This window comes from Rhipicephalus sanguineus, chromosome 3, assembly GCF_013339695.2.
Source record: "Rhipicephalus sanguineus isolate Rsan-2018 chromosome 3, BIME_Rsan_1.4, whole genome shotgun sequence".
In the NCBI taxonomy this organism is placed as follows: domain Eukaryota; kingdom Metazoa; phylum Arthropoda; class Arachnida; order Ixodida; family Ixodidae; genus Rhipicephalus; species Rhipicephalus sanguineus.
In genome coordinates, this window is record NC_051178.1 from 167,082,594 (window position 1) to 167,154,682 (window position 72,089).

General features: G+C 44.0%; 1 long non-coding RNA gene across 1 annotated transcript; it reads right to left on the reverse strand.

The window, feature by feature from the left end:
• Positions 1-22,104: 22,104 nt before the first annotated feature.
• Positions 22,105-30,415, reverse strand: LOC125757701 (uncharacterized). The gene is made up of 5 exons (XR_007415446.1): positions 30,307-30,415; positions 29,325-29,453; positions 27,476-27,615; positions 25,046-25,146; positions 22,105-22,207 (listed from the first exon to the last, which is right to left on the reverse strand). It is a non-coding gene; the product is annotated as an uncharacterized LOC125757701 (long non-coding RNA).
• Positions 30,416-72,089: the final 41,674 nt, after the last annotated feature.

A 72,089-nucleotide genomic window follows, 5' to 3' on the forward strand; every position in this document is an offset into this window, starting at 1 on the left:
GCGCAGTTTGTTGCTGACCTGAGGACGTCAGCGCAAACGTGTGAATTTGTCGCATTTCTGGACGAAGCCTTATAAGATTGGTTTGTTTGCAGTCTGCTGCGGGTAGATTTTCAACTGTCGCTTGTTCACTGAAGACAAGAAATGATTTTTTCAGCAAGCAGTCGACCAAGCCATAGCGTTAGAAAGTGAGCCGAAAAATGCATCGGCTACGCATGCAACGGCAGCGGCAGGATTCGATGTGTACAAGATACACCCGTCTAACGAAAAGGCCGTGCCGTGTTTTCGCTGTGGGTCAACAAAACGCGGGACGAGCTCTTGTCGTCATGCTATTGCGATATGCTTTAGTTGTAGCAAAAAAGCGACACCATCAGCCGGCATGCCGCAGCCGCCAAGCAAAGAAAGAGCCGCCAAAACCGAGGCTACAATTGCATACCTTAGCCGAAGCAAGTCAAGGTGAATTAAACAGTTTCAAGACGGAGCAAGTAACTAGAGAAGAGCCAAATTATGTTAGGTGTCTGTTATGAGTGAAGTGCGCGAGTGTGGTGCTTCCGATGGTTGGAGCAGCAAAAACGACGAGGACGACGTACAACGTGCTACTTGCGCGAGCAAAAGGAAAAACGCAAAAGGAAAAACGCAAAAGGAAAAATCGCCAAGAGCCACTGCGCCGAAAAGGACAAAGAAGAGCTGTGCGGGCTGTTCGAAGAATCCTTCTGAATGCTAACCATCCAGCTGCGACCCCTCCACTTTCTCTGTCAAGTAAGGAAATTAGTCCAGGGTCACGGGACTCAGCCTCCTTGGAAACCAGCCGCAAGATAATAGCTGCTGAAGAGGGCTTACACTCTCCAAAAGCCGGTCCGTCGAACAGTAGCCGTAAGGTAATTATACCCGTTGAACAAGATCCAGATTGGAGCTCCGATTCAGGTTCCCAGGACTCACAAATGGAACTTGACTCTCGAAACATGAAACGGCGTGCGTCGCCTGGAGCGCAAGGTTCTCCAATGAGCCCAAAAGTTAAGAGTAAAAAACACCAGAAGGAAACCGCATCAAAAAGAGATTTCTTGAAAGATAGTATACTGGAGAAGGCAGTGAATACTGCCGGAATTTTGACACAATAGGCGGCTTAAAATTTTTACAGTAGAATTGCCGTTCAATTTTTTCTGCAGCTACTGATTTATTTTACATGTGTAATCATCATTCCCCTGATGTTATTCTTTTGCAAGAAACTTGGCTTTCGAAAGAAAAAAGTTTTCATCTTAAAAATTACCGCACATTTCGTTTAGACCGGCCCTCTCGCGGCGGAGGACTAGCAGTATTTATTTCTTCACAAATTGCTCATCGAGTTAAAATTACATGTCGAATAATGAACTTAGAAAGTGAAATTTTAGCTTTAGATATTTCTCTTCCGGGATGTCTTCCGTTTTCGTTAGTCAATGCATATTTTCCTACAGGTGTTCAAAATTCTACTGTTATTGATTCGGTGATATCTTGTTGCAGGAAAGAAATTATATTGGCAGGAGACTTTAATTCTCATCACATTTCATGGGGTTTCAAAACAGACATGAGTGGCAAGCGTTTATGGGATTTGGTTTCCAAGAATAATTTATTATGCATTAACAAAAGAACACCCACGTTAGTTTATAATCAGTCCCGTTCTGTGTTAGACCTTACTTTCTGTAGTCCTAGCCTCTCTATTTCTACATGGTCTACATTGAACTCAGGTACAAGTAGCGACCATTTTCCTATATTGTTTGAGCTTGTATGCCCATTGACTTCAGTAACCTGCCATTCGATTACTCATGTAAATTTTAATACATTTCAAAAACTGCTGCGTGCGGCTTTGTCGAAACGGACAGACGAAAATGATGAGAAAAATCCCATGAACTTTAGTGATATTGTCAAAGCATCGTTAAATAAATCTAAGTTCACAGTAAAGGTCTCTAAACGAGATTCTTTAACTCCATGGTGGAACTCAAATTGTTCTCGTGATTACAGGCTAAGAAAAGCTGCGTGGCGAAAATTGCTTTACAACCAATGTCCTAGAAATTGGATGGATTACAAATATGCGGCTGCAGTTTTTAAGAGGACAGTCGCCACTGCGAAGGAGGGTTATGATAGCCAACGTTCAGAGTTCCTTTCGAAGCCTGGCAACAGGAAACCCCTTTTTAAATTTCTTAGATCCAAAAAGGTAATCCCTTCCCCCATAAACATCGAATCGGTAGTTTCAACGCCAAATGAATTGGCTAGTTTTCTTGAAAATATTGCTAAAGAACTTGAAAATCGCTTCACGACTGCTTGTTCATACCTCTCACGGTCCCCTGTCAAAAGTGATGACTTTGAAGAGGTCACTGCTTCAGAACTAGCGCAAGTTGTGCAAATCTTACCTAATTCTGCGCCAGGGCCTGATGGCATTACTGCATCGGTAATAAAAATCATACATAAGGTTTCGCCCCAAGATTTACTTGAAATCGTTAATCACTCTGTTAGAAATGCTTGGATCCCACCTGATTGGAGAATTGCGGAAATAATTCCTTTATTAAAAAAGCAAGGCTCTGGATATACTTTAGATAACATCAGGCCTATTTCGCTCACTTCTAATCTGGTAAAATTAATCGAACGAATATTGCACATTCGGATAGATAATTGGTTGAATGAACACATGATCTTGAGCCCATGCCAAATTGGATTCAGGCGGGGTTGTTCCATTTGGTGTGCCCATGTTGACTTAGAAAGCAGGATACAACTAGCCCGTGAGCAGAAATACTTTGCCGCTTTAGTTACTCTGGATATTGCAAAAGCTTATGACAGTGTAGAACATGTTAAATTAATAAATTCGCTTACAGACGTAGGTCTGCCACATTACTTCGTTGCATGGGTACACTCCTTTTTGAAAGACAGAAAGTTTTATTGCTCTCAATCTGGTATATCGTCTTTAAATTATAAACAAACTAGAGGTCTTCCCCAAGGATCGGTATTGTCTCCATTACTATTTAATATTTTATTAAGTACCATTCCTATTCAACAGGGCGTACAGGTATATGTATACGCCGACGATATTGCATTTTTTGCTACAGCTGCAGATATACATACATTGTATCAAAACTTACAGAGGTATATGAACACTCTTGAAACGTGGTTGGAAGGCATTAATTTGTCCTTGAACATTAGAAAAAGCGCAATTGTAATTTTCCCGCTCAGCGTTCCCGTTCAAATTTCGTTGCTTTATCGCCAAGACGTTATCCCGCAGGTGGAATCGATTAAGTATTTAGGGGTTATTTATACTGAAAAACTTAATTGGGGCCCGCATATCGAAACTATGGCAGCTAAAGGAGCTCGTGCGGTAGGGATGCTTCGTAGGCTCAGCAATAAGCGGACAGGATTACGACGTGATGTGCTTCTTATGATTTATTGCATGTATATTCGCCCGATATTGGAGTTCGGCTGCGTCTTGTTTTCTGGGGCACCTGCCTACAAACTTCGGCCATTAGTTCTTCTAGAACGCGAATCATTACGTATATGTCTTGGGCTTCCTAAATTTGTTGCGAATAATATTTTATACAAAGAAGCGCGCCTGCCTTCTCTTCTTACACGCTTTCACATCCTGACAGTACGTACCTTCCTAAAGATATATGCATCACCCCTGAGGAGGTCGCAGTATGTTTTTATTAATCAGCCGATGTCATTTTTTAGCCATGAGTGGTCTCGATTACGGTGTCCACAAGTAATTTTCGCACAAAAACTCTTGGCATCATTACAAGTAAACCTTCGTGAAGTACTTGTGTCGAACAGATCAGTGCACCCAATTAGAATACAATTCGACGACATATTTCCTAAGAAATGCAAAGACTTACCTAATAGATTCATAAAAGCCATTTTGGAAGACCATTTGTCAAACCTAGATACAAACATCGTAATAGCTACTGATGCTTCAGTTTGTGAAGAAAAGGCAGGAGTGGGAATTACATCATTATCTTTGGATTGGTCTTTCTCAATTCGTTTGCCTGATTTTACACCTATTTATCAAGCGGAATTACTTGCAATCATCCTAGCTTTACGTAAATTACCCTTATCTATAACAGAAGTAATCATTTTAACAGACTGTCTGTCTGTTTGTTCTTCACTGACGGCACCTAACATGTCATGTACCTTAGAAGTATTTTATTCTCTTGTCCCAAGACATTTACGTTTTATTCGCTTGGTGTGGGTACCAGGTCACAAAGGTTTAACCCTCAATGAATGTGCGGACGCGCTTGCAGTTGCATCACGCGATGGTCCCATAATTTCTATTTTACCGACGTTGGCCTTTGTCTCTTCGGCGCGATTTGAAAAGTTTGCCACGTCGGTTGACATTGGTAAATCTCCTTTGTCAACATCCGAATTCCTTCACCTTGACTTTTCGTGGAAAAATCGATGGTGCTCCAGCAGAAGGGCAGAAATATCCATCACCAGACTACGATGCCGAGTTCCCCCACTGAACTTTTACCTGCACAGGTCTGGTCTGTCTCAAACACATTTATGCCACCACTGCAACGAGAGTGAATCTCTGCACCACTTCTTTATAGCATGCAGATTGTACAAAAATCAAAGGAAAAGACTGCTAGAGGAACCCCTCCGAAGGATGGGATTAAATTTATCCCTTCCGATGGTACTTTCCTTTGGGGCAATTGAATTGGGCCACAGCCACAGGAACGTTTTCGAAGCCGTATGCGATTTTCTACGGGAGACAAAGCGAATTGCTTATTAGGTTATTTAATTTCATTTTATTTTTCATTAATGCATTATATATATATATATATATATATATATATATATATATATATATATATATATATATATATATATATATATATATATATATATATATATATATATATATATATATATATATATATATATATATAAATGTTTAATGTTTTTCTAGCCTTGAATATTAGTGTGAGTTTGTCCTTACATATCCTTATTATAAACATATTTGACATGTAAAACAATTTTATCTCAAAAATACGGTGCCGCCCGTTTCATGGCCGATCCCCCACAGTGGGTTACGCCAGGTTGACAAGGTCCAACCAACCAACCAACCAACGTGGCTAGGGTGCCAGAGCGTTCGACTGCTGCTGCTGTCCTCTTCTTGTGGTGAAGCCACTTGCGGGAATTTTCTTTGGTCTTGATACCGGAGGTTACTGTTCTTCTTATCTGTTTATCTCCAGTATAATTTGATAACGCTTTTAAATGTGATTTCTTTCCTTTTTTGATATCTGTCTCATCTCCGGGCCAGAGGGCTTCCCTCTGGTCTGCTTCAATCCCCTCTCAGGATGTACCATTGGACCTCTTCTTGCGTGGAGGCATCAGTGCCGTTCCTGTTGCTCTGGTTCCTACGAATGGTGGAGTTATTCGCATGAAGAACCCCAAGGCCATCCAGTCTGAGCTTCGCAAGGTGACCCCTCATTATCTGCAGATAACTGAGGTCCGACAGTTCGGACGTGGCGGCATTCTCTGCTGCTCCCCAGACCAGGCCTGTCTTCAGGACCTTCTAAAGTGCTCGTCTTTTGCTTCACAACCGGTGAGCTGTTTCATTCCACCCCACCTTGCTTGCTGCAAAGGCCTAATCCGTGGAGTCGACGCCAGCCTTAGCCCGGCGGAAGTCTTGAATGTTTTTTCAGAGGCAGGTGCAGTTTCCGTTTATCGGTGTAACAGGTAAGTGAACAATGTTAGGATTCCAACCGAGTCAGTTATCGCCACATTTGCAGGGACATCGCGTCCATCAGAAATCAAAGCATGGCCATTAATCTACAGAGTTGAACCCCTTGCTCCTCGACCTCTCCAATGTGGTAAATGCTGGCGCTATGGTCATAGTGCGAACGGTTGTCGATCAAATGTACGATGTCGTAAATGTGGGGCTGAACACAGTGCTGATGATTGTACCTCAATTAATGAATCCTGCTGCTTATGCCAAGCCACTCGCACAGCTGATCACTCCGATTGTCCTGTGAAGGCTAAAGAAATGCAGGTACTTGACATCATTGAGAGAAGGCGATGCTCGCGCAGAGAAGCTCTTGCTGAGGTTCAGAGTAGAACACAAGGATATGCAGGCGTTACAGCCCATCAGTCTTTCAATATGGATGCATCACTTACTCAGTCAATTTCTTCTATTGTAGAGAAAGTAGTGGAAAATTCCCTAGAAAAACTTCTGCTGAACATATCAGAGACATTGGCTCAAGTGATTTCGGCGCAGTTAACTGGCATTTCGGAGCAGTTATCCAAGAGCGTTAAGAATTCTTTGGTACTAAATAAGTCTTCAGTTGGGTCTCTATCAGGTACTTCTAGTATTAATGTCAAGCAAGCTTCTAACTCACGAATGTCTGATCATGAATGTCTGTCCGATTCCGGCTCTCAGAGTATTCAGGATGTAGACATGGATGCCCGAGTGCTGAAACGCACCATATCTCCAACTCACAAGAAGCACAGTTCTTCTCCTAAATCCAAGAAGCACAGTTCTCCTAAATCCAAGAAAAGTGTGAAGGAGTCTTTGTCCAGAAATGATTTTTTAAAAGATAGTATTTTGGATCAAGCAGTTGCGACTGCTTGTCTGTCATCACAATAGGGTGTCTTCGAGTCCTTCAGTGGAATTGCCGTTCTATACTTTCTGCTGTCACCGATTTATTATACCTTATTTCTCAGAATTCTCCGGACGTTATTTTATTACAAGAAACTTGGTTGTCTTCAGGTCAAACGTTTCATCTACCAAATTATAAATGTTTTCGGCTAGACAGGAATTCACGAGGTGGAGGAATAGCGTTTTTCATCGCATCGAAATTTTGTCAAAGAGCGAAAGTTGTTTTCCAGACAAAGTCAAGTGATCACGAAGTTTTAGTATTAAAAATTGAAACTCCAGGATCGGGTCCAATCACTCTTGTGAACAGCTACTTTCCGATTGGCGTAAAAGATGAACGTATTCTTGACTCCGCTCAGAGTCTCTGTAGACCGAATACGTTATTAGCGGGCGACATTTAATTCGCACCACGTATCTTGGGGGTATCGCACAGACGCATCAGGAAAAATTTTGTGGAAATGGATCTGTAAAAACAACTATACATGTCTCAATTCCAAAGTTCCTACTTTTGTAAGAGGTACTTCAAGATCTGTTTTAGACTTATCATTCGCTAGCTCAACCCTTCTTATCTCTTCTTGGTCTGTAGCAAATACTGCAACTAATAGTGATCACTGCCCAATAGTGATTGATATTAATTACTCCTTGGTCCCATTGGATATTCCAACTCACAGTTTTGTTAACTATTCCAAATTTAAAACTTGCTTACAGTGAGCTATGTCCTCTCTGACTAATTCCGATAGTGATATTAAAGCTATGAGTCTGTGTTTGGTTTTAAAATGCTCTATGAAGAAATCGCAGTTTACAGTAACCTCAGCAAAAGAAAAACCAGTGAGTGGTTGGTGGGATTCAGAGTGTGAACGAGAGTACAGGCGTAGAAAGGCCGCATGGAAAAAAACTTCTCCACAACCAGTGCCCTACTAATTGGAGTAACTATAAATTCGCCAAAGCGATGTTTAAGAGAACTGTTTCCATGGTGAAAGCTAAGTATGATGAAAACCGTTATGCTTTTCTCTCAAAGAGTAGGAACAAGAAAGCTCTTTTTCGATTTCTTAGGTCGCGCAAAATTATCCCTTCGCCCATAAACATTGAATCCGTTGTTCTCTCTCCATCAGAATTGGCTGACTTATTAGATGGCATCGCACTAGGCTTACAAAAGCGCTTCACCTCTCAACTGCAATCCGTTTTCCCCAAACCTTCTTGTGTGAATGATTTCGAGCGAGTAACTATAGAAGAACTTGCAAGTGTTGTTCACACTCTTCCCAATTCAGCTCCAGGGCCAGATGGCATTTCAACAGGTATGTTAAAATTGCTATTTGAGGTGTCTTCTCAGGACCTTCTCAATCTTGTCAATTACTCACTCGAGAATGGCTGGGTTCCTCCAGATTGGAGAACTGCAAAAATAATTCCACTGCTCAAAAAACAAGGAGGAGGTGTACATATTGATAATATAAGACCTAGCGCACTAACTTCGCATGTTATTAAATTAATTGAAAGAGTATTGTACAATAGGATAAACAAATTTATAGCAGCTAACTCAATTCTGAGCCCATGTCAGATAGGCTTTAGACCAGGATATTCTATATGGTTTGCACATGTAGATTTAGAGGGACGGATTAAGCTTGCTCGGCACAGGCGGCAATATTCAGCATTGGTAACATTAGATTTGGCTAAGGCATACGACAGTGTAGAGCATGCTACCTTGCTCAACTGTCTAAAAAACTTGAACTTCCCGCAATATATTATTAATTGGCTGTATGAGTTTTTAAAGGATAGAAAATTTTACTGTTCCCAGCGTGGCTTATCTTCCCCAAAATATAGCCAGTCCAGAGGAGTCCCTCAAGGTTCCGTTCTTTCTCCTGTTTTATTTAATGTTCTATTAAGTTCAGTTCCTATGAAGACTAACGTTCATCTGTATGTATATGCAGATGACATCGCGTTTTTCTCTTCAGCGTGTGATATTCAGTCATTGCATGCTACACTGCAGTCATATTTAGGAACTTTAGAGTTATGGTTTGATCAGATACGAATGACACTAAACGTCAGTAAATGTTCCGTTATTGTTTTTCCTTTGAATGCTCCAAGTAGCATTTCACTACAGTACCGTCAAGAAATAATTCCCCAAAAAGACTGCGTTAAGTATTTGGGGGTGTTTTATGACGAAAAACTAACTTGGCTACATCACATTGAGCATATTAAATCGAAGGCAACTCGCAATATTGGAATGCTTCGTAAACTTGGTCGTCACCCCACTGGGTTACGCAGGGACAATCTCCTTATGATTTACCGTATGTATGTTCGCCCGATTCTAGAATTTGGTTGCGTGTTATTCTCTGGGGGGCCAGCATACAAAATTAATCCCCTGGTTCTTTTAGAGCGTGAGGCTCTTCGTAGTTGTCTAGGGGTTCCGAAATTTACAGCGAACAGAGTTCTATATCAAGAAGCCCGAGTACCTACTCTGACTTGCAGATTCCGCATTCTTACAGTCAAAACGTATTTAAAAATTTACGCATCTTCTCTAAGACGTTTACAGTTTGTATTCATTTCTGAACCGAGATCATTTTTTAATGAGCCATGGTCTCGGATACATAAGCCGCAAGTTTTGTTTGTGCAGGAGCAGCTAGATCCTTTAAAGGTGAATATACGCAACATTGTTTCAAATGATTTCTCATTGGCTAAGACAAAAATTCAATTCGATGATATATTCCCATCCAATTCTAAATTTCTTCCCTCTAGATATCTGAGAGGCTTGCTAGAAGACCATCTAGGCCAGTTGGGAATTTTTAGCGTCATTGCTACTGACGCATCCATGCGTGAAGAGAAAGCGGGAGTAGGTATTTTCTCAGAGGCTTTATCTTGGTCATTCTCACTGCGACTGCTGGATTATACTCTAATATTTGAAGCAGAGCTCTTAGCAATTCTTTTAGCCCTTCGCAAGCTTTCAGCAAATGAGTCGTCAGCTGTAATAGTCACTGATTCGAAATCTGTATGTAGTGCTCTCACTTCAGCTTCTCCTTCCGATTCCTCTTCCTTAAATTTTTTCATATCATTAATTCCTAAAAACTTAAGCACAGTTCGGTTGGTATGGGTGCCAGGTCACCGTGGCATATTTTTAAACGAGATGGCGGATGTTCTCGCGCGGTGGTCCCTAGATGGTCCTGCAATGTACATTGTACCAGATACAGACTTTATTACTGCATCTAGATTCCGAAAATACGCATTACATCAGGATTCCATGAAAGCAAGATTACCACAGCAAGAATATGGTCACCTTTCTTTTCCTTGGAACAATAAATGGTGTCCCTCTCGTAAATTGGAGGTGGCCCTTACTAAACTTCGATGCCGTATTCCTCCTCCAAATTTTTATTTACACAGGGCTGGTCTGGTTCCGTCCCCTCTTTGCTTTTTATGTCAAGAGCCTGAAAACATTGATCACTTTTTAATACATTGCCGTCGTTTCTCCAGTCACAGGAAAAAACATTTCGAATATTTATTCAGTAATTTGAACATTCCTCTAGATTCTGCAAATATTCTTTCTCTTGGGGCGTCTTCTCTGGGCCACAGCAACAGGAACGTTTGCATAGCTGTCTGCGAATTTCTTCGAGACACAAGAAGAGTTCCTTATTAAGTTATTTCCTATTGCAATTTGGTATTTTATAATTCTTTTCTCTAATTGATTATTTTCGATATTAAGGTTCTTTCCTCATTCTATTGGCACATAACCCAAAGATTCTTATTTTATTTTCAATTCTCGCTTGTAGTCCGATTAATTCAATTACTTTTGTCTAAATTCTAAATTTCCATGTAATGTTTACCGCCGGTTTCATGGCCAATCCCCCTTTGTGGGTAAGAGCCAGTAGAAGAGGATCAAGCAAGCAAGCAAGGGTGCGGACTGCCAGCTTGTCGGGCGCTTGTACCCGGGCTCTGAAGGCGTCCACCTAGCCGGCGCAGGCCTGCACGCGGACCTGGCGACCAGTCTACCGGCGTGGCTTTTGCTGAGGCCCCGGCTTGGCGTGGTTGTGGTGCTCGAGCGGGAGACAGCACCACCGATGACTGCATCCACCGGGAGCGGAAGTGAGCCGTCGGGCTGAGGGCCCGAGCTTGTGGACTTCCACCACCCCGTCCTCCTAACCTGGCTGCTTGTCTGCCCAGACTGTTGGTGAGCCGTACCGCTCTTTTTCCACATCAGAACTATTCTGACGACGTTAGCGTGTGGACTAGCACGATTTTAAGCTTATGATAAGATTCCCTTGTTTAAGGAGAACTCTATGTAGTTGCGGTCAGGCTGATGCTTGTTAGTTTGCCGTTTGTTCATTCTAGTGTTACCCTTTCGTTTATTTTTTTGTGTGTGTGAAAATATATTTTCGTTTGTCTGAAAATGAAACGCTGACCTCCGTCTCTTATTCGAGAATAGTATTGCACAACTCATTCTAGTTGCTTTATTAAACGAACCTGTCACAATGTCACAGAATCCCCTTACGCATGGAGCTTGGTACTGGTGCTGCCGTATCGGTGATATCTGAACTGTTTCCGAGTGTTGCACTACGCAGTTCCAGCCTAACCTTGCGAACATACACTGAAGAGCCCGTCAAGCCAACCGGCGTCGCCTTCGTCACAGTGCAGCACAATGATCAATGCCAACGTGTGTCTCTCTACGTGCTACGTCATAGCAGTCCCCCACTTCCGGGTCGCAACTGGCTGCAGCAGAGAAATCTTGACGGGACGCAAGTGCAAGGCCTCCAGAATCTACAGCACGCTCAAACGGCCAGCACGAAGCCTGCCGAACTGCAAAGACGCCTGAACCGCTACGCAGAAGTGTTCTAGGACAAGAAGGGCACCATGCAAGGTAAAAAAGCTAAACTTTTGTTTAAAGATAACAAGGAACCACGTTCCTTGTTAAAGCACGGAGCGTTCCGTTCACTTTGAGAGAAGCGGTGGAGAAGAATTGTCTAAGCTAGAAGCGTTAGGAACAATTTCACCATTTGCTCGCAGCGAATACGCTACGCCAATTGTGCCAATCATTAAGCGAGATGTTCCTAAAAGAAAGGAAACAGAAGAAGGCGAGAAAGAGAGAGGCGCTGCACTGAAAACGTCGTGAGTGTAGCGCCTGTCTTTCTCTCTCTCATTCTTCTGCTCCCTTTCTTTCACGAACAGTGCACTACTACAATATGTTTAGTAAACACCAACTCGCCCAAGAAGTTGTCCTGAAATATTGTTGAAGTGTTTAAATTCTAGTTACAGCTCTACGTTTAGCAAACAATAGCTGTGCTTCGAGTCGATTAATTATTTGATTGTAGCAACGTCACAGAAAATAACCCTGCAGCGGCATCCTTAAAGCAATAAAACATGCGTTTTTTAGCAGCCGCCCCGACAGAGAAAACTGACGATATCATAGTGGTATTAAAATGTACGCACTTCAGAGCAAATGCGTCTTCTTGGCCAATGCAGGAGTAAAGGTTATATAAACTTGATCGAGAAGACGGCGAGAAATTTCTAGTAGGGGCCTATGAAGTCAACACAGATCTTATAAGCCTAAACATAAACACGGCCAATTTTATACCGAAACTGAAACGGAGGGAACCATTTCGAAAGTCATACGATCTCCGAATGATAAACAGCAATACTGAACGCAGCGGAGCATTGAGAATAAAGCGTGCTGTGAAAATATTTGTTGGCAGCAACCGGTCGAACATGCACAGAGAGACATAAAACGAAGGAGTATTCCTGTGAGATTGAACGCAATCCCAGGGATAGAACAGCGAAATTCTGCCGCTCGCGGCTTTGAAGTGAACCCATCTGCCGCGCCGGGAAAAATCAGCACAAAATCAGAACAAACTATAGAACGACGTCAGGGCAGGATCGAGGAAATTGCTTGGTCCTTCTCTTCTTCACACTATATGCACAGTAAAATACAACTATGAAGAATGTCTAGGTAAAAGAAATTTCTGCAGGGAAACAAAATAAGGTAGTCTTGGCAGGTGAAGTTTTTGTAAGTTTCAGGAAAGGGGGTCGTGGCTATTTGCTTTTTTGGACAGATAGCAACCATTCACATTTAGGTGCGCCGCGCTGCTTGCCCTATGCATGTCAGTATTATTTATAGAACCAGTGTTTTACTGCCGTAACGTCGGGTTCACCTCTATGGATTTCACTGCATTGAATATCCATTGGCGCAGAATGTAAATACGTTGTAGGGCTAAATACTTTTGCTACACTCTAAGACAAAATCGCGTATTTGGGGAGTATTTCTGGCCCCACAACAATATTCGTCAACTAGCTTGCTCCCGTTTCTTTTCTTGAAAACTCGATTCGGGTCACTTTACTATCAAGAATGAGGTCACGCTGATAACGTGTGCGCCATTCGTGAACGGGAAGTGCCGGTACCGCGGCTATAACTGGAGGAAAGTACGCGAGGTGGGTGAAGATTGTAGTTGTGTGGCAGAAATACTCTCCAAATGCTCGATTTTTTTATTGAAGTGTAATCAGCGTCATCACTGCGGTCGCGGCACTTCCCAGTCACGAACCACGCGTGCGTTTTCAGCGTGACATAGCATTATTGATAGGAAAGATACGAGAGCCGGGTTTTCAAGAAAGGAAACGTCAGCAAGCCAGACGACGATTATTGTTGTGTGGCAGAAATACTCACCAAACACTCGAATTTTTAGCAGAATGTACAGGTGAAAGCATCTACGTATATATGACGTTCATCAACGGTCGTGGTGGTTTATTGGCAAGTCACCGTTTTTCACACGGCTCTCGATGCAGTGATGCAGAGGTACGTGTTGCTCCCTAGCATGCGCAGAAGACAGTCCCGACGGTCCACCAACTTGACGCAACACAGTTTCCTTCACTTTTCTTATATATATATATATATATATATATATATGTTTTCGCTACCGAGGATGGCAATCATTGCCAAGCGCCAGTACGCAAGGGAGGACGTAGAAACAAATGTTGATTGTGCAGCAAGATGTCAAGGAATACGGGATAATGAGAGAATACAGAAACGCATGAGCTTACACGCTCTACCTTAATCTCACAAATCAGCTTAATTCAGATGTAATGAAAAGGGAAAAAATGCTTAGCGCAGTTTGCATGAAGTCGCGCTAGGTTGAGCCACAGGAGAGCTGATGGGCACCTAGCTGGTGCTGGCTTCGCAAGGCTTTTTCTCTCTCCCCTGTCACTTTCCCACCCCTTGCTATATTATACATTGGTATGCTTACTCTCTCCTTAACACGAAAGTGTTTTATGCCGTAGACCACCAAGACCCTGATGGCGTGTTTTCGTCACGGAAATAGGTTAGCAAAATGCACACGATCAGATCGAAAAGTAAAAAGAACAGAAGAAAAAAAGTTCTGCAAACGGGAGTCGAATCCACGACCTCTCGGTCCGCGACGATATGTCACAGACGCTCTAACCACAGCGCCATTGTCACTCATGCAGGAGGCTTCACGAACTCGCATTTTGACGCTGACACTTTCCTCTTAGTTCCCGGGGTGCAGTCGCCGTCTGGGAGTGTAAGAGTGATGTAATGCAGGCCTCCGCGATTAGTTCCAGCAACGCGCCGTTGCACCGTTGCTATGGCTCAGAGTCCAACAAGTGACGCTCTTCTGGCTGTCACACCGCCTTCTCTTATTACGCTCGCCCCGTCCGAATGGAACGGCCTTAGCACTACTAGCAACGGCGCGTTGCCGAAGCCAATCTCGGTGGCCCCGAGTAATTATCACTTATGACGCCATTATGACACTAACGAGCACCGATTGCGAGCGTTTCGGTAGTCTCAGCCGCTGCAATTTCAGCCGTTCAGCAATGGCTTTCGCTGCAATATTGTACGAAACTGTATGGACGGTGAAATGCGGCGTCCACGGTGATTCGATTCAGTGACGACGCAGTTACGCGATTCGCCTCTCGCGTCAGCGTGTGACGCCTAGGGCCGCTTCCGAATGAACTAGCGCTGTGTCTCCGTCGCCTACAACTCTGAGTGCACTGACACCGACTGCTAGAGCACTCACACCTTCCCGTTTCTCTCCTCAAATGACGACGCTTTGAATGTGTACATGTCGAGTTTGTGTTTATTATGTGCATGTTGAAGCCATCTTTGCGCGGGATTCACCATATGCTGTGTGCGGTGTATGTTGATTACTACAGATAGCATAAAGGCTTAATCATGTTCACAGACGTTAGTCGTTGGGATGGAGATGTGCCACCAGGCGTCAGCGTGGGTGCTGTAGTGCGGCAGCTGCCAAACATCAATAGACATTGTGCAAGCTCTCGTATATCAATCTATGATGGACATTCAACTACTTTGGCGAGGACACGTTTCACTTTCGTGTTATGCTGATTCCTATGACGGAGTGATCGAGCATGTTTTTTTAACAGCGAATCCGTCTTTAGTCGAGGCTTTCATGTCCGCCCGTAGTAACGCTGATCATAAACTGGTAGGTGTTCTGGGAAGGCAATGAAGAAGAGGGCGTGGAGAGCGCATGCTGGTTTATGATGATGATAACTTTCTATCAACTGAAACACGGCGAACCTCGACCATAACAGCTCTGCTGTAAAATGTTAGTAGAAATGTTAACTCTTCTAGCGTAATGCAGGGTTTGTATAGTTCGCGGATACGAACGTCAGCGCGCGCTGTTCGAACGGGCCTGTCGATTTACTATGACCAAACCTGGTGGGAGGCCAAGTTTGGTTGGCTGCAGTTTTCATCTACCCAGATGAAGAAATTGTTCACCAAATCAGTGTGGCGAAAGCGACAATGGTTTCCTCGAAAGCGCACATTTCGTCTCTTCTTCACCAAAATAACGAACGCGAGAGTGAACTTATTCTCAATAAGTGCCTCGTGTTGCTCTTTCCATCATTTGTAAATAATATTGCACAAAATTAGAGCGCCTGTCACAGTTGTAGTAGTGATGTCAAGACAGTTTCGAACGGGCTCTATGAGAGCCGCACCTCCAGCCTACGCTGACACTGTTCCGCGCCGAGGCCTCGGGATTTTTGGGTGCGTTATTGCACGCTGTCTTTGCAATAGCTTAATTCAGAAGGGTAACTACATCACACATACAGAAAACGATTTTCTCCGCCTCATCTCTTGATGACACACAATCCCAAAGCGTTTCTAATGCTCGTGGTAAAATGGGAAGTGTGGGTTGTAGCAAGCGATCGCTGAAGAGAGCTCTGTGTGTAGTCTAGAATAATTGCCTCTTGTCTCTTTTTTTCCATCTCCCTATTTCCTGGGCAGAGCTTGTTTCAATCCATTATTGCGCCCTTATGACCGTGGCTCGACATCTTGCTTCTGTCTTCTTCTTGGTTCCCTAGGGATGCACGTGTCTTTTTCTGTAGGTGTGGTCGACGTCTATGTACACGTCAGCCTTCGTACATTGACAGACAAGGCGGCTGCTCTTTGGCCCCGCCGAGAAGCCGTCACTAAAACAATCCGTGCTGCTAGGGCAGTCCCACTGAATAACCCATGAGGATAAGAGACAAAGTGAGTCCAGCAGGCGTGGGGAAAGACGCATCGAGGCAATGCTTTCTTCCGCTGTTTTCTTCCGGGCATCAACAAACGAGCGCTTTTCCCTTTTACCTCTCGGCCGAAATTAGTTGCCATGCGGCCAGAAAAGCAAACAGACAAAGGAACTAAGATAAGGCATTTCACTAGAGAAGCAGACCCTAGAGAGTTTCCGGTTTCTCGCAGGTAAATAACACCCCTGGCAAGGAGAACAATGGTGTGCCAATGTATTCGTCACACAGAGAAAAACGGTTCTTTGATGCTTCTCATATTCACCTTTATAGTATCACAAGTAAATTTTGTCTTATTACAGAAAGAAATGTTATGCATAACTATTCTTGCGACATGTGGCACATTCCAATTTGTTTAAACGATACCCTTAAAAAGATAATATTACCTTCTTAACTAGAAGCAGCGCTTTCTTCTTGGCGTCGCACACTGACAGGAAACGCTTTTCCAGGCGCTAAGCCGAACAAGAGATCGTAGTCGGCGTACGACGAACGTGTCGACGAGCGTGGCGTTGCTCGCTGGGAACCACGGTGCCGTCCACGTGGGACCGAATGCTGAGAGCTGTTTGGCCACGGCGAGGGGCACGTCGACCAGTTCGCGCACGGACTGTAGACCAATACAGTCTGCGAGCGCAGCGCGAGTGCCGGACTTTGGGCAACCTAGCGCTCGACCCACCTGGCGCACGTAGTGCCCCGCGTCCCGAGCGATGGCTCAGCGCGGACCCGGGCGTCATAACAGCGCGCTGTAAGAGACCGTTGTCTACAATAGCCATAGGAAGACAAAAAATAATGAATTGAGAATGTTTTTTAACTGAAGCCTGGCATATCTAAATACATATAGGTAGCCGCCGACATGCCACGTTGCACGCTGTAAAAGCTATGATGATGAATAAACCGTTTATTTTCTGAGAGAGTATCGCGCAGCAAGCCCGGTTATACTCACGGTGAGAGGTTTCCGCACATCAGGAGCCTCCTGACTTTCGCTGCCTCCTTTGGCCCTGGCGAGAATCAGGCGTCGTTGTTGGATAACAAAGCAATGTCCTAAAGTGCAAGAGAGAAATGGCGAAAAAGGCAGAAAAACGACAAAAAAGCGTGAAATCTATGTTATTTGCATGCATATTGAAGTATGTTACCTAACGTAAAAAATGGCAACATAAAAACCTATTTTACCATTATGTGATATTTGTGTCTTTCTTTCTTCGCTCTCCCTCGTAACATGAGTGACAGCGAGCCCGGTATCGACGAGTGAATGCATAAAAGGAAAGAGGCAACAGCTTTCAAATTGCGAAACCGAGACTTGGAAGCTGTCGACATGCATAAACTGCAGCGACATACGCTGCTTCATATATTATAGTACAAGAATTTTAAAAGAGAGAGCAAAGCCCTCAACGGCGTCTTCGGATGGCAACCGCTAGATGCCCATGCACTGCAGAATATACAGTTCGCACGCTACAACGTAGCAATTGAGCAAAATGAGCGGCTCTTAAACAACGCTCCGCTCTTTTTCTCTCGCTGTTCTTCCTCTACGCGGGCGCTGCAAGCCCACGGCTACAGGTCGACTTAGGAATTTACGACGAACGGCCTTCTTTACGGCCGAGCCACCTGCCGATCAACGACAGTACCTGGCACCACCGCCATTCGCTCAGAGCTACCACCACGCACACGACTTTGCCTTGTTAGCTCGTATAGCATGCTGAAGAAAATGGAGAAAGAGCCAAACAAAATACCTCAACAAGGAGTAACAGATATAGGAGCGAGATATTGTAGTTTCCTCGCCCAGACAGGGAAAGCGTATATGAAACGGTCACTTTTGTTGCACCGAAGCCAGTGTTCTAGCTTTCGTGTACGCGCCCCCAATCAGCTTGTGATGTCCCGGGTAGTAGTAACCACCCTCACGTGACCTTTTTTTGCTGGTGGGACGCGAAGTCAACAGAATGGCGCTGTCTCGTACGCTCTTTTCATAAACATGTCAAGTGGCGCGGCCTGTTCTTCGCAGCATGAAACTTTTCAGAATCAAGCTAAGAAAAACTGCAGTAATCAAAGATAAAAAAACTTGATCTTAATATGAAGTACCTTAAGCGCAGCGTAATCTAGTAGGACGATACCGTGATGTGAACTCCCAGACAGGGCTTCATGGGGTCCATTTCACTCTTTTTTTCTGAGTCCAGTACTCCACGTCTAAGAATTCTTCTGTGATGAACCAATGAGCCCAAAGTCAATTTATTTCTTAAAATGCTGATTTGGTAACTTAAAGCACACACTTTAAAGAATCCCTTTCTCCTGTGCAGGGCAGCATACCGGTTATTTTAAACTGGTTAACATCCGTGCCTTTCCTGTCTCTATCTTGTTTTCCTTCTTTAAAAAAATCACTAACGATATATAATGCGAAATTCTATGGCAGTCTTTAATGACATGCTTGCGGAATATTTTGATTAACTACGTCACTATTCTCAATAAAAGAAACACTGTTGAGGCAATTTATCTGTACTTTTTCGCAGAAATAAAATTATGTAACTCCGGAAAAGCGTTTTCTCGTGGTGCAGCCAGCAATGACAAGAGTCTGGCTCAGCTGGCTGTGTATCAGAACTGTGCGTGACAGCACTGATAGCACAGATAATGACAGGAAGAGACGACATAAGATGATTTCTTGGTGGGTTATAAAAGCAGGTCAAATCGCTTGCTTCGCGCATTCGTTGCTGACACTGCCAGCCGGAAAAAGTTATATCTGCTATAGAAACTTTCCAGGAGTTTGCATCAAATGAAGTCAGCGTGTCTTCCGATGCTTCAGTGCACACGACAAAAATATGCGATAAAAAAAACACGAACGCATTATTTAACTCGACAAGACGTCATTTTCACTGTTATTGACTGCTTTCTCGCTTCAGCGCATTGTCGTCTATCGACTGGTCTCTTTAGCGTTAATCGACAAAAAAATTAGAAAAGGACAATTTAACGATATAACTAGGCTTTTGATCGTAGGGCTTGCGAGCTCTGAACATGCTCGCTTTTAATCGACGTCAGCGCATAGAACCAGCGAACGGTGGCGTTGTCGACTGCTTTAAAATCCCTTTCGCGATGCGCAGTTTTCGTTTGTACTGTTTCTGTGATATCGCAGACTGTTTATCGACTGTCGGAAGCAGGCAATGGAAGAAATAATAAACGACTCATTATTATGACGTCATATAATCTCAGTGTTACACATGCGTCACTGGGGATCATGCTTCACCCACGCAATGACATTTGAGAAAGTAAAACACAAGACAACAATAAGTGAGAACCAATTTAGCAAGAAGTTCTGATAAGCTTTACCTTGAACAGTGCACCCGACTGCACATCTTTCGTTTGTTTTGGCAGTCCTCAGTCTGTGTAAAACACAGGCATGGCTCTAAGAGAAGGCCACCCGGCCAAATGAATGAAAAATGTTCCATTTTAACGAGAATGTTAAATTTTAGCAGCAGTAAGGAGCAGAAATTCCACTTTGTGTTTCTAATCCGTTAAAAAATGTTCCCTTAAATTCCTTAACAGACGCATTCATTAAAAATCTGTTAACAAATGCATCCGTGAAGGCTTTCGAACAGCTCAAATAACATCAAGCAACTTACAGCTTATATGAGATAGTTACAAGGTTTGTGAAGTTTTTAAGTCCTTATTCGCAAATTTTTGGTGGAGTTCAGAGTTGAGTGCAACGCACCAGGCTTTATATAAGTTGTTGCTTACAGGTGACCTAGTTAAATGTTGTTGTTTTAGTCTGAAGGTATGTCGTATATAAGCCTTATGATTGGGCATGTGAAGGCGCGGGTTTGAACAGTGTTCTTTATAAAACCAAAAGCTGTATATCTATAAACGTTGTATAAGTCTAGTTCATAGTTTCAGGTCAGTCGCACTGGTGCCCGTCTGGCAAATCGGTAAGTCCAAAAAAAAAATAAACCGCGAGATATAGGGACAGCTAGACAGAGAGCGGGTACCGTGAAATGAGTGGTAACTACACCGCAGTGTTCTTCGCCAACTAAGTTCCCGCCACACAGAGAAGTTCATCGACCGAGGTAGGAAGGGAAAGTCAGAAAAAGAGCTGTGTCGCTTTTCTGAAGCAGTTCCTAGCTGAGTACTTCCAGGAAAGACGCAGTGCCGATGTTTACCAAGGAAAAAGAAAGGGAACGCAAAAAAGAATATAAGCATGGCGGCACATAAGAGGGCTGCGGTAAACACCGGGATCTTGATATATCTAGCGCATACCTCCATGGCGATGTTAGAGTGCCAACGAAAGAGCCGGAGTAACGACCATCCATCGCTTCTGTCGCTCATACTCGTTAGTATAAGTCGGCACTAACGAATGAGAATGCAAGAGCAAAGAAAAATTGCGTCTGAAAAAAACAGGACTGGCTACAATAGAACTCAGAGAAAGGGAGTCGAAGGAGAATGCGAGTGTGTCGCAAGTCTTATGACTGCCATTCCACGGTAAATCAAAGCGAGGAGCTCCTTTCCGTGCCTTCCACGATGTGGACGGCTTCGCTGCCGAGCTAAAGAATGGGAGAGCGTTGCTCGTGGTGGTTTTGAGCTAAGTGCGGCATCTGCACTGCAAAAAATCTGGCCCCTAAACACGGACAAAGCTGAAGGTATAGCGGTGCCGAGCACTTTTCCGCGATCCGAATTAAACGATTTCTCTAAAAAGGAGTCTTCTTACGAAGTGCTTTCGTTACCACAGATAAAACAAAGCACTCCGTCACTTTGTTTGGATGAGAACACTGTTCCGTGACCAGAATAAAACAATTTCCTTGAAAGAAGGTCTTCTTACGTACCTCCTACGTTAAGATACTAAAGAATGGTCTGCCCGTACTGTCCAATATAATACGGCACATTTGCCTTAATGCAAAATAATGGTTTTGTACCACAACTGCACCATAAAATCCCATAGAAGCTTTGCCACCTATGCAGGTGGCAGTCTCGGTATACGCTGGCAACAAGTGAGCGGAGGTCGACCAGTCCACTAGCCACATACGTCCACGTACACGTTCGGTATGGGTCTGTGGTTGTTTCAAGCAGATGCTTCATGACGCATGAACCATAATTCCAATAGTTTTCCTCCACCTTCGCTCCTGAGCCAGCATCGTCGCATTGTTAAGGTCAAAGCTATAACCTGTCGTCTAGCAGTATTCAACAAGCTGTCTTAAAATGCGCTCCATGGGTGGCTTTAGCAACATTCCCACTTTGTGTTCTTTGAACGTCTTTGGCATTTTCCTGCCCGATTCGCCAATGTAAGTGGTGTCGTGAACCCCACAACGTACTCTGTAGAGTAACCTGCTCTAATCATCCGCAGGTGTGCGGTCTTTGGGCTTTGTGAACACATGTCCTAAGGACAAGGTATACACAAACACCGCCGAAGATTAGAGCGGGATCATCTACAAAGTACAATGTGGGGATTGCAACACAACTTGCATAGGCGAAATGGGTTGAAGAAGGTAATCGAAGGTTAAAGAACACAAAGAGGATGTTGCGAAAACCACCCATGCAACATGTTCTAAGACGGAGCTTGTTGAACGCTGCTGAATGACAAGGCATAACTTTGACCTAATCAATTCGACGATGCTACCTCGTGTACAAAGGTCGGAGGAAAAGAAAAATTTTGGAATCATGGTTCATTCATCACGGCGCATTGGCTTGCAACAACAGCGGCCCTCTACGAGATGTTTACAAGGAAATGTGCGACTAATGGACTGGTCAAACTCCGCTTATATTTGGCAGCGTGTACTGAGAATGTCGCCTGCATAGGTGGCAAAACTTTCATGTCATTTTGTTAATAACTGTTGTGTTAAGTCAAAGTAAACATTTTACAATCAAGCTACACATCCCGAGCTGGTAGATGTGGGGGTAGCATGCCATGTGTAGATGCACTGTACTGTGTGAACTTGCTGATGACGGAAGCATACCTGCTGCTTCATGCCAAATAAACAGTGAAGTACACTACTACATGTTTCTTTAAATGCCACTTTGGCAGATGTATTCAGGAACATATTTGTCAAAAGTGTTGCAAGCCTGCTTATGAAACTGTGTGCACGGCCCATGGACAGTTCCACTTCGCTCCTTTCTGTACGTCTGAAAAGGAAGTGAAAGAAAACACCTAGAGCAACAGCAATGTTCAGAATTTATACACATTTAAACATTGCCATGGTGCATGTGCACGTGGCCTCCCTTAGCATCACTGTTTCAGAAATCAAAAAAGCAGAAACGGTATTTTGCAGATATTTCTGGACTCGTTCTGATTATATGAAGAACAAGCAGCATGATTTCACGAAGACTTATTGCTATAGTACACAAGAATTCAGGGTTAAACACACTACGTTCTAACTGCAAGAGTATTTATTTACGTGCATTACCAATTCTATTCAATTATTGTCATGATGTTGAAGCAAAAGTCTTAACAGTTACAATTTTTGTACTTAATGCTGCCGAGAGTTATGTGGGTGAAGAAACGAAGAATTGCGCATGTGTAAAATGGAGTCAGCTACATTTTTTCAGCCATAAGGAAACACTGCAAAATGCTGTGCTGAAGTTCTAATGTTAACATTTATCAGGAGAAAGACTAATTCTTTCGCATGGAATACCGAAGGTTGATTTCTAAAGTTCATTGCCTTTGTATTTTGTGCTGTTCCCTTATCATTTTCCTTAAGACGGTTGTATAGATGTTCTTGGTTTATCTTGTGTTTTGTATATGTTATGCTCCTGTTTTTGCTTAGCAAGATCATTTTATGTGTAACTTATCCCTGTAGCCCACTTTGCAATACTGCTTACTGGTGTCAGCAGTATTGTCAAGTAATAAATAAATAAGTAAATAGATATCCACTTTGTCATAAAACTACTATGAAAACAAAATAATCAGAAACGTTCCACCCAAACTGTAACAGTCGGAAAAAATAGCTTTTGACCCATATTGCAGCTTAGCTTTTGCTATGTAGCATTCCAAACAGAAATGTCGCCAAGACATTATTGTGTGGTATACTTTTCTGGCAATTTATATTCCATTAAAAAAAATATATACTGCTTGGTTGTAAGCAAGGAAAAATTTACTGAAGTGAATAATCCCTAGCCTGCACAGTCTCATTCCTTGACCTTCGCTGCACAGCACATTGGCACAGGATTCACGCGGGTGCCCCTGTGCTCATATAGTGCAAGTCTAAATGTTGCAGATTTAAGCAATACTTCTGTCTGAAATACCATGCAAGAACAATGATGTGCTGTGCAGTGAAGGCAAAGCTCCAAGAAACTTCCCACAGCCTTGTTATTTTCCATTTGAAAAAATTATTTTTCGCTTGAAGATAATATTACACCTTAAAAACTTTGTCTAAATTATCGCACAAGGAAAGCACACTATGATGTGTAGGCAACATTTTAGCTGGGATTGCTACACAGTGAAAGAGATCCCGCAATATGGGTTCAAACACTACTTTTTCCAAGTGTCAATTTTGAAGACATTTTTGCTTCTTTTTGCCAGCAGCATTTTCAACCCTTGGTATATGCACTGAACGCATACTGTGAATATATTTCACATGAAACATTCAGTCTTTTTTACAATATACTTAAAAATGGTGCATTTTGCAATGTTTCCTCACGACTGCAAATAGCATAAATTGAAATCAAAATAAATTCGACTATCATAGTCATGAAAGATTGGTGACTATGTTAAAGAAACAAATGCTTTGTAGTAATAGCTCGACGCAATAACCATGTGTCAATTAATTTGCCTGACACAGCTTCATTTCTGCATGCGAAGTTTGAAAGGCCTTTGCTGCATCATGCAATTCTTTCCCCGAAAATAACGCTTGAATGACTACTTCCCACACTGAAACATAACAGCACCAGTTTTACAAAATATTGGAAATGGTCAAAAAACGACCTGGCACACTGGCGTGAAATGACCCGAATAGGTACTAAAATAAAACAGTGTGCACTGTCAGACACTAAAATGAAGCACTAATCTGCTTGTATTGCTAAATTACTTCAAAACCCTGCTCTGAAGAAGTTGATTGCGAAAAATTTACTTTAACCTCTGACCTATTTTATCTATCTCTAGTATAATGACTCCTAACCTTCGGCACACACACAAAGGCACAAAGCATTTCATATGGTTCAATGCCTTCGAACAGTACGGAAGGTCATATGTTAAGAAATAGCGTAAAATCTGGACTAATTTTAACCAGCTATGGTTTTATAACATGCAAACATCGAGAAATACACAATAGTTTAGTAACTCGCCCCCTCTAAAAGTGTTGCTGTCACAGCTCCAAAGTCCATTCACGAGCTATACTGGCTAAAATATTAAAACACAGCTGAATTTCCATCTCAATGGTGGATGCACACAAGTCTACAATAATTTAGTAACTCGCCCCCTATAAAAGTGTTGCTGTCACAGCTCCAAATCCCATTCACGAGCTATATTGGCTAAAATATTAAAACACAGCTGCATTTCCATCTCAATGGTGGATACACACAAGTCTACACGAACAGGCATGCACTTTAGATTGACTTCACAAGCCAGATATCCGGTAATCCTGCTGTTGGAGAACGTTACCAAGTGTATGAGCTGGACTACTACATAAGCTAAAATGGATGCTTGTGTGTGTTGGTATGACAGAGCGTAAACAAAGCAGTGCAGAAGACTGAGCACACGAGCACAGCACTGTTTGTGTCTTCCTTTTTCTTGTGCTCAGTCTATTGCGTTTTTTTACACTAATGCATTAATTGTGGAAACAACTGGCTGCCACAATTTGGTCATTTAGGTCGAACTTTTTGGGCCTTGTACCAGACTAAAGAGCTCTGTTGTGAAAGCAACAGGGTGTAACAATATTGCACTACAAATCAGGGAATACAAAGCATCGATAAGAATGTTCAGCCAAAATAAAAGGCTTCAGCAAAATGTTTAAGACACATACTCACAGGTTAATGCTCATTCACAGCTTCTACGGCAGCCCCATGATTTCTGTTCGTCCATCTGTGCGTGCCTTCCTTCCGCCTTTGGGCAAGTTCGTGTAGAATGTCTGCCAGGAAAAAAAAACATCACAAACAGGTCGACTTTTTTTAGCATGCCTCACATAACCCAAATTAACTTTTCTCTCCCCATAAGGTAGCTGTTTAAAAAGCATCCAAACAGCCGCTGCTTTGTCTATGTATAGCTCATAACCAATTAGTAGCATCCAACACGACACCTGGTCATTGTCAAAGTATACGAGACAAGAAACTGAGACAAGTATAAGCAAAGAGCAAGCGGCTATATTTCGCCATTATATCGTTTCCTAATCCAGCCCGATGCATTCATCGCTTAAATTTAATTTACACTGCTATATTGGTGTTCGCCCTAAACTTACTTTCCAAATAACTCACTAGATAACTTATTTCTCTTACGCACTATATGAATACATGTTAAAAAGATGGGGCATGCAAACATGGACACAAGAGAGTCAAGACACCTAAAACGCTGAGATCACTAACTGGAGGCTCATCACCTAATCTACCTTTACATTGTCGAGAGCGTAAATGCACGCCAAAATTCGATGAATGCAGTTTTGTACAAGCACATGAATGAAGAAATGCGTCCAATTGTCGAGGCCTGGCATATCAATAATGGCAGTGCACGAGAGAGCGAACCGTCGATTAACTAGCATAAAGAAGAAATCAAATGCTTGAGCAGTTATCTCTCAGGTAGACTATCGCGCGTGCCAGATTGATAGGTATCGCCTCTTGCCTGGGCATGCACAGATAAGTTTCTGTGTCTACTTTATTTTGTGCCACTGTCCACCTTTCCAGTTGGCGTTAGTGGTGTCTTGGTTTCTCTCGTGTCCATGTTTGCATGCCCTGCCTTTTTAACATGAATACCTACCAACCAGCTCAGCTGTCTGTTATACTAAATATGTATACAATCTAGAATTACCACACTGTCGACTTGCTGATGTAATAATAACAATGGGGTTCTGTATGTAAACGTGAAATTAAAAGCACAGGAACCTCTAGGATTTGCACCTCCACCGAAAGTGCAACCACTCCATCAAGGATCGAACTCGCACAGTTCAGATCAGCAGCTGACCATTATAACCACTGTATTGCAGCGGGGGATGTTCACTTGGTAATGTAGGTTAATGTTAAGGATTATGGAAAGAGCTGTAGGTTGAAGAAAGACATGCAATTAAGTAAGGAGCTGCAGACATTATGCAGTTTAGATATTTCTGTAATCCAAAGGGCTGGTGCTCAGGGCATGCACCTAAGGAACTCCTGTTCAGCGTCTCTTTTCGAACCAAAGCTTAGCAGAATTGATGTTCCTGTCTAGATATGCCCCTGAGAACCACAGTTAAATAGCTGCAAAGTAAACACTAGAAGACAGAAAAAAATCCATCACTTGTATGATATTAAACACATCAAGATGCAAATACACCAAACACCCTGGACTGTGAAACGCATTGATTGAAAAGATATCAGTTAAACAAAGCAGCATAGCAATGAACTTCCATGTAGCTGCCACACGGCAAAAAGCAGGTGGCTCTGGTGCCATGAAAAATCTATAACAATACTTGTTGAATATAGCAGGATGTTTTGTATGATAAATGTATAAATTACCACTCACAGAAGCTGACATGCTATTTTAAAAATCAGCATTGCAAAAAATAAAGCAAGAAAACCACGTGACGTGTGAATTTACCATTCATAATTTAAGGCTAAAGGGCCCCTAAACAACCCCGGAGTCTAAAATTTGTGACAACTGCACGCTTGTACAACGTGAACATGTTGTCACATGAATTTTTTGATTAAGTGGTGTAATAATGAAGCCACAGGGGACAGAACAAACATTCCAGCTGGTTTCAGTTTCTCGCTCAGCCTGACCATCCTGAAGAGGGGCTTCCTCGGTGTGCCACTGTGCCAGAGCGATGCGGTGAGGAAGCACAGTCAAAGCACTGGCGAGATAAACCAATTCACAACACTTGTGACAACCACAGATACTGCATCATCACAAAGCCAAAATGCCGTTTCGTATTGCAGAGGACTATTCAGCAGTCAGCGTTACTTAATGTTGCTCATAGGCAACATTACACCACTTCGCTAGCAAAGAGGACTGGTCAAGCGCTGAAGAGGAGGTGCGGTTATTGTTTTTAGAAGTGGAGTGTCTGACATTCGCACAATGTGATTCCTGCGGCCCTCTGTACGAATTAGCGAGCTTGTTTGGGAGGTGTAAAAAAAAGAAGTCGGAGCCTGCTGACTGGCCCTTTAAGAGAATGTAAATATACACTAGAAGGAAGTACACTTGTAGACATATTACTACAAGCTATAAAAAACAGGCAATAACATGCTCAATCCATGCAGCATAGGGATGTCTCACACCTTTGCAAGAACTTTACTATGGTGGCTGCATGTTTGTGTAGGCCAGAAGCAGCAGGCACGTGGCTTCCATGAGTTTGACCCGTTCATTGAAGGGAAACTGCTGCTCACATCCTTGTAGCACTGCCTTTTGAAGATGCTTCCTGCGATAACAAAATGACCACAACACAATTATGGTCTGCAAATATCGACAGATGACCTACATTGCTGCCCTTTCTCATTAAATTCAGCTCTAGACTAAACACTGCAATAGTGGCATCCTCCTACATTACAGGGCATCATACTGCTTTCCTTGGCCTGGTTTTTAGTTCAATAATTGTTTTCACCCATAACAGAATGTAGCACTAGTAAAGATTCGGTTGGGGAGGGTGCAGTCGTAAAGTGTGTATGCAAAGTAAGAATATGAAAAAAAAACAATGGCATAATTTCACATGAGATATAACAATTATCATAATTCATGTAATGTCAGACACCAAGAAGTGTTCAATTGAGCAAGTTTTGACCTTAAGCTATCACAAAACAATGCCCTTTATGGAAAGTGGGATTTGCAGAGTGAACTCTGATGATGAAATTGGCTGTCTTTACTGGCTCTGTAGCTGCAAGTGCATTGCTAAAGCCGCTTGAATGCACTTAACAAGCCTCTTTAATGGTATTGACAAATCTACAGAGAAGACAAACTCATTCGTTCTCACTTAGCTGCCATCACAGCAATACGTTGCTTCGTGTCAGGTTTCCTGGTATGCAGAATGCACAAACTTGGTGGCCGTTCCATACCAGAGTAAACATGATCGACATCTGCTCCAACTGCGTAAGTAGCTGGAAAGTGCTAAATTACACAATCAGCTGTACCATGCACACATAATGTAAATTCTAGCAGTGGCAACATTTCGCACCTCATAATAGCCTATGGGCATTGTACTCGTTGATGCTGCCAGCTGCATTCCCTGTTTTCATTTCTAGCATGCATAGCACATGCACACAAAGCACCCAATAACTGTGGGAAGCAGAATAGATCGTCCGAGGTAATCAATAAAATTGATTGACAAGAATTCCACACATCACTCAAGCCTGTTGTTTAGCATAAGTGATGAGAATGTGCAGCCAAATGTACACAGCAAATTCAGTATTGGCCTTGAAGAATTGCAAGATAGGTTGAAGCTTTCCAGAAACAAACCGTATACAGTAAAGTCTGTCCCAGATACTGAAATCATGAAGTTATAAATTTTAAAGTGGGCCGCTATATTCTTCAGGCACCATGCATTGCATTTATGAAAACGCTAACATCCCTGTACAACAATGCGTGCTGCAAGAAGTCATAAACCTTAATATTTTTGGCACAATGCCATTTCCCAGTACCACGTTTTACAGAAAGGCAACATTTTCCTTTTCAAAACTAAGCCATGTTCCCAGGCAAAATGCACTGTCCATGGTAAAAAACACATGGAGTACGCTCTTCTATACAGCTTAGCTGGTTTACTTGAACTAAAAGCTACGGTAACGCTGTCTTAATTGAACTGGCTAGCAAGAGCCTTCTCGCTGCTGTTTATGTGAAGTATTTTCACCTTGGCGGAACGTCACAAGAGTAAGTGGCACATAATAATGAGTGCGAAAACACAGTAACAGGTTGTGCAACGGCTACCAGGTATGCCCATTCGTGGAAACTGTGGGCTCTTCCCCCAAATGAACCAGTTGGAAATAACCCTTTTGCATGAATAAATTTAAGTTGGTTGCTGGCATACATAACATTGTTACTCTGCATTTCCATCTCAATTATCTAGCGTTCATTGTTTCCCTTCGACATGACTAGCTCAAAAGAAGATTCTTCTTCATTAAATGGAACTTTGTACATTACCTTTACGTTGGCTACAGATGCTTATTTCTTCTGCCTGAATAAGCACCTCCTATAGCATACTTGCCTCAGCCAGCTTCCGGACTGCATGGTCAGCACTCCACTGTTTGTTGTGGCACTGCTGTTTGCTACCTGCAGTACGTTGCAAAAAACTTCAGCATTAAAAAATAAAGTTAAGAAAAGCCGAACCAGGTGTGCCAGCAGCACCTTGCCCTTTGAGGAGGGAGGAAGAGCTCTGATAAATGGCTAATTCAAGACAAGCGTTGTTCTTCACAAGCTATTATTATGCGATGAGAGGTGGGACTTCAATACACGGACGCACATATAGTGCTAAAAGCAATTGAAAATTCAGCTGAAAGTACGGCTTGTCAAATTAGGTCAACGTGCATAAAGGATAAAAATGGGGCAAACCAACTGAACAAATACAATGTCATGCTGCAGAAATTGCATTTTTAGCAAATCTATGTTATCTATTGCTTGAAAGATGATAAGCAATGTCCAAGAATGCTAACCTAAACGCTTTTGAGGGTCACGTTACTTAATGACAAATAAAATGCACGCCTAAAGAAAACATCCCTAAATACACTTTATTTCTCCCACTGTACCGATTCACGATTCACACGGTGGCTGATGATTATTCCTTCAGAGCTCGTGCGAACGAAATGGATGTTGAAGCTTCGGTTTCACGGCGTTACTCCAAGTAATTTGTCAAGAGACATGCATAAATTTAACATGCATAAAACGCATGACAATGGTGAGCCTGACAAAAATGTTGTCTCCTTTCAGCAAATATTAGCGTAGAGCAGTGCGTGCAAGCGAGCTAATTACCAAAACTTCATAACACTACCGACTACGTTCTTGACAAATGTCATGCGCGAGCACAATCAACCGCATACACTACCAACACGTTATACGATTTTCTTCGGCGACAAGGCGTACTACAATAACAATAACTCACATTATACGAAGCGTAACGTTCACTTACCTCTGGCAATAAAAAATACGCTGGCAGCGTACACTGCTGGATGACCGCCGGTTTTCAATGGTGCGCCAAGCGAGGAATCGCCGAGCTACCGGCCGTCCCCGAGCGTAAAAGCATTTTCCAGGGCCACAGAACGCGTCGTCGACAAAGGATTGCGGCGCTGCTACTCACTGACGTACGGAAACATTTGAAGAAGGTGTTCTTCAAAACTATGAATCGCGTCCGTCAGTCACACCGAACAAAGCAGTCGCAGAGATTGAAGTCGCACGGTCGGCATCTCGTGACTATTTGCCTGGTACCGCGTACAGTTGCGCTTATGTCAGTAACCACGAAATACAACACACAATACACACAATGCGAGGCAGCGCGTTAAAAGACGACCGCACAAACAGAACTCGGCACGACGATCACACGAACGCAGAACTATACGGGCTAGGAACGTCTCCTTAGTGTCGTGAGCGAGCCTGCCAGGTGGAAAGATTGTGCGATCCAGCGTGCAGACGGCGCTGCCGCTCGCTGGCGTGCTTTCGCGCGTGTGAGTGAGCCTGCGCTCTGTGGAGTTTCCCGTTGAAACCAAGCTTTGTAGTTTCGGTATAAGCTCGTTGTGTAGGCCACACATGGCGCTGATAAATTGTAAAACGAAGAAAAGAAAACTCTGGAGACTATGCGGGCAGGTTAGCTTCTTCTGAACGGCACATGCTGGCGTAGAGAACATGTAGGAGCAGTGCCTGGTAGGAGATTCGGGGTTTCCGTTCTAGTTGATCAACATTCTTTTTCACGCAGTAATGTTTGAGTACAATGATTGAAATATTCATTGACAATTATAGCGGTTATATCAAGAACAAAAATAAAATGAACAGTGAATGAGACGCAAAGACAGATATTTTCGCGCAGAATGTGAGTAAACAGTGAAAGGAAAAGATAGGTGCATATAAAAAAGAAAAATAATTAATTAAAAGTAAGAATCAGCGAACAGTCAAATGAAATTTATGTACACATGAGGGACCTCCCTTGATGTTTCACGCCCACTCTTGCAGGCATACTGGATCCGTAGAAACTCTGAATGAGAATCGATGCCTTTTCATTGCACGAGTTCTTTTGCATAACGTCATGGAACAGGTTGTCTTTTTCTTTTTAGGCATGTTGCGTTGGAGAGGCTAGAAAGATTTGCAGTCGCACGCGAGCATGCACGAACCTCTCAAGACGCAGCTCGGAATGAAATTGCAACAACCACGAAAATTCCAGGGTCGGATCTAAGAGGAACAGGGTACCCATAAGCGTGCGCAGGGTTCCCCTTCAGGGGGGGGCGAAGGTTCGTCGCAGCACCCCCCTCCCTATTATGTCAATGTATGCGGCTGCCTTTGCGCCCCTCTTTTCGCCCCCCCTACAATGTATAGGGCTGACTTTGCGCCCCCCCCCCTTCTCGCCCCCTTGCCCCCCCCCCCCCCCCCCCCTGCGCACGCCTATGAGGGTACCGGTGCCCTTACCCCCTCCCCCCTTTAATTTTCGACGACCGTAGCGGCGGCCGCTACGGGTCGCGGCGAGCGCCTGCACCCTAAAGCTTTACTGCACCCTAGAGTTACTGTAAATGTTACTTTTATGTGGCGCAGTTGCTCATCTGTTTTCGAAACGCCGCTAGCAATCGTGCACTGCAGAGAAGCTGATGCGCAGGCCGCCGCCGCTGCAGCGAACCGGTTTGTACTCCCGTGCCACAGTCCCGAAAGGAGACTCATAAAGGGACGCTTTTCACCAATACGAAGCAGCGCCGCATGTTCCTTGTGTCCTTGTCTATTAGGCACCGTGGAACGCCGTACAGAAGCCTTCGCGGTAGGGATGTCCGAAAAGCAAATTTTAGGTTCGAAGCGAACAGTGATTACGTCGAATAGTTTTGAATCGAATAGTTCGAATAGTATGTATCACACATTATATAAAAAAAAATTAGCATAAATATTGTCGAGGCCCAACTAACCTGCACAGCGTTTTTTTTTAATTGGAACAAGGCATGTGCAACTGTCATTCTTTTTGCTGCAAGTAAACGCTACTAAACTAAGCGCTACGCTACTAAACGCTACGTTTAGTAGCGTTTAGTAGCATCAAATAGTAGCAGGATTTCAATTTCAGTAAGATGCAAGTTATAACCGATAAAATACGTCACACTTTAAAAATTACTATACATATAACATATTATAACATATAAGCCCGTATAACAAGCTTTTAAACTTAAAAAATGATCAGGGGCGTAGCCAAGAGGAGGGTTGGGGGTTTCAACCCCCCCCCCCCTCAAAATTTTTCAATTTTGCTTGCGCATATATTCACGCACACATACAAACACACGCACGAACATACATCATAAAGTATGGTTGAACCCCCCCCCCCCCCAAAAAAAGATTTCTGGTTACGCCCCTGAAAATGATTAATCTATGTCGGAGTAATATGTTAATTTAACCTTGAAGTGGGGCTTCGCGGCATTTCGCAATTTTGTTGGTTAGGTGCTTTCACGGCATTGCACTTTCAGGCTGCAGTGAAACCACCTTCACAGGTGGGTTACATGCCGTCCAATATACGCCTATTCGTTCATTATGAATACTTTGAAATTTCGGAACCTTAAATTCGTGTCGAAGCGAATTCGAATACTATAATATTCCTTCGAACATTCCTAGTGCTCGAATATTCGCACATGCCTACTTCGCGGTAAACAGACGCAGACAGTCTGCCAGTATGTCAGGACGGCAGCAAAATATTGTCTACCCTCGTTGCTCGCGAGGGTAACATGCACAAAACAACAAATTTAACCACTCTCGGTTGACCTGAAAAAAAGGTTAAAGATTTAAACCGCTCACATACAGAACAGTGGTAGTTGCACGCTCCCCAGGCCTTCTGTAAACGCATCGTGTCTGAAGAAAAAAAGATCACAGTTTCACCGCAAGCGCGAAGCAATGAATGCGAAGGCAACAAATTGTAATGTTATACGAAGGAAGGCTGGCAGCTAACTCTTTTGGATCCGATCTCGCGTAACTATACAAAACGTTGGTGTAAGAGAATACGGCCGCTCCAGGGAGAGCTGCGCTTTTCGCAGTCTCTTCGCGTTGAGAGCGCGCGTAAAAGAGTATACGAGCCGTTTGCTGATGCCTGCGAGATAGCGAGCGCGGAAGCGATCGTGAACGCGCTTTTAGGATCAAAGTTCGCAGTTGCTGCTCAAGCAGCCCCCCCCCCCCCTCGCATCCCTCTATGCTCATTCAAGACGGGCGGGCCGTTTCGTTTCTGCTTAAGCAGCATCGACGGCAGGTCTAACACGGGGGGGGGGGGGGGATGTTATCGCATGCGCCCTCCGAGTGACGCAGATAGGCCAGCTCGTTTGATCTCTGCATCAGCCGCTATCGTCGCCGCTGCTCGCGAGCTTTTACTCACGGGTAGAACCTACGATGCGCGGTGGGATGTTATCAATTTGGACTTTATACTGAACATGACGGCGACGACAAAAACCCGTCGAGAGTGCCGATATAATTGCTATCGCAAGAAAAGTAGCCACGTGACGGTCTTTGGTTGGAAAATAACTTAACAGCGCAGTCAACTTTAAGACTTTTCGACTTTAGGACGTTTAGGACTTTCTTTTTCTTTAGGACTCTAGAACACTCTCTCCCTAAATAAAAATAAAGCAATATATCCGTTGGCAGTTACGAACATGTACTCCCTATTTCCATATAATGAGAGCCATCTGTAAGTTCTACGTAGATCTTGTTCGTGGATCTGAAGGAATCTAAAGGACAGTTTTTGCAGTGTGGCGCTGCTACGACGTGGCGGACCTGCTTGTTTTGCCGTTCGTTCCGATCCGCAATCCCTCGCAAGGAGTCACACACGTACGTGGAAAAGAGAAAACGGAGCAATTCTCGGAGCGGTCCTTGACGAAACGCTCACTTCCTGCGGGTTGAAAGTGCAGTGAGCTGGAAGCCTGCAGACAATACGCGTTAATGAATTATTTCACTCGCACTGTGTCGCAGCTGTCACCGCCACACTTGTGTTGTCATAGTGGCTCTACTGCACTCCTGTCTCATTGTTTTTGTATAGATTCTTCGTAATTCTTGTGCTATCTTTTGCAACAGCACGCTTGTTTTCTTTTATCCGTGGAATGTTTATTGTGTTTAGCTACCGTAATCTATTTTTTTTACTCGTAGGGAACCGTGGCGCTTGTTGGGCAATTGAGTTGCGAGCTAGGTGGCTGAGCTGCGTAGCTGAGCTCAAAGTAAATGGTTTTACTGGGGAGTAAGGAGCTGCGCGTCGCTATGCCTCAAGCCTGATATTTGACGCACCCTGCTACTTTGTTTCTTTATTATTATTTTTTGCATAGTGACAGACGAAAACAAAAAAAATTTACACAAAAGAAAGACAATTGTCAAATCTACTAATATTCATACGTTTCAGGTCTATAGCCTTGAAGAAAAAATGATTGCGGCTTAGCTCGGCTAGGGCCGGTTATGCAAGCGAAATGTTGTTTACTCGGTTATGCTTGTCTACCTTCGTAGCCGAAGCACAAGTTTCCAACCAAACGATATGGCTAGTCGAACGTAGCGCGCACTCACTACCGTCGTTTCGTCTGTTTCCGAAGCCGTCGCCGCAGTCGAACGCGAGGCGTCCATTGCTGCCCCTAAAGCTCATCGCTGTCGTCTTTCTGCATCCTTCTCCCGATGTTTAGCTCGCCGAAGTTCTTGTTCTACACTCGCTTCAGCCTGCCCATTTGCGCGCTTGCACTTACGTTTTCGCTTTAACTCAGACGAACGACATACGCAGGATGGTCCGACGCAGCTTGCTGCCGTCGCCGCTACGACCGCGCAGACAAGTTCGGTAAAGATGGACCAGCGTCCTCGCTCCCTCCTTCTATCGCACGACCATTGCACAACGGCTGATCTGAAGCCTGCTGGCCCGGCGTGGCAGAGAGACCGACGAGCCCCGTTGTTAGTCCCGTGCGCACGGCGGGCGAGGCTGTGGTAGTCGTAGCAGCGGTGGCAGTGGAGCGCAGCTTGTCACGGGGTATCAGTTCTTCGCTTCAAGGCCACGCGGAGACACACAGCAAAATTCACTCGACTAGGCCAATAAAGCTTTCGCTTTAAACGTATTCCGGTGTCCTCCTAACGCGAGTGTTTCTTATGCTCGATAAAATTTTCAGCCACTTTTCGTGCCTGCGATCTGCCTGAAAAATATTGGCTTGCGTCAAAACTTTTGCAAGATATCCCCCCCCCCTCAACTCCCTCTTCTCTTTTACGACCATGAAGTAGCGATGTTATATTATGGGATCGTCGTAGTCATTGGCTTTTCCGAGTATGATTTAGTGAACAACCCCAGTTTTAGGCGCGTAGCGCTTTAGGGACCCAGCTTGACCTCCATCCACAGATCTCATGTGGCGTGGTTGCGCTCAAAACCAAGTAATCCATACAGGCCTGAAACAAGGCTGGCGATGCTCAAAACCGGCTAAAAATAAGCGAACAAGGTCCAAAATATTATAAATAACATAAATAACCAGAACGTCATCGCAATAATCAACTTAAAGGGCACCTGAGAACCCTGTCACAAGATACTTGTTGAAATTTCGCTTAGTTTTCGTTCACAGCCTGTAGAGAATAAAACCACGGCCAGTATACCCTAACGAAAACAAGGAAGTTAATCATTCGTCAATACGGTTTTAAAAGTTTCAATCGAGAAGTGACGAATAAAGAGCGATACTTTGAACGCTAGTGCGCTCAAAATCACAAGCAATATCACAAGTAAACGCGAGGTAATTCTATAGAGCTGATCAACATGGTAAACACTGTTAAGTGGGTCGCATTAACATATCTAAATTTATGTATTTGTTCAAGCATTGAAAGGGTACAGAGAAGATGCCACATGTAGACGAACATTATTTCATCTGGGCTGTTTGAGGTGCACTAAATATTTGAGGTGTACCGTCTCTCTTTCTCTCTCTCTGACAGCCCTTTTTGTACTATGACACAAACGATTAAGCATGTCAGATGTCAACCTGTGTATGCTGGCCAGTTTCCCTGGGCTTTTAGTTTACCAGCATAACCACCAAGGAAGGGCCTTGTGACATTTCGCAGCAGCGTGAACGTCCTGGAATCCCATGGTAAGGCAGAATCCTAAACAAAGGATAAAAGCATTTGTTTTAACTTGATAACTTTATCATTTCTTAGCTCGGAACCAACCCCAGTCACAAGATGCAGGTGTTTGTTTGAAATCTTAGCACTGCCAAGTGTAGCGCTATTTTCGCGAAGTGGTGCTCAAAGATTTCAAGAGCGCGAGTACCTGCGCAACAAGCGCGTGTAGTTTAAAAAAAATATTGGCCGCCATCCCGCCTGCGAACATGAATGTTCGGCGAAGCTGCATCAAACGCCACACATGCCGATGTAGGGGGGGAGGGGGAGGATGTTTAATAATTACTTTAGTGTAATGGTAGTGATAATCGCTTTGTGCTCGCTGTGGTAGACCGTGATTGGTTCGGCGACTATTTTCAGCAAGGCGAATTTATTCCTTTCGTCGAGCATTGTATTCACGCTGTCATTTTGATGTCTTTAATTTCCTTGGTGCCCCTATGGCAGGCTTAGTATAAACTGAATGAGTTGATAGACGGGTCTGCCTTTTATATATAAAAGCGGGAAACACACGCGGGGAGAAGGAAGGGCCGCCTGACGTCATTCGAAGCCCTCGTGTGAAGTGCAAAACGGCTTCAACCTAATATTTACCGGAAGCCTGATTGCAAAGAAAAATATGCTTTAGTTGCTAAAGGGCCCCTAAACCGCCCACAGGTCAAAATTTACTTGTGGCACTCCAGTTATGCGCGAGTCTACAGCGACCGCAAGCAGAGTTACACGTGTTTGCTCGTTTCGCTCTTTCCTTCACTACGCAGCGTTCGTCGGCTCGTCTCTCCACCTCTCCTAATGCCCTTCCTCATCGTCCAAGGTCAAGAAAGTCAGTTTCGCCGCAAGCGCGAAGCAACGAATGCGATAGCAAGAAATTGGAATGTCACACGAAGAACGAGAAGCAGATCGATACTCGCAGCGCGCCGCTGAAGCGCAGATAATGACGGCCGAAAATAACGCACAGGCATACAGAGGACAAGCGTAAACTAACAACTGTCACAGTTGTTACGTCATTCTACTTGAGCAACGCGCTGCAAGTGTCGACAATGGGGAATCAGACGCTCTTAAAAAAACGTCAGGCCTGCGCTGAAACCGTAGCACAGTCACAGCGAAAGCTGGAGGAGCGGCGTTTCTAGAGCCCGTTGTAAGCTCTCTTGGGGCTACAATACAAGTACACTAGAAAGGTATCCACTACGCCATAAATCACAATTTTTGTGAACTTGGGAAGCACCAACTAAGCCATTATTCGTCATTCTGCAGAGAAGCGAGGCACCAGCTACACGTCTCTAAGGTATTATGTGTACTTTGTTGACGCGACGACTGATGACGATGAAGAATTATGGCTCAGCCGTTTGTAATGTGTTGGAAGTTTTAAACGGCCCACCAGTTATGTAATTTGCATTGGGTGACGCCCGGTCGCTATTTCCCTCTCCCGTCATGCTGTATAACAGACGTTGACGTGGGAGAGAGACGGGGGGGCGAAGAACTTTACTGAGACCCCGAGGAAATGGATCGTGCGCTTATGGGCTTCCTTGGCAGCCAACACAAGTGCACTTGCGAGGAACCCACTACGCTTTAAATCATTGTAATTTTTCAGAAGCAGCAGGCACCGTTCCATTTTTCGTCATTCTACGGAGAGCCGTGGTACCTGCTTAACGCATGTAAGGCATTATGCGCACTTTGTTGACGCTCTGCCTGATGACGACGAAGAATTATGGCAGATCCCTTTGTAATGGGTTGGAAGCATTCAACAAGCTACTCGTTGCGCAATTCGCATTGTGTGACGCCTGGTTACAGAATTGTAACAAGGCGTTGTGCGACGCCTGGTGCTTATTTTACTCTTCTACCATGATATATTGCATATGCTAATGTGGTTCCTTCCGGACATAAAGCATGTATAGGACCATTTTGCAAAGCAGTTCCAAGCACCGGCATGGCTCAGAGGTTGAATACTGGGCTCCCACGCAGAGGGCCCAGGTTCGAACCTCATTCCAACCTGGAATTTTTTTCTTATTTCGTTTTTTTTTTCTTATTTCGAGCGATACTGGTTACGGACACCGGCGGCGGTGGCGGCGGCAGCGGCGGCGGACAACTACGGCGCCAAAAACGGCCGGTGAAATGATCTCATAACAGCTTTCGCTGTAATATTTCTTTCTGTTTCAAACTGCGGCGCGTGGAGTGAACCCTCTGCGTCTCCTGCGACACGGGGGCGTCTGACGCAAGGTATGCCCGGTGTTATTTGTTTCTTTCCTTCCACGTCGCGAGTGGGTAAAGAAAGGGCTCACTTGGTCGTGCGCGTCTCAAGGGTAGTTTTCAATTTGAAAGAAAATGTAGGAGCGTTGCGTGATAGAAAACACGCTCAAGCTCCTCCGAGATTAGGTTACCAGCAGCGGTAAATGGTATATATAAATAGCTCGCCGTTATTTCGTGGTGCATGCATGGTGCATGGTTGAGTTGTTTAATGCAGCGCACCAGTGATCGAGGTGTCGATGGTTCGAATCCCCGGTCGGGTGCTTCGAAATTTTTTTCTTCTGCTTTATTTTTTCTTTGTGCCTTTTTATATATATACATACATATGCATATCCAAGACATGACGGCGACGGCGACGGCAAAAATCAGCCGAGAGTGTCCATATAATTGCCATCGCAATAAAACGCAAGGAGCGCGCGCATCTTGCTAGCAGAGGAGTACCCGAGCGTCTGTGGGGAGTTGTGGGATTGGCCCAAGTTCTGTGGCACATAGTTGCTATAGGAGGTTTCTACTCACGCCACGAAATTTTCAGGCTAAAGAAACGTATACAGCTTCCTTGTAAAATGGCAGTCTCGATGGGTTCGTGTTATATAACAAATGGTAACGTTGAATACAGGACCGATGAGCGGGAATGAGCGCACATACACGGTTGCAACCGCGGGTGGTTCGAAAGCCACGAAGAAGAGAGGAGGAAGAGAAGGAGTGTGTTGAGACGTCTAGCTTTTTTTTTTTGTTTTACAGGCGTGAGTGCCATTCTACTTGATTATGCATGCTGCCGCGACCACCAAAGTCTGCGAATCGCGCGGAGCAGTCGTCATTCACTGCGGGTGGCCTCGTCGTCGGCTAAAGCAAGCAAAGCGAGCGTACGGGCCTCGTGGGACGAGCAGAGCAGCCGAGCAGCTGTTTTCGGCGCCCGCTTCTCTCGTCTCGCCTCTGAGCGCGCAATCTGTGCATGCGTAAGAGCAATCTACTACGTATGCATGGCGGTACAGTGGGAGCTTGAAGCGAAGGTTGGTAAAGCGCGCCTTTTTATGCTTCTGCTGTGTGCTGCCTTCCCCATCGTGCTTATTTTACTTGCATGCGTGTTGTCCTGTTCTCACTGCACGATGCCCTTGTTGACCCCCCGACCACGCATCCATAGCGAGGTGCGAACAAAGCAGTTCGCCCCGTGTACTCGTGTTTCCAGCTACAGCGTCCTCGACCGTCATGAGAGCTTGGGTGATGTTTGTTGTTTCTGTGTGTTATAGTTTAGCCACGTGCATTGCTCCAGTGCGAAAGAAGAGGAGCATTAGATGAAAATGTACATGCGTGACAGGCCTGAACTGCTGTACAATCGGTCTAACATTTACAAGCAATAGTTTCTCTGTATCTTCGTGGTCGACTATTGACAGTGCCACCAATAGTGATCATCTGCCAGTAATTTATGAAATTTTCCGTCCAGTGACATTCGCTGTTGAAGAAACCAATACTTTTATAAACCACAACTTATTCAAGAATCGCTTGATATCTGCAATTTCTTCATTATCCGATGCTTCTGATGAACAAAAATGAAGGAAAATTTCTAGTGTTCTAGAAAATTCTAGGAAATGGTTCTAGGAATTTCTAGGAAATTTATGGTTCAATCAAAGAAGACTAATTCGTTCAACCCTTGGTGGAATGCGGATTGTTCGCACTTGTAATTTTAAATGAAGGAAAGCTGCCTGGAAAAGCTTATTACATAACCAGTGTCCGAAAAATAGGAACGACTATAAATTCTACCGAACCATATTTAAACACATTGCATCTAAAGCAAAGGATGACTACGACACCAAGCATTACAATTTCCTATTGAAATCCAAAAATTAAGCGCGCTTTTGTAAATACCTCCCTAGTAGGAAAATTCTTAATCGTCCAAACAGAGATTCTTTGGTGTACTCTGACGAAGAAATTAAGCAAATGCTAAAAGATATAGCAAAGACTCTAGAAAGAAGATTTTCATCTCTCCTGTCACCATACACTAAAGTCGCAATGATGATTTTAACGAGATATCAATGAGTGAACTGGCCACGGTAATGCAAGGACTTCCCAATTACGCTTTAGGTGGTGACGGAATAACTACGAAAATGTTAAAAATCCTTTTTAAAGAGGCCGCTGATATTTTATTAGCTTTAGTTATTCATTCTATTAAATGCTCATGGATTCCTTCTAATTAAAAAATGGCTAAAATAATTCCAGTTCTTAAAAACAACTTCGCAGGATACACCCTTCAGAATATTAGACCAGTTGCGCTAACTTGTAATCTGGTTAAATTATTAGTAAGAATTCTTCATGGTCGTCTTATGAAATAGGTAGATGATAAAGAAATTTTCCGCCCCTTCCAAATTGGTTTTAGACCCAGATGTCCTATTTGGCGTGCCCATGTGGATTTGGAGAGTCAAATTAAATTAGCGCGCCGTCACAGACAAATAGCAGCCCCGGTAACATTGGATATCTCAAAAGCTTTCGATAGTGTAGAACATAAAATATAATTGTATCAATTAAAATTTCATGATATTGCTAATTATATAGTGAGCTGGTTTAGCGAATTTTTAGCTGGAAGGGAGTTGTATTGTTCACTAAAAGGTCATCCTTCAAGTATACATTGTCAGTCAAGAGGGGTTCCTCAGGGAGCAGTCACCTCCCCTCTTTCTTTTAATGTATTGCTAAGGACTATTCCCAGCCATGATGATGTATACACATATGTATATGCAGATGGCATAGCATTTTTTGCGTCAGACACTGATATACATTCGCTCTATACTCGCTTACAAACGTGTATGTGCACGACTGAAAACGGGTTACAGGCTATCTATTTATGTGTTAATGTTTCAATGAGCGCAGTGATAGTTTTCCCTTTGGATAACCCAGTTAATGTCAGACTAACTTGCAACCTGCAGAACATACCCCAAGTGGACTCGGTAAAATATCTTGGAATAATTTATGATAATCGCCTCCTTTGTCATACACACATTGAATACGCAACCAAGAAAGGAGTACGGGCGCTAGGAGGCCTACGAAGACTCTGCAACAGTCGATCGGGGATGCGAAGGGACACACTAATTATGATATACAAAATGTACGTACGCCCAGTATTAGAATTCGGATGTATTTTATATTCAGGTGCACCGGCTTATAAATTGCGTCCTCTTGTACTCCTGGAAAGGGAGGCCCTAAGCTTATGCCTTGGATTACCGAAATTCGTAGCCAATAATGTTCTTTACTAAGAGGCGAGATTGCCTTCTTTTTTGCGCAGAATTAGGATACTAACGGTGCCAACATTTCTAAAGATGTATGAATGTCGTATAAAACTTAAATTTTTTTTCATATCCCAGCCAGCGTTATTTTTGCAGTCTTACTCGCCTCAGCTTCGTACACCGCAGGTGGGCTACGCACAAGCGCTTGTTGGACCATTAGATGTTAAACTGAGTGAAGTTCCTTCCATTTACAAGGAAGGACACAACCTTTAAATAATTTTTCACGATACATATCCAAATCATGCAAAAAATTTGCCTTACCAGATATTAAATCACCTACTACAAAGGCCATTTAGAGGGAATAAATACAACAAATATCCTATCTACAGATGCCTCACAATCCGAACAAAAATCTGGTATTGGGAGTTTCTCTGAGACCATCAACTGGTCGTTCTCATCAAGATTTCCCGATTTCTTATCAGTATATTCGGCAGAATTTCTAGCTTTGATTATGGCTTTACGAAATCTCAGCGCATCAACCTCAAGAGTGGCCATAGTTACAGATTCTTTATGAGTGGCCATAGTTACAGATTCTTTATCTTTGTCTTCAGCCCTTGCTGCAAATAGTGATTCTCAATTATCACGTACTTTTCATTTTCTCGTTCCCACCCATATAACTTTAATCAGATTAATCTGGGTACCTGGCCACAAAGGGATAAAAACGAATGAGATGGCAGACACTATGTCGAAAGCCACTTTCAGTGGTCTGATACTCTCAATTATTTCCACATCAGTACTAATAATTCGTGACTGATTTTAGAAGGCGTGCATAATTCAAGATTCTGGTAAAACAATAATCACTCATCTAAACGAATATCGACAACTCTTGTTCCCTTGGCCTAGGAATTTCTGTTCAACAAAAAAAGATGAAGTTGTTTTTAAAAAATTACAATGTCGCGTTCCAAAACTAAACTTTTATATGCACCTAGCTGCTCTGGCTCCTTCCCCTCTTTGCTCGTTTTGCAACAAGAACGAAACAGTTTAACACTATTTTTTATCGTGTAACCGATTAAATTTACTGAGGACAAACATTCTCAAAGCGGCGTTTATTCGAGTTAGATTGGACTTCATTGCTTATAATATTCTATCCTTAGGAGCCTCCTCATTAGATCATTGTCACCGGGATGTCTGTTCCGCTGTACAAAAATTCTTAATTGAATTAGGGCGGTTCTGATGTTGAATTTTTAAATTAGCATTATTTATTTATTCTAACTATTCTATAATTCAGTTATCATAGAATTCATGTGACCACTTTTATCTGTACATTATTCGTTTTTTGGCCAATCCCCCAGAGTGGGTCTGAGCCACACATAAAGGCTATCATCATCATCATGAAGAGACAGCGAAGTGAGCCAGTTATCAGACCCGTTGTCTACCTTGTGCGGAGAAAGGGCGGATAGGGACTAATCTAATGATGGAAAGGTACTCTAGGAAAACAGAAAGAAAGAAGAAAAGAACGAACATGAGAAAGATAAAAGGAACTAACGCGCAAGAATTTCAGCAAGCTGGTACGAACAATCGCTGTTTATTGAGTCCATGTTTGGTTTGGCGCCGTTCATCGCCATGTGCACAAAAGAAACACTGCTCGCATCACCATCTAGGATAAAGTTGCTTTCACTGTGTGTTTGTCCATGTGTTTATCGTGAAATAAACATTCTCATGAAGACACGATAAAAAAAAGCGTCCGATCGATGGCGCCTCCCTCCTGTGTGGCACTGTCACTGTGCCCGTGGCATCGAATTCGTATGAACTCGCCCAAGTTATTGCGACAGATTTCGATATTTGGAACGCAACGTGGAGTTTCACAGCTATTTGTGCTCTGTCGTGAGCAGACTTCAAGCCGTTCCGACATCACGAAGTACACTAACCTCTGCAACAACACAACGCGCTCGAGCGGCTTCTCTGCAACGCTTTGCAATCTGCATTCCTAACGACGTGGCGCCGATCCTACGCTTGAAAATTTTTGTGAAACGAAACGTGGTCTCTCGTTTCTGGGCTACGCCTCGCAAATAACTGCTTTGATCCGCATCGCAGGAATCTGAGAGCACAGAGTTCCATAGAATATGAATATCTCACGACAGACTGAGTTGAGATTGATTAAAAGGGGCAGTGACATCGAGAGAGAGAGAGAAAGTCTAATGCTTTCAGCCCTAGTGATTGAGCGAACGCCGTGCACGTCTACATACGGGCGACTACACATCGTCTTGTATGATTTGGTGTGTGCCTCACGTCAACCCATGAAGAAAACAATGGAAGCATCATTCGCTGAACAAAACCAGCACTGCATTCATCAAGACGCAGGAGGTAGGTATCAGGCATTGCGGAAACACGGAAGCTCTAATGAGGTTCATCAAAAGCTCGAGCCGCGCGGCACATTAGCTCTAATAATCAGCCTCCTACGTGGCGCCGACGTCTCGCGCGATCGATTAGCCGACATTGCCCGGAAGTGCAGCAGCGTACGCGTCTCTCCCTAGCTAATTGCGAAGCGTAATGAAAACCAAGGATATTGAGTGAACGAAATTAGTATTAATAACTCCCAAGACAGGATGGCAGAGAGTCAGGTACATATATTTCTAAACCGCAGTGTAGAAGACTATGACAGAAGCACAATTTCAGCGTGTTGGTGGTTATTTTAATTCAATAAACATTAGTAAGAAAGCATCTCCTCGTGCGAATGAGAGGAGCTCTTTATCTAAATTTCGATTCTGAAATTCGCGCCATGCATATCCATGTCGGTCGTGCGTACTATGTGCATTATTGCTCTTGCGTGTGCACCAGTGGCGAAGGGGAGAATCTCTGTGCATGGTTCTTGGCAATGCTCCGTGTTGTTTTATTTGGTCACGGCTGTTTTTACTTAAGGCTAAAATGCAACGTGTGAGGGTATTTCTTATTTTATTTTATTTTTTTCCTACGACATTCCTGCGGGAGGAGGTAGTTCGTATTTTGAATCTGTCAATGCAAGCTCAGATTACTGTGGGCAGTACAGTCCCAAGTCTACGATGCTTAGAATTTAGCCTAGGCATCTAGACACATCAAGGACGTCAGAGCAGGGTGGAGTAGCTACCAACGCTGTCTTTGCTCCCATGCAGATTTATATAAAATGTCTTGTACCTCTTTTTGTAATATGCCTGCCAGCGCGTAATGAAGAACGGTCAACCGCAGACAATCATTCAGAACAACTCAAATGGACATGCTTCGAAGACGCATGCGTAAAGCCGCTGGTTTTAGCTTGAACACAGAAAATACATATTCTGTCCAGTTGCCTTTGTTAAAGAAAGAAAAACAACGTCTAATTCTATCAATTGTACTTACATGTGTTGGGCGACCTGTTAGGCTTCTATTTTTCATCACGCCACTCTGCGACATATCTATAACTATTCTTTAACTATACGAAAACAGGAGTTATGCTGCTAAAATATATTTTCTTTTCTTCTATCAGCTCCTGCAACCACGGTGGCTAAAGGGATCACGCAACTAAAGCGGCTATGGGGGCTAGTTGGTATGACTTCATGACTATTCGCGCTGCTGGGAGCATGAAAAAAACATGGCTGATCATTCGATCACAGAAAAAGTTAAACTTGTCTTTACAAAAACAGTTCAGTGTTCACTGTACGTAAACGAGAACTTGCACAATGTCTGTTGGTGTTTGGCGGCACCGTTTGATGTGGACGCACCTACGTATATCTATAGCGCATCTCCATCCCTACGACTAACGTCCATGATCATTGTTAAACCTTTATTAAACCTTTTTCATAGCTAAAGCAGTTAACATAAACCCCGATACAGCTTATGGTAAATCCCGCCCAACGGTGGAACCAACAAGCACACTATTATTACTCGATATGCGGTCATGGCAAGCGTGGTCACTTGAGGAGAGAAACGGCAATGTGCTCTCCAGCGATTGGGTCCCCTGCACTTCAGCTCATGCATACACCACCTCACAGAGCTACCACACTACCGCAGGAACGGGAAAGGCAGAGCTGGTAGCTTGAGCGGTGAACGCGTGAAGGCGTCCCTAGCCCGTTGCCGTGTCTCTCACTGCAAGAAAGCACTCCCTCAAACTGTATTGAAATAAAATGGAGTGTAAATGGGGTAGTGAGCCAGCCTCCGTTGCGCTGAGACTACCGAAGCGCGTCCTATCGGTGCTCGTTAGTGTCATGATGCCATGGTGTCATGATGCACTTCGCCTCTCCAAGACGCCGACACCGCTTCATGCGAATCAAGGTCACTGTAAAAGGGCGAAGGTGTAAAAGTAAAACGCGCGTTTGTAAAGACCCATGCATGAGCTTCGGTGGCGTAATGTGTTAAGAGCACAGCTCTCATCGTTGTCGACCAAGAGGTCCTAGGTTAGTCTCCCAGGTCATCTAAATCAGCGATTTTTTTCTTTTTTCTTTGTCATCTGTTCGTTTACATTTTACCGACGTCAGATCCGCGACGGAATTTATGTCAGTGCAGTCTTGGTGGACACGGGCGTTAGACACAATCGTGTTAAGAAAATCATGCTCACAGCAAAGCACCGGTGACAGGGTCCCTAACAGCCAGCCACCCAGGCCGCAAAGCCATGTGATATCTAAATATTCCCACTTGTCAGGCTTGTACATTGGCAAGTTGCGTAGAATCAGCTTGTGCAGCATGAAATGACCTCAGATAGAGAGAGGAAAGAAGTAAAGGCGGATCGAAGGGATAACGTGAAGGCGTTATTCTGGTGTAGAAACGACAAAAAAAAATAACAGCGAAAAATTTAAGGCTATTCAAACTGTGGCCAAGTGCCGAGCAGCTGTAGTATAGGCCTTGCTAGAAACGACCGGGTGAAGGATGGAAGCGACTGGCGGAAAGCTAGGCAATGCTTTAGGACCAGACGTGACCGACGACGGAAACTCGGGCGTAAAACTGGCGTACGGATCCAGCAGAACAGAGGGCCTCTCTTTCGCCGCGGTCAAAAATCGAATTGAAAAGGAGACATGAAGATGGAGATGCAAGCATCAGGCGAAATCAGAAATAGAAGGATGCGAGAAGCAAAAATATGGGAGCGAAGGGAATTGAGAAGTATATAAACGCGCTAGAGCAGGATGCCAGTGCACACGCAATAAGAACTCGTGGTGTTGAAAAAAGTAAAGAATACACGCTTGTGCGACAGCAACAACAACAACAAAAAAAGAAGACAAAAACGGCGTTGCGGACACCACGTAACCAGCAGTCACGATGCCTGCACTTTGTCACTGGCCATGCGGAAAGACAAATGAACAAGAAACTTCGCGCTTCAACGCCACACAATGTGTCTGATTTTTTTCCCTTCCTTTCCTTTTGTTTCTTTCGCGTGTCCCTCCTGCTCGAATCCCCTTTATTCACCACAGACTTACTTCCTGTTGCTTTTCCCCAGAGCTTCCTTATCTTTCCTCATTCGTTGTTACCAAAGTATTTTTATTGCGTCCCTCAGAGGGTCGCGTGCACTGTCGAGCTGCGTGCATCCTCAACTGTGTCGTTTGTTTTCTCAATCGATGTCTCTTGCTTGTCTGGTTCCTTCACATCGCGCGGTGCGGACGCGACGAAGGCGGTCGAACAAGCGCGATCCCCCGAAAGAGTCGGCCATCGGTCGGCAAAGACGGTTTGGAGGCCCCGAAGAGCTTCGGAACCAGTGATACAGAAAGACAGGCTGTGCACGCAAAGCGAACGCGGTCGGACGTGATGTGGCGCCTGTGGTGACCATCTCAATACGCGGCGGTACAGAAAAAGCGCTGAACTCGCCTCTCCTGGCTGACGCCCTTTTTTCTAGCCCTACCCATTTCACTACTGACCTTTGCATTTTTTTCTTCTTTATTGCTTCTCGCTTCCTCCTGGCGAATTGTCTTGCTGTATTTTCACTGAAAACAAAGGACCCAGCCGGTCGTTCGTGCTTTTTGTCGGCCTATCAGCTCATTTGTGTAGCCGTTCCTTATTCTCGTTTAGTTTCACCGCCATCGGTCTTCAGAAGCTGTTATTATTGTATCTGACTATATGTCTTTTGTTTTGCCCATACCGCTGGACCAGCATAATATGGCCACCGAACCATTTCTACACACTGAGAAATGTCTCCCCAACATTTTAAAAGGTACCGAAATTCTCCGGTGCTTTCCGAGGACAGGGATCAACCATCAAATAGGAGCACCTTGAGAATTATAATGAATTTATCTAACAGTGAGGTACCGCTTCCCATCATTCTCACTCGCGTTTTCTTTTTCACACAGATAGTAAAATTCATCGACTCATGCCTAATATAAGTAAATGTAAACAAGTCGACAGCTTCAGCTCTAGGCCCTAAAATATTGCATGAAGGGATGTACAAACTTGGAATGTAAAACATTGCTGGAAGTGTGTCCAGATGTTACTTTGAGCGTATTGTTAAAAAAATTGTACTATACATGTCCGCTGGTTTTCTTCAAAAGCGAGTGTTCGCGACACTATTATATTTATTAGCTGCACCTTTTTTAGCTGATTCTTGATGGCACCCCGTCATGCTTTCCTAGTAGTGATGGCATTCGACTGCTGATCCGAAGGTCGCGGGATCAAATCCCAGCCACGGTGGCTGCATTGTCGATGGAGGCGGAAATGTTTCAGGCCCGTGTACTTAGGTTTAGGTGCACATTAAACAACCCCAGGTTCTTGTAATTTCCGGAGACCTCCACTACGGTATCCCTCATAATTATATCGTGATTTTGGGACGTTAAACCGCAGATATTATTATCTTGATGGTTCGTTGACACCCCTCTGTCACTTCACCGTCGTGATAATATAAACATCCAGAGTAAAATGTACTGGGTTGTATCATTGATCCCATAAAACAGGCTATTTTGCAACAATGCCTGATCTGAGTCGTCTGAGCGAAACTGCACACTCAGTTTTGGAGCATTAGGTCTCGTAAGGTTACATCCACCATTGCAATTCAGATTTGTAACCTGTGTATTAAGGCTTTGTGTCTCCATTCGGTTTGTTAATTAGGGTTCCAGTGGCATCGTGACAAGGCTTTTTTAATACCTCCTAGGAAAGAAGGGCATGCTAGCCTGACAGTCTGTTAAAGGTCCCCTAAACAACCTCAGAAAATACAAAGAAGGAGCGCCTTATTCCCTCCCAGCGTTTCCCATTTTTTGTCACAATTCGTGGCGCCGGAAGTCCGTACACGTGACGTCGTCAGAAAATAAGCCCTAGATTGGTCCATATACCAGGAATATCCCTTGTGAATTCTCTCCTACCCTGCTTTGCCCTGCAGTCCCACGCTCTTTTTGCCTTGCATCGCACGACTATCGTGCGCAATGAACTGATTTCACTTCGTTTCGTGCGTTTTCGACTGCGCAAGCAGGGATGACAGCTTGTAGCCGAAAAGCACGAAATCTTCAAAAGCTCAACGCTTAGCTCTTGCATTGTCCGCGTGTTTTATGAAGAAACAAGTGGCGAAGAAGGCGCTATAACCTATAGCAAGGGTAGTAAAAGGGAGAACGAAACCATTCTTTCGTCTTTGAACTCGGAGTGGTTTAAGGGCCCTTTAAGACGTTTTCTTTTCGTGCAAGGTAGAGCATACATCCCCTTCAGGCACAATCGCTGCGCGTATTAAGAAAACGTTATTACCCTACAATTATTCGCTTTTTGTTTTCGTTGGAGGCCATACAATCCGAGTGCCTTTCAACACTAAGAGGCACTCGGTGCTTGTTTTATATTTTCTTGATGCCTCAAAGGCCTGCACTTTCAAACATTTCGAACAAACAAAAATGTTATTCAATAAGAAAACCTTCTTGACACTGTTGTTTTCTAAGCCAGATCCCCAAATGAATTTAAATATAGTGCACTAGCTTTCTCACCTCGTGCTGTTACAAATCCTCTCTGATTAAGTCGACTGCTGCAAAAGGCAATCTGAAGTACTGACGACGAAACGTTACTTGGAATTTTTTCGGGCGTTCACCGAATCGATCTAAATCGTCCAGCTGGGAAGCATTCCTCCGGCTTCCACGGCCACCACGCCCATGTGGTATGACGGCTTTTTTTTCAGGAGAAACATTTATTCGACCTCATTTAAAAAGGGAACTAAAAAACAAAATACGGCAATTCAATAAGAACAAAAGTAAGTAAAAATTACTTGACGCTTGAAAGGAAAATGATGAAGAAATAAATGAGCGAAACAAGGAGAAGTTCAAAAAGCCGAGTGCTGACGCAGAAGAGCAAATGATAATTAGGTATCATCTACTAAAGCGAATGGATGTCTTTACGACTGCGCGCTCTCTTCCTACTATGTAGCGAAGAAAATGTCACGCGAAAGAGTAACTACACACTGAAAGAAAATCATCAGCCCTTCAAGTACAAAAAAAACAACGATTAAATCAAAGGAGAACGGTAAGGTACGATTACAATAAGATAAAACACAAGAGCTTCTCTTCCCAGAACAAATTGCCAGGAATATTTCGAAGCAATTTTTCTTAACTGGCTATTAAGAATGTCATTCGTGCATGGTAAAAGGAACGTCCTTCGGCACCTGCCTGCTGCGCTGCATGATTCAGTCGCAGGCGAAGTGAAGTCGACAGTGGCAGGAACTATTTGCTTAAAAAATAAAATATATAAAAAAGACATAGTAAAAGACGAAGATTAGCCGAAGAAACGAGTGCAGTCCAGATAGAACATGCGGGCTTATTGCACATTAAGAGAGCTGAAATAAGAGGGGCCCCTTCGAGGAGTGTAATAAGGGCATTCGAAGAATCGAGTGTGCTCGCCTATCATTTCATACGCTGCTCTCACTTTCCCTGCAAATCTTGGAACACCTGATCCGAGATTTAAACGCCTGCTCAGAGCAGCCATTGTCGGTTCCGAGCAGTAGTTTTTTTCTGAGTGTTATTTTTCCTTCTATCTGCGCTTCTGTAGCTGGCATAAGCAACGACGTCGTTTAAACGATGAAGAGCGGGAAAAGTTAGAAAGTAAGAGAGCAAATAGTACGTGTGCGTGCAGCGTGTGTTTGAATTGTTCACCATGATACAACTTCCTATCGTGGTGGACGTTTCGTGTATTTTGCGAAATCAGTCACTTTAGTGAAACACATGGGTTAATCCAATGTGCTGGGAAACATTAGCATTGAAGTGGGCTCTCTATTGCCCATTGTGATGAGCAGTTCTGGTTAAACTGCCAGAAGTCTGTGCGCTGCCGATGACGACTCGACACGCACAAGAAAAGACAGCACAAGATAGACAGGAATGTGTTGATAGACTTATAGATTCAGTGTTTAAATTGAGCAATAAGAAATTTTATTACTTGGCAAATAGTATCGATTGATTTTCAACCGCTCAAGCTGCGCTTACGGTGCGGGGATTGAGGCGGGCAACCGGAGTCTGTACTCCAACGTTATGGCGAAATGCTAGGCGTCGATTACAAACGTGGAGGTAATGTCCATGACTGTTCTCTACTCATGTATAAAAAGCGGAAATTGTGATGCTTCCGACAAGTACCTTCCAGCACTGAGCTGCATGACGCTTATTTTCAAATTACATTGATGTGATCGGCCTAAACTACGTTGGCGCAGCCTGTAGAGCAGCAAATGAGCCTTTTGGAGCAGTTGTATTTGATACAACTTTTGAAGTTAGCAAGCGGGAGCAGTTTTACCATGTTTAACAAAATAATTATATGAATACATACATGCATATATGATGTAATATTTCAAATAGTGAAATTAACTCTCTGCTCCTCTCTTTTCTGCTGACAGCCTTAAATATTTATGTATCTGTGATATCAGGCCACCTGACAATTTCTCGCGATACATTTCTAATTTGTTATTAAGTGCGGCTCTCTCTGATCCTTTAAGCTGCGCAAATTTTCCACTGATATTCTTTTTGCTATCGAAAAGAACTAGTATTGCGATAATGTCTGTGCTTTCAACAAAACCTCGGCATTCGAGTTGAGTGGTGAAGTACATGCTATCGCACTTTATGGACAGGTTCGTTAGACTTCTGGCTCGTTAGCGGTTAATAAAATAGAGAGTTTATTAAGTAATTGGTATTATGTGTTCGAATTCCGACGCTTCACAGCAAAAAAAATGCGAGAATGAAAGGCCTCGCAATTCATTGAGGCAGGTTCTTGAACTTGAGCATTTCCTGAACTCATGAAGCCGCACCTATATATCCCGACAGTGTGTCACCATGTTTTCCCAGCAAAATCCCACAGGCCACTGCAGAGGCTGGAATTGTAAATCAATACTAGTGTTTGTATGATGTTAAATGTTAAGTTCCCTGCATGAAATCTTTTGGAAGCCGGAACAAATAGCACTACATTTTTTTAAAATAACTTAACTAAAACCAAGCTTTTGAAGTACATACGCGTACTGCTCATGTAACAGACTGGTGTTTCACAAAAAAAAAAACTTATAATTTCACCGACTATTAAATTCTTTCCAACTCGACCGCATTCAGCAACTATTTGCACCTGACTTGACGATGTAATTTCACAGTACACGGTAGTTGGTGCAGTTTGGCAGAACCTCCCGCCTCCCAGGCGGAAAACGTGGCATGAAGAATTAACCACTGAATTGTGTTTATAGACGCAGTAGGGTGCTAAAATAAAGCTTGCGTATATAAACTTCACATTTTGGCCAAGACAATTAATTATACTGCGTGCCTGCCACAACACGTGGCATGTCCAGGTTCCACATCTCCCCTCCGTGGCGTCGCTGTCTGGGCCAGTACATCAGGCTCTCGTATGACCTGCCAGCTTGAGCGATTTCTCGTGCCGCCATTCATTTGCACCAAACAAAAGTTTACGGTAGCGCAAGCGGTTCGGTGCTGAAACAGCCATTACGAAACACTGTGTACATGCCTTTGCAGCTGGGCAAGGTCGCTGCAACGGGCACAGTTGTGGCAAAAATGGCGGTTAGACATGAACATTATTTAAATGTAAACATTTCGACAGAAATCTGTCTGGCTGGGTGGAATATTTAGGAGGTTAATATGGCTCCAGCCAAGTGGCCGGTGGGGAGGCCGGGGAGGGGGGTCGCGTAGCGTGTCTTTCGGCACACGGCGCGACACTCGGCGAATGAAAGCTTTGGCGAATGAAAGCTTTCATTCGCCGAGTGTCGCGCCGTGTGCCGAAGGACACGCTACGCGACGCCACTCCCCCCTCCCCCCTCCCCGGCCTCCCCACCGGCCACAACGGAATCCAAGAAGCCAGCCCAGCGCGTTGTCATACCATATGTGCCGGGCATCAGCGAAGAGCTCGCCAGGATTCTCAGAAAAGAGGGGGTCACGGTGATACACAAGCCAGCGTCGACGCTCACCCGCCTGCTACCGCGGCCGAAGGATCGACCCCCGAGGGAACAACACCAGGGCGTAGTTTGCTGTGTTCACAATGCCCGGCTAGCTACATAGGCGAGAGCAAGTGCTTCCCAGAAAGATTACGCCAACATAAGAACGACGTCAGGAGGATGGAAATGCAACGAAGCGCTCTTGCAGAGCACTGTGAAAAGCACGACCATAAGATCGACTTCGACGGCGCTTCTGTTCTGGAAACAGAAAGGAATCTGGGAAGGAGGCTCTTGCTCGAGTCGTGGCACATTCAAAACACGCAGGCAAATGTGAACCGGTCTCTGGGAACAATGCCCTCGGTTTACGTTCACGGCCTCCAAAAACGTGAGGGAAAGGGAAATCCGGAGCCGCGGTGGAACAAGTCGGGGAGAAGCTTCCGTGACCAAACCAGTCACCCCTGAGGAAGGGACCGAGTCGGTCCCGAAACGTCGGGCTCTCTTAAACTTGGCTGGAGCCATATTAACCTCCTAAATGAACATTATTGTAAGCTTAATCAAGAGTTACTTGGCAACTGCATTCTACTTGCTCATCCCCAATAGCTCAATCGAATTTTGCTCTCTGATGAGTGCGCAGTTATTGGCCTTAAGAGATTTCTTCAACCACACAGATCACGCCTGTCTGCTCCAATGAACGTTAAAAATTACAACGGTAACATGAGTACCGATCGCCTGCCTTTTACAGCGAAAGCTGTTATGAGATCATTTCACCGGCCGTTTTTGGCACCGTAGTTGTCCGCCGCCGCCGCCGCCGCCGGTGTCCGTAACCAGTAACGCTCGAAATGAGAAAAAAAAACGAAATAAGAAAATGGACCGAGGTTCGAACCTGGGCCCTCTGCGTGGCGGTCCAGTATTCAACCTCAGAGCCGTGCCGGTGCTTGAAACTGCTTTGCAAAAAGGTCCTATACAGGCTTCATGTCGGGAAGGAACCACATTAGCATATGCAATATAGCGTGGTAGAAGAGTAAAATAAGCACCAAGCGTCGCACAACGCGAATCCTGTAACCAGGCGTCATACAATGCGAATTGCGCAACGAGTAGGTTGTTGAATGCTTCCAACCCATTACAAAGGGCTCTGCCATAATTCTTCGCCGTCATCAGGCACAGCATCAACAAAGTGCGCATAATGCCTTACATGCGTTTAGCAGGTACCACGGCTCTCTGTAGAATGACGGAAAATGGCACAGTGCCTGCTGCCCTACTTCTCAAAAATTACAGTGATTTATAGCGTAGTGGGTTCCTCGCAAGTACACTTCTATTTGTTTCCAAGGAAGCCCATAAGTGCATGATCCACTTCCTCGGGGTCCCAGTAAAATTACAGTGATTTATAGCGTAGTGGGTTCCTCGCAAGTGCACTTGTATTGGTTGCCAAGGAAGCCCATAAGCGCATGATCCATTTCCTCGGGGTCTCAGTAAAGTTCTTGCCCCCCCCCCCCCCGTCTCTCTCCCACGTCAACGTGTGTTATACAGCATGATGGGAGAGGGAAATAGCGACCGGGCGTCACCCAATGCAAATTACATAACTGGTGGGTCGTTTAAAGATTCCAAACCCATTACAAAGGGCCGAGCCATAATTCTTCATCATCAGTCGTCGCGTCAACAAAGTGCACATAATGTCTTACAGACGTGTAGCTGGTGCCTCGCTTCTCCGCAGAATGACGAATATTGGCTTAGTAGGTTAAGAGTATACGTTGTTGGGCTAGTCGGTTCATAATCTTCAAAATTGGCTAGCGCGAAAAATCGACAGGGACTAAGAAGGAACACTGAAGAACAGGATGTTCTTCAGTGTTCCAAAACAGGATGTTCTTCAGTGTTCCTTCTTAGTCCCTGTCGATTTTTCGCGCTAGCCAATTTTGAAGGCTTAGTAGGTGCTTCCCAACTTCACAAAAATTGTGATATATGGCGTAGTGGGTACCTTTCTAGTGTACTTGTATTGTAGCCCCAAGAGAGCTTAACGGGCTCTAGAAACGCCGCTCTTCCAGCTTTCGCTGTGATTGTGCTCGAGTTTGAGCGCACGCCTGGCGTTTTTGGATCCCCGGAAAATCACGAAAAAGACGTCTTGGCGCAAACTCGGTGCAATATATGCGATTTCTGCCAAAATGTAGCAAGGTGTAGCAGGTCTCACATCTCGGTGTCGCTTGGCGCAATTGGCGCAGTAATGATATCACTGAAATAATTAATACTGAACAGGCAATGGAATCCTTGAAGCGAAAATTATTGGCTACCCAAAATACCACAGTCGATTCGTCGATCCTTTGAGAGGGTGTGCAATTTCCTGTCTTGTTAACGTGCAACAGCTCTTTTTTCACACAAGAATAGATTTTTCCCAGAAAAACTGGGAATACGTGCCCAAAGAGAAAATCGCCTAATTTAAACAAATTTCTAACAGCGACGCTGCTTTAGCTGAGCGTAATCTGCAGTGACCCAACATAATCATCGCCATGAACTGGCACGCGCTCTCTTCTTCATCTTATACTTCGCTCGCAGAACACGTGCGGCGATTTGTTTGGCGTATAGCATGGACACACAAGGAGCAAAGCGAAGGAGAGATGTGAGGGTGAGGACGAGGGCGAAGAAAGATAGAGAGAAAGAAAGAAATATAAAGAAAGAGGAAATATTGGAGAAAATAAATTCCTCATGAGGCGGTGGAATTCGAATCCGCGTACCGACGACCCGAAGGCGAGCGTCTTAACCAGTCCGCCATCCAGGCACGCTGAAGGACATTACATAGCCTTGTAGAGCATCGTATAACAAGGGGGTAGAAAAGGGAAGTGAAGGTGAGGAGGAGGACGGTTGGGGGATAGGAGAACGTAAAGCATAGCGTATAAAGAATGACCAAGAGAAAAATAAAGCCAAAGAAACGCTGGAAAGAGCAACAAAGAGAGAAAGAAAGAGAAAGGACGGAATAGAGAGAGAGAGAGAGAGAGGAAAAATAAAGAAAAATAGAGGAAGCAAGAGAGAAATAGACAGAGAGTGAGACAAAGATAGGAAAGAAAGAGAAAGAGAAAGACAGAGAAAGAGAGAAAGAAAGAAATAGAAATAAACAGATGCAAAAAGACAAAAAACAGAAGAGAGAGAAAAAGAAAAAGAAATACAGAGAGAAATACGTTGCCCAGAGAGCTACGACGTGCCCATGCTCCGCTGTGCCAAGCATTGCGCGACTTAGTGCAGACATCCCGCAGTTTTTTTCTAAATTAATTCACCCTGAAAGCAAGAATGTGCAAAGTAACACAAGCCGACACCTTTTCATACTAGTGACCTCGCAGAGAGAGGTAGAAATATAGCTCTAAGGAAGCATAGCTATTTCAAACACAGCACACAGATCGAGTTCATTTTAACCTCCCTGTCTTTCCCCTTTGTTTTTCTCTCGCTGTTGTGTGCACGGCATTGCGACATTTTCTACCCTTAATTGCGACAGATAGAAAACGCACACCTTTATAAAGTGGATAGAGAGGGAATAAGTTTGATTCTTACTCCAAAAAGTTTTCTGGCTGGCGAGAGCGTGGGTCACTCAGGGTTTCATTTTTCTGACCAAGGGTCCCTGTGGAGAGAGCCGCCATGCAGACCAGAGCTCTAAAGGTGATCTGTTCAACGCGGCCTACAACTGCTCCAGTGTTATACATTTGTCAATCGGCACTGCCGAGTTACGTAAGCTGGCCCGCGCGGTGTGGCACGATGCAGCCTTATTCTCGCAATGTGGACATCGTGGCAGGATGAATTTCGTGGGCTATGCATATCAGCACGGAAGCGTACCCATCCGAAGCTGGTGCCAGTTTGTTACCTGCTTTTTGCTTAGCCTACTGTGAGGAGAAGTAAATATTCTCGATAGAATCTCCAAGAAATCAAACTTATTTGTGATAGGTTTCAAGGCAATAAATGCTTTTAAATGTTTGGAACACAAAATACACTATGATTCATTCACTATACAAAGGCATTTCTCTGGACTCGTCGGTGCTTCTGGCTGAGTAGTAAAGAATAGCATACCTTGATGTAGTCCTAGATCATCATTTCAACTGAAAAATGCATATTGGCTCTCTCCGCAAAAATACTTATGACAGCCTGCTTTGCAATTTTCAAAAGTCGCCAGTACTTCGACGTAGGTTTATTGACAACAATTATTTTACCACATTTCACAGTTGTGGTGTCCTGACTTCTTTCTTGTGTCCGTGTTTGCACGCCCTGTATTTTTAGAATTTCACAGTCAGCTGTCATATTGTATTGAAGCTTAGGGCCGTACATACGATTCCTACATAATGCCACTAATGTTCCTGCAAAAACGGGCTATCCGTTTGATATCAAACTCAAACTATACGGCGTCAAGTAAACCACTCTTTCGTCAATATTATGTCATGCCCCTACGACAACTCATAAATTACAAAACAAGAACAGTTGTGTATAAGTCTCTAACAAGCAATGTTCCCTTTCACTACTTCTTCTTGATGCCTTCACAATTCCGAACAAGAGGTCATCACTGTGGTAACTTCCTAAAACCGCTGCTCAAAAATGTATACGGAAAAAGGCGACTTTCTGGTGCTCGCACATCGTTTTTTGTTTGACCGCAATGCGTTTAATAAAGTTCAATTAAAAAAAGACACCCATGCAATTATTTCGCCAACACGGGGCCGTAAGGTCCCCGTTTTGACGAATTGCAGCATGTGTGTTTTAGAGAAAAAGCTGTTATGAGATCACAATAGCCGAGTTTGGTGATGTAGTTTTTCGCCGCCTGAGTTGATCAATGCAATCTACTAAGACGAAAAAGATCAAGATGGATTTCGCCTTCGTGGCGTCGTAGATAAATGCACAACCGACCATGCGACTTTTCTCAATTCTTTTGTTGTGGTATCCACTTTAGCAAACTTAAGAATACAATAGGTTTCTCATATCCTTTATGAAAACGAGGAATATTGACTTTGTGGATGACACTTCTATGTTTGCGAAAAATATCGGTTAGATGTAAAGAAAGCAAAGCCACGTTCTTGTAACTCTAATATGCATCCAACTCGCACTGTCTTTTTTAACTAGCACCCAAAACACCGAGCTTAAAAATCCACCTTCTATTTGCCTGCTTCAACCGCCGCAGACATTGTCGCTCGTACGGCACTCGGTGAAGCGCCCACTGAGAGGGCACTTTCTGAAGTGAAGTACACCGGCGATGCGGTCAAGCCAGGACAATGCGTATTCAAGGCAGGCACGGGTCACCTTCATTGACATGCAAATGTTAGGCGAGGGACCGGCCAAACAGCTCTTACGGAACGAGGCCTAGGAGAGCGCCTTGCTTCGGTAGTTTTCAGCCCGGTTAATACCTTGTGCCCCACCACACGTAAAAATGTGACGCTGTGATATCTTACGCCACAGTCTGAGCACCCGCGAACTCATCTGCCTTGATTAGATGCAGAGCGGTGATTTTAAAGAGCTGGGCGAAGTTAGTTTAGAGAACGGAGAGAGAGAGAGAGAGAATATAGTACATAAAATATTCAACTGTATTGGCCAGCATTAGAGATTTAATCTACGTGTTGGACGAGTTCTGCCTACAGAATGGACATAAACAGAGGTGAATAAAAATTCAGTGCGTTGGAAATGAGCGGACATCATGTACAATGCAGGTGCAGGGTTCCTCAACTAACGCAAACCAAGAATAAAGCAAACAAGCTCATTAAATTCCCAGATTACGCGGGTTTTAGCCCCATGAATGGTTCGGTCATTTGTCATTTGCTGCAGTAACCCAATTTTCGTGCAGCAATTTCTTGATAATTTGACCGCAAGATAGTGAAAATTCCGCCAGATCCCACGCCTCTATGAAAATTTCAATAAACAGGTGCTTTAATAGAATTAGCGGAACCACCCTAAATAATCCCGCTATAATGTATGCACACGAAATCTATCCACATGCTGCCTCATGTATCAATAGAACATGCGATGCAGCTGCAGCTACTCATTTATCTACAGGCCTTACTTCAGGAAAAAGTTGTTGTTTGCGAGTGCCGAGACTGGGAGGAAGAACCTTGAGAAACCATTTTTTTAAAAATAAATCGTGAATTTATCTTCTGTGATACAAAAATGAGGATGTCTCTATGAACCACTTAGGATTGGTTCTAAGTGCGCTACGTATAAAGCCATACATAGACATCAAGCAGCTGAGTATTGGGTTAGAAGTGGTACCGGTGATTGCACTCGGTTACTTCGGCGATTGTCTCGGTTATCGGACAGGTACGATGCTGTGAGTACGCGTACAAGGCCCAATTCATACACAACTCTGAAACATGCAGAACGTTTGTTTCATAGCGCATTACACTCCACAACTTAAGTCATCGTTCTTAAATTTGTTATCCTTAGAACTCCCCATTCCTGAGGCATTTGCTATCTGCCATAGAACCATGGAGACTGGTCATTTCCACCAAATTGGCTTGAGTCACTGTGAAAGAATTGCTGTGAAACCCTCAGATTTATTATTATGTGCGGCTTTTGTGTGTTTGTTTGTTGGTCGGTTGGTTGGCCGGTCGGTCGCTTGTTTCCTTCCTCCTGCTGTCGCTGAGCAAAGGCCGGATTTGCAGAGGTTCTTGTTCGTAAAAACGTTTTCTTGTTGACCGGCGGCTTTCGCTAATATGTTCGCTGTCACAAGTGGAAGTTTGGGTTTTCTCGAATTTGACTGGGGCGCAAAAATACGCGCCCAGTGCCTGTTTTAACAAAAGATATAATGTGCTAGTATTGTCAATAAAAGAAATTTTCAGCCAATTGTGGTGCAGGACACATGATTAGCGAATTTAACCACACAATGGCCAACGCCATGACACTTGCGAATGAAAAACTTTGTGTTGTGAGTTCGTTCCCAATCCTATTGCAATGGACATCCACGCGATGTGCCAGTTTTTTTGTTTCGGTATTCTTTGGGAACTGTCCAGTGCATAAAAATAAAGATTGCTTGACATTAAATTCGTGGCACTGTAGTGAATGAGGGTGGACATTGCAAACCAATGTGCGTTGCGTCCGACAAAAAACAGGTAAAAGATAATGTATCACGCTTAGTTTTATACAGCAATAAATTACCTGTTTCATGAAAGATTTCTAATTGCATATGTTTGTATTTCGGCCCTGCCTCTGTATTAAACAACTAAAGGTTACAAGATCTCGCTAACTAACATTATTCCCGTGATGACACAGCGCTTGGCCCATATTTCTTCCTCCTTGCTATTGCTCTCTCACAAAGTCGATGTACCCGGAGGTCTGGTACGCAAAGCCGATTGGTTATTTCACTACGTTGCGGGTGGCGGAGGGTTTAGCCTATGTATAGCAACTTTCGATACAAAAGCACCTAAATTTACAATGTTGTGAAATTTAAAAGGCGTAAACCGTAGCACCGATCTGTTTTAACAAAACTTCATTGTCACTATGATAGAATGTGCAGTGAGAAGTAGCAAATAGTCAACTGGGCGTCGAGGCAAGAAATTCGTATAAAGTTACCTTGAAAGGAAATATTCTGGAATAGCACAGAAAACTGAAAAAAACCTGCCTTTTTTACTGTACATTCCTTTCTATTATTGTGCGTACATATTCGGTCCATCGGTATCTCGATTTACGACAGCGTCCAAAGTGATACAGCATCCCAAACAGTGTGATATGTCCACACGCCAGGAGAAGAGATCCGTTATTTTTGACGTCGACTGTTTGTGTTTCCACAAGATTTCTCAACAGATCTTGAAGCGCTTGTACATAGACAATAGGTTTAAATATGTCTGACAGGATTTATCCTCATATAGAACCTGTCCCTCTAGTTATTTCGCTCTCATGGTTCGGCTCCGCGGTTACTACCTGTCCTAAGTAGACGTACTCCTTTACAACTTCCAGTGTCTCGCCACCTAACGTAAAGCGCTGTTCTCTGCCAAGATTGTTCCACATTACTTTAGTTTTATGCATATTAATTTTCAGACCTACTCTTCTACTTCCGTATCCAGTTCAGTAATCATTAGCTGTAATTCGTCTCTCGCGTTACTCATCAATGCAATGTCATCAGCGTATCCCAGGTTACTGAGATACTCTACATTAACCCTTATCCCTAATTCTTCCCAATCTAGTGCCCTGAAAACCTTCTGTAAACACGCGGTGAATACCATTGGAGAGATCGTGTCTCCCTGGAGTACGCCCTTCTTTATGGGGATTCTGTAGCTTTCTTTATGGAGCACTATAGTGGCTGTGGTTCCGCTGTAGATTTCTTCCATTATGTTTACATAGGCTTCGTCGTTGCCCTGATTCCGCAGTGCCTGCATGACTGGTGATGTCTCAACCGAATGAAATGCCGTCTCGTAATCTATGAAGGCTATGTACACGGGTTGGTTGTATGCCGCGCATTTCTCTATCACCTGATTGATAGTATGAATATGATCTATTGTTGAATAGCCTGTGCGAAATCCTGCCTGGTCCTTTGGTTGATTGAACTCCAATGTATTGATTTTGTTAGCAATTACTTTCCTAAAAAGCTTGAACACAACGGACAGTAAGCTGATGGGCCTGTAATTTTTCAGGTCCTTGACGTCCCCTTTCTTATGGATCAAGATGATGTTGGCATTCTTCCAAGAGTCTGGTATCCTCCCCGTCGAGAAACACTTCGTATACAGGGTGGCCAGTTTTTCTAACATAATCTCTCCACCGTCTTTCAGCTGGTCTGATGTTACCTGATCCTCACCAGCGGCTTTGCATGTTTGCATTCCCTTTAGGGCTTTCCTTACTTCTCCTGTCAATACTAGTGGGATGTCAGATTCCTCTGGGTTATTACTGCTTCTTACGTTATCATCCTGACTGTCTCGGCTGCTGTACAGATCTCTGTAGAACTCTACCGCTACCTCAACTATTCTATCCATATTGGTTGTGACCTTGCCTTCCTTGTCCATTAATGCATACATCTGATTTTTGCCTATGCACAGTTTTGTCTTCATAGCTTGAAGGCTTCTTTCGTTCTTTAGAGCATGCTCAATTCTCTCCAAATTATACTTTCTTATGTCGACTATTTTACGCCTATTGATTAACTTCGAAAGCTCCGCCAGCTCTATTTTGTCTGTTGCATTTGAGGCTTTCATGGCTTGACGTTTCTTAATGAGGTTTTTCGTCTCTTGGGATAGCTTACCAGTGTCCTGTCTAACGACTGTACCCCCGACTTCCACTACACACTCCTTAATGATACTAGTCAGATTATCATTCATTCCGTCAACGCTAATGTCGGTTTCCTCGGTTAAAGCCACGTACCTATTCTGAAGTGAAACTGAATTCCTGTACTTTCCCTCTCAGAGCTAGTTCATTAATCGGATTCTTGCGTATCAGTTTCTGCCGTTCGTTCCTCAAGTCTAGTTGGATTCTAGATCTTACCATCCTATGGCCACTGCATCGGATCTTGTTAACTACTTCTCCATCCTGTACAATGTCAATAACTAGAAGAATAAGGATGGGATGGGGCTCATTCGGCAAGCATTATCAAATCATAAATGTTAGTCGACCGCTGTCTCTCAAGAGGAAGGCATATAACAGCTGCATCTTACCGGTACTTACCTACGGAGCAGAAACCTGGAGACTTACAAAGAGAGTTCAACTCATATTGAGGTCGACGCAGTGAGCGATGGAAAGGAAAATGATAGGTGTAACCTTAAGAGACAGGAAGAGAGCAGAGTGGGTCAGGGAACAAATGAGGGTTTAGGATATCATAGTTGAAATCAAGAAGAAGAAATGGATATGGGCCGGGCACGTAGCACGTCGGCAGGATAACCGGTGCTCATTAAGGGTAACTGACTGGATTCCAAGAGAAAACAAACGCGTGAGGGGGCGACAGAAAATTAGGCGGGTAGATGAGATTAAGACGTTTGTAGGTATAACGTGGCAACAGAAAGCGCAGGACCGGGTTGATCGGCGGAACATGGGAGAGGCCTTTGCCCTGCAGTGGGCGTAGACAGGCTGATGATGATGATGATGATCATCATGAACCTATACCAAAGAGCCCGACTATGTCCCACAAGTTAGCCTTTTTCTTATTTTTCTTCAGTGCCATGTTTTACAATTAGTATTAGAATACAAGTAAGCATAGAGGCTTGTCTTTTGCTTGTAAAACAGGCACATAGCAAATGCATCGTCAGTGAACGTTTTTGAAATCTCTCACTTTAGTGAACAATCAGGTAAGTCAGCGTAAATTGCGCAGAACGTGTGCATATAGCCTGAGCTTTAAGTTTTTTTCTCTCTTTCATAAAAAAAATATAATTTCTTTCTTGCTGTTGCATTTAAACCCTTCACAGCACTGCTATTTCGTGTTTATATCTCTCTACTAAAGTCATGTAATTAGTCCAATTCGCCATAAGAAGTAGTGATGAGCTCTGTTTTACTGATCGTGCATAAAACTATTTAATTTTATTTGATAATAAACCTGACAATGCGAACAAGACGTGTAAAATATCAGCAGGTGGATCGATACGCACACAGTGAACGGTATCTAGCGGTGTCCTCTCAGAAAAAGTGATTTCCATCCCGAGAGCTGTGTTGAAGATTTTCGACGTTAGTGTTTAGCAATGCACACAAAGGCATCTAATATGCTGACAGGATTGAAAAGCGTTAGAATGTTACCCACCAAAAGGGCAGCACGATTCGCCACTTCTATTAAACAGCACAAATCGTCGTTTTTCGAAGCTGCCGCTCGGCACAAACAATAAAGAGAAACACAAAGGCGTGGCTAACGAGATCGTTAGGGTGGCGCCTTTCTGCGTAAATGAATTGATACTAGTGCCCCACGTCCCAGCGTTTCAGAATGTCCCTTGACACACGCGCCGAGTTTCGAGCTTCTGATTCATGCAAGCTTAGTGCTGTTCCTTTTTAACAGCGTAAAAAAAGTAGCAATTAATCCGTGCTACAAGGCGCTGCTGTCTCGTAAATTAAAGGGTGCCATCCACGAAATGGTCCTATCTGTTGCGAGCCTCAAAGTGGTCTTTGACATCTCGATTAATGTGGGGACGGCATGTTGCTTGATTCAGCCCTTTTTGAATTTACTCTGTCTCCCACTGATTGGAATATGTAAGACCCTTGCAGTTATTAAAGCCTTAAATGCCTCATCAAACGCAAAAATTGAACGGCGTTCCGCGTCGGCGTCCCCTGTCTGGGACCTGAACACGAGTAATGCAAAACATCATCACGTGGTGACGTCACCATATGACGTCAAAAATCCCCAAAATTTGAGACGTCATAGTAATACATCGTGATGCTACAGTGACGTCACGTGACGTAACGTGACATGATGACGTCAACACATGACATCGTAGCTCGGTCAAAAGTGGGCCTGTCACGGAGGCAGTGCATAGCCAGGTGAGGTACCTCCGATCCTCGAGGCAGTGGAAAACCACGCTAGATTCAGCAAGCATTCGAAGGGAAGCCGGGTAGGATCAGTACATCGGCTGAGAAAAAAAAGACGACTTTCGCCTTCCAGTCCTCTTAGTGAGTGCATAAGGGACCCTGCTAGTTTTTTTTATCGGGTGCTGGTCAATATGGGATGCGATGCCACAGCTTATTGCGCGATCACGTCGGTGCATCTTTCTCAACTACACGGTGCGAGAAGAGTGTCGTGATTATTACTGCGCGTTCCCTTTGTCAGGTGGAATTGTTTACCTGGGAAATAGCTTTGCGCTGTTAAAATCACGATTTAATTGCTGTTTTTATCAGCCTTTGGTACTACACAGCACGTTGCTTAAGAAAGAGGTAACGAAAATTACAATCGCCTTTAAAAATTTTCTGCCATTATGTTAGTTCGTGTCTCTTGCATATGGATTCCTGATTCATGGCGATTCTCCATGGCGTTCGGCGTTTTTCACAAATGCATTCAAACTGGCGACTACACTCTAAAAAAAGAAAGCTTTTGGACTTTTTGTTGTGAGACATGAATTGCCACGCCTATATTTATATTGAAAGATACACGTTAAACCTCTTTTGGAGATCATAATTTTCTATTCAGAGTCTCTCTCTCTAACCCTTTCGGCCCTGGCGGTGTCAATTGACACCATCACCTAACATTTCCCCTAGCACCTCGGAAATGAAACCAAAACTGCCCATTCTTGGGGGGATACTTCTTCAACGATCCCCACTGCGATTGACACCAAAATGGTGACATGCTTGCGGAGCTCGGAGCCACAAAGGAGAAGAAGCATGACCGAAGTCATGGGTGACGCCGAGGCGGGTCAGCTGAGGAGACTAAGCGCAACTCTCGGGTCGTCGTACCGAAGTCGTTTCAATGAGTATCACGCTGAAAATGAGACGTGGTTCATATTTTATGTACTCTAGTGAATAGCAGGAAAAAAGATGCCATTTTTCTCATTTTACAACCGCTGAGCCCTGATGACCTAATTTGATGTCACGCCTGTAAATCGATTATTACTTGCACCACTGGCTCAATTTTTCATTTGTGGTCTTCTGAGGTCATAACTATTAGGAAAACAAGCACAAAAAATGTCCCCGACCAAAATAAAAAATCCAGGGCTAACGTGTAACTTTAAAGAGAGTTATGTGCATGGCAAGACGGGACTCGCCGAAAAGAGTAACAGGCACTCTTTTTTATTATTACAGTGTAGTGTAGTGGCCCAAAGACGACAGAGAACTGCTTTGGTGAAGAATTTGGGGAAGAAGAAGAAGAAGAAAATTGGCAGATCCCACTTACCGTAGGAATCAATGATATGCGAAACATGCATAAGGTAGTTTTCTGTGTCGCTCTTTTATTATCAGCATCACCACATCAGGTACTTATCATCGTGTATTTAGCCACTCTGCATCAGGCGGCCGAGTGTAGTACTCAGTAACTATATTTACAAATTTTATGTGCACTGACGTATATAAAAACGACGCAAGGGGGTAGAAGTGCTTTTCATAGTTGTGTAACGACGCCATCACTCACGTGGGCACCACCAGCACCAGCAATGGTAGACTGAAATGTTGTTCTTGTATTCGTCCGTGATGGTGGTTAACGCACACACGCGTCACGAATACACGGCAATGTGTGGATCGTGTTGTTCACACTTCGTTAACTTGGGCACCATCAATATGATCAGTCAGCAACACCAGCAGAACAAGAGTTGTTATCAGAACCGTCCGATATTGCGGCGACGAGGTGCCTATGTACAGTGAAGTATGATGTATAGTTGAGCTGTTGAAAATCGTGGATGCCTCTTATGAATAAATGATCAATGACGCCTCCGTTCCTCGTCGTGGGCGCGAAGTCTTGGCAGGCCCTGAGCGCATCGAAAGCGTCTTTCATGTACTGTGTGAAGCAGGTTTTGTTGGATTTTGACACATCCACATTGTAGTCACCGGCAATGATGAGCGGCATGGTTCTCTGGGCAGAATTGTTGTTGAGAGTAGTTACAACATTGCCGCGATGGCGGTAATTGCAGACTGCTCTGTTCTTATATATGGCAACACCGGCGCATCTGCAATGAGGCCGCTTGCTGTGGGCAAGGCACTGGAATACCCTGATGTAAATGGGCTCATCGCTCCAGCTTTCAGAAAGGACCAGTATGCACGTTTGTCGGAGCACAGTGTCTTCGTCGAGGTCATGAACGTGCGCGTGCAGAGACTGGATGTTAAGAGCGGCGAGCGTGAGGTGTTGTCTCTTATTGTGGTGCCACACGAGGGCGTCAGGCTGGTGTGAATACCATATGTAACTTTCGTTGAAGTATTCCTCTGGAGTCGAGCAGTGCTTCAATATAGCTTGCTGAATCATAGGAATACAAATGTAATGTTTCTTAGACTGCATAAAAGCGGAGCCAACAATCGAAGCAGAGACGTTAACCTGCTATGACGCCTGTGTCGTGGGAGCACATAAGTAGTGCTTATTGTGTTCTTGTAAAATTAGATAGCCAGCACCACAACCACAATTGACGTGCGCCGATATTAAGCCTGCATAGGCTGTTTTTCCAAACCAGTTTACAGACCTGGCGTGGCATTGTGATAGAATACGGGATTGCCACGCAGTATGATTGGGTTCGATTCCTGCTGGATCCTAAGTGTTATTCTTTCCATTCGCCGCGTCAACACTACCGATGTCGGCTTTTCTTAACGTTCTCGCACTCAAATTAGCAATGACTATTCTCGCCGTTCCTGGGTAGATATAAACTGTCAAATACACAGCGGCCCGTGGTAAACGGGTATGTGCCGCACGTGCCTGGAGGAAAGGGTTTGATGACGTAAGCGACAGGATTTTCGCATTATACCCGACAGTCGTCATATTTGTCAAATTCTCTTACCCTCCCATGCCAATTTAGGTCTATACCAAGTAAAGAAGGCGATCATGAGAGCACTCAGACGTAAGCGGCTTGATAGATAGATAGATAGATAGATAGATAGATAGATAGATAGATAGATAGATAGATAGATAGATAGATAGATAGATAGATAGATAGATAGAAACGCTCAAAGTGTCAAAGGTGCGTTAAGAAATGCTTCGCATTTAATAAATCTTTTGTCGTGATCAGTATTGGAATGTTGCAATGGCGCAGCCGACAGGATTGAGACCGCAACTATGTGGATCATTCTGACGAAATTCCGAAGTGCAAGTGAGAAGGCTTATTTCTCGACGTGCGAAGTGGATGAAGACGCCGTGTATGAGTTGCCTGAAAGTGTCGCCACTTCAGAATGGCGCGAATTCTTCGCTCGAAATTCCGGGAACGCGCTGGAGGTGCTCGACATCCAAAAAATCAATGAAGCTGGCAATGAAGTACTCCGAGTTTCAAGAGTATATGCTGCCTCTTCTGAAAAGTCGTCAAGGTTTTCGCCAAGCAGAGAAGACTCTGCTGTTGACCCATACCACCCGTCAGTTAATGAGCTCGCAGAACGGGTCATAAGAGACATAAAACAGTATATAGGTATATACCCTGGATTTTCAGGGGGCGGAAATGCTGCCCGAAAGCAGCGTGGTCACGTCACAATAGACCCCATACAAGTGCTTTAGGATGCAGTCCTCAGTATGCCGCCTTCGGTGAGCCTGCGTATCTGCCTGCAGACGACAGACTGGGTATCAAAGGAAAACATCTTGAAGAGACCAAGAAGACTGCAGAGAACCAGAGAAGACACAGGGAGTCGCTTAAACGATCATTTGACAAGCGCTGTGACAACAAGATTCCCGATAATAATTTAGGCGATCTGCTTCGGATACGGTAAGGCCATTGAGGTCAAAGTCAAAAACTTGTGGGACCATTTAAAGTGGCGAAAACTGATACAAAAGACGGAATACTTAAGACTATCGGCTACATGGCGGAAGATGGTGTCATGGGAATGGCAGCCACCAGCAATGTGATTCCCGATATCCAGCGGACGGGCAAAACAAAGCCAGGCGGAGTGTAATGACCCAAATACAACTAAGAGCTGCTTTGGCAGGGAACTTCGGGAAGAAGTTTAAATCTCTTGTTGTGATCAATATTGGAATGTTACAATAAGTATGAACCCAGAATTACAAGGAGGGCGTAAATGTTGCCTACAAGCTGAATCCCAAGGCACTTGCCTTGGCATTCAGCCCTCATTTACCGCCTTCGGTGAGCCGGCGCATCTGCCTGCCGACGACACACTGGGTATGATGGGAAAACTATACCTTGATGAGACCAATAAGACTGCAGAGAACCAGAAAAGACACAGGGAGTCGCTTAAACGAGCATTTGACAAGCGCCATGACAGTTTGTGCTTTCTCCCTTTCTGGCTTGACAGCTACGATCCTTGAGCATTCCTCAATGCACACTAAGAAAGACTAAGTTTTCCTCACACCTTCCCTTTTTTTCTTTAGCTCGGGAAAGTCAACACGGACTGTCTCAAATGGCACATTTGCATAAAGTGGAAATATCATAGTGTCTGTTTTCTGCTTGTATTTGGCCTTGTTGAGTTACGCTCTTGGCAGGAGCTCGTGTAATCACCAACATCTTGATTCCTGGCCATGTAAATTTTCTTCTTAATTGGTAGTAGATTCGTCAAAACCCGTCGTGTCCTCCTGAATTTGGGCTTTCGTTGTACAGCTCAAGAACCTTTCGTACCAACGTAACTGGAACACGAAACTTTCCTCCTTTAGACATGAATTTCTCTGTACCTTCCCAGATTCTGAGTAAGTTGACACTTTCCCCGTTGTCACAGCCACTGATTACTGGAAGCCGAGAGAGTGCATCAGGAACTGATAATTCTTGTCCCCTTCGGTGTTCGACTTCAAAGTCAAACTGCTGAATTTCACTGATCCAGCGGGCAAATCTCCCTTTTGTCCGAGAAGTGTTCAGCAAATAAGTACGCGCCTGACGATCAGTGAATCGTTCGAACATTTTACCTTCGATGTAAGAGCCCCGCCGCAGTGGTCTAGTGGTTATGGCGCTCGACTGCTGACCCGAAGGTCGCGGGATCGAATCCCGGCCGCGGCGGCTGCTTTAGATGGAGGCGAAAATGTTTGAGGCTCGTGTACCTATATTTAGGTGCACGTTAAAAAACCCCAGGTGGTCTAAATTTCCGGAGCCCTCCACTACGGCGTCTCTCATAATCATATCGTGGTTTTGGAACGGTAAATCCCAGGTATTAATATTTACCCTATGTAAGAGAGAAAATACCTGAATACTAGCACAACAGCGAACGCTTCCTTTTCTGCTGTACTGTCGTTTTGTTCTGCCTTCGTAATTGAGTATGAAAAGTAGCCAATAACTTCAGCTCCTCTTTGTGGCTACTTGCGCGTTTTTGCTAATACAGAGCAGCACCTGCGTCGAAGTTAGAAGCGTCTGTCGTGAGTTCAAACGGAAGAGGGAAATCCGGCAGCGTAAGGACCGGGTCTGATGATATGACTGACACTAAGTCGTTGTAGGCCTTTTCACGTTCATCAGTTCAAATAAAATCTTAGGAAAAGAAAACCCCATAGCTTAATAGTTACGTGTGCGATCATCAACGCGCTGACAACTTGAATAAATTAAGAATTATTACGCTGTACCACCGTGACGATAACTGTGTGAGAGTATTCATAATACGTAATCTGATGGTTCCTTCACGAATGTTGGTGCTGGAATTCACGCGCAAGCATTAAGCTTATTTTTCGCAGTTTTTGTAATATCACGCGCAGTGTGATTTCTGTTAACTTGTACTTAAAGTAGGTACTCGTTAAAATGGAGGCTGGTGCCTTCAATGGCGCTGACTTATCCTCATCGTTAGATCACGGAATATCTCAACAGAAAACGAAGCGAAGTACCGTGACCATTTTCGTAGATCCGGCACACAAGGTTGATGTAGTCGCAATTTTCCATGCGAAATGAATTACATAAAAACATCGATTTAAAGGCAGTCCGTAGCGAAGCACCTCCTCCCAATCGGAAAACACAACACCGTAAAACAAGGTGGAGCAAATTCAGTGGAAACATTTGGACATTTAAACTGTTATAGCTCGTTCTAAATAAAAATTTAAAAACTCCGGCTTAGAAAAAGAAGTTCTGCGATATGCCAATACGACGACTGCTTTGGCCTGTTTGTGGCGCATTGTCGTCTTATGGCTTTATTAAGCCAAATGCCAAAAGAACATTGAAATAATGCAGCTCAAAGTGCTTGTTTCTTGTGTATGCTTGTCGTCGCTTTTTCTGGGGCTGAATTCACAAAACTCCGCACTTGTGAGGAGTGTTTTCTATTGGCCGGTAGGATTTACTAATGATATGTCACGTATCAACATTGGCTGAAATGTTCTCTTACGAACGCTTCGAGCGTAAGACACTTTTGTGAAAGTGGGCCATGTGAGTCACTGGTCAGCTCTTTTCCTATATAACCATCCGCAAAAACTACATTTTTAACGTAAAGTAAAAAACAAGTTACATTACAGTACTTCAAAAAAGTTGCTGTAAACAAGAACAGAGCATCCACTTAGTGGGCACAATGTTGTGCGTCATAATTAATATTATGACTTTTGTTGCCGCCTAATAATTGGACAAGCATGGGAAGCTAGAATACATTAGAGCTGGCTGTCTCTATACGAAGCTGAAAATTTTCAACTGGCCATCTCTTATTTAATACGTACTATAAGTACAGTGCCCCAGACTACAATGTCGTAAGCTTACAGAAGTACTTTAAAAACAAAAAAAGACATAACTTCTCAGTATTATCAATGCAGCGAGGGAGTAATATATTCGGGAGACAAAACGAAAAGTAACGAAAGAAATGCAGGCGTTCACCTTATGTTCGCCTTGAATCAAAGCTGTAGTCTGTGCGTTCATACTACAAGAGATGAAACGTGAGAGGAATCCAAATAGATTTATTTCTTGTCAACTTATTCTGCATGCGAAGAACACATGCAGAGACTAAAATAAACAAAACAAAATAAAAAAAACTGCGCGTTCGTGGTTACTTGCTCACGGACCTACCTTTTCATGGCATTTTCCCTGCCAAAATTGGAATCGATTTTGCATTAAGGCGATCTCTACTCTCGTCGCCTTACGTAAAGTTCACTCCTTGTGACGCAAGGCGAGAAGCAGATTGTGAAACGCACCGTGCTTCGTCAATTGCTTTCTTTCACTTTCTTTTTTTGCTTCTCACGGTGCTGGGCAGCATTGCTCGGGACTACGCCAAGTACTCTCATTCAAGCATACATCCTCCTTCGACGCCCCTCCCCTTCCTCCTTCCCCTGCTACCCCCCCCCCGCCCCCCCTTGCTAGCGGTCCCACGAACAGTCCCCTATTAATTATTCAGTTCTTAACTTACCATTACCTGTCTGAATGAAGTTAAAGCCCCGGTAGCGAGATTTCAGGGTGACTAGCTGCGTAAGCGAAGCTAGGACTTGGAATATTTCAGATGACTAGGATGAGCACGCAGTATATAATGTCAGGCAGCATAAAGTTTTCA